This window comes from Morone saxatilis, unplaced genomic scaffold, assembly GCF_004916995.1.
Source record: "Morone saxatilis isolate NCDOM2014 unplaced genomic scaffold, NCSU_SB_2.0 Contig23, whole genome shotgun sequence".
Lineage (NCBI taxonomy): Eukaryota > Metazoa > Chordata > Actinopteri > Moronidae > Morone > Morone saxatilis.
In genome coordinates this window covers 7,126,446-7,181,251 of record NW_023339796.1, presented here as the reverse complement: position 1 = coordinate 7,181,251, position 54,806 = coordinate 7,126,446, and the positions used below count along the sequence as shown (strand labels likewise).

At 40.3% G+C, this 54,806-nt stretch overlaps 2 protein-coding genes across 6 annotated transcripts; one reads left to right on the top strand and one right to left on the bottom strand.

The window, feature by feature from the left end:
- Window positions 1–5,719: 5,719 nt before the first annotated feature.
- Window positions 5,720–22,440, top strand: LOC118334353 (epidermal growth factor receptor substrate 15-like 1). Of its 5 annotated transcripts, none has more exons than XR_004797014.1 (24): window positions 5,720–5,795; window positions 6,279–6,320; window positions 6,454–6,543; window positions 6,643–6,690; window positions 6,789–6,884; window positions 7,072–7,137; window positions 7,216–7,341; window positions 7,471–7,530; window positions 7,657–7,923; window positions 9,641–9,798; window positions 10,317–10,482; window positions 10,715–10,777; window positions 11,959–12,044; window positions 12,864–12,936; window positions 13,217–13,378; window positions 13,676–13,873; window positions 14,520–14,684; window positions 15,064–15,172; window positions 15,477–15,613; window positions 15,930–15,990; window positions 17,363–17,448; window positions 17,705–17,768; window positions 19,310–20,210; window positions 20,661–20,771. XR_004797014.1 is itself a non-coding variant. In XM_035670248.1 (24 exons), the coding sequence occupies exons 1-24, from the start codon at window positions 5,769–5,771 to the stop codon at window positions 20,805–20,807; spliced, it is 2,514 nt and encodes an 837-aa protein (XP_035526141.1). In that variant the 5' UTR covers window positions 5,720–5,768; the 3' UTR covers window positions 20,808–22,440. The 5 variants fall into 5 exon arrangements, 4 of the variants coding, with proteins under 4 accessions (XP_035526141.1, XP_035526139.1, XP_035526140.1 ...); XM_035670248.1 differs by having other exon boundaries at window positions 20,194–20,210; window positions 20,661–22,440; XM_035670246.1 differs by having other exon boundaries at window positions 19,310–19,443; window positions 20,661–22,440.
- A 1,210-nt stretch (window positions 22,441–23,650) lies between these two features.
- Window positions 23,651–26,180, bottom strand: LOC118334807 (Krueppel-like factor 2). The gene is made up of 3 exons (XM_035670879.1): window positions 25,828–26,180; window positions 24,607–25,519; window positions 23,651–24,472 (listed from the first exon to the last, which is right to left on the bottom strand). The coding sequence occupies exons 1-3, from the start codon at window positions 25,897–25,899 to the stop codon at window positions 24,297–24,299; spliced, it is 1,161 nt and encodes a 386-aa protein (XP_035526772.1). The 5' UTR covers window positions 25,900–26,180; the 3' UTR covers window positions 23,651–24,296.
- Window positions 26,181–54,806: the final 28,626 nt, after the last annotated feature.

Sequence of the window (54,806 nt, the reverse complement as noted above, 5' to 3'; positions counted from 1 at the left end):
TTCATCACTTCCATTCAATGAGAGATGATTGTTAAGTGCAAGGTAATTTAGTCGACTATTAAAATATAAATATTTCTAAATTACAGCTATATCCATTCTTGCACAGAGTGTCTTAATCCAAACAACATCCTGTATTTCTCTAGGATTGATGCTGACCCCATTTGTACAGCACTGATGCCTGAATCGCAGATCAGACGCTATTGATGTGAAGTGATTTGAGTCAATTTGTAGATGGATGTCTGAGCCTAGTTCTGAGGATACTGGATTCCTGCCTCCTAAGAAATTAAGGACCGAAAGCCACAGAAAGGCCGAAGACTGGGAATTGACTGTGCCAAGATTGTATGATGTTGCTGACTCGCACTTGAGAGCCTAGAGAAGGTGACATATGTTTAGCCTAATATAATACCTTCAAGTAAAGTCTGAGAAATGACTCAACCCTCATTCTGCATAAATGTAGGCATGGGCTACTCAACCTATATGCGTGCCTGTGTGACCATGGTTAATAATAGCCATACATAAGTGTATGTATCTTGTTTTTCCGCATTTATTTCTCTTCCTCCCTAGAATTGTCCATCTAGGCCATGTGGCTGGGCTTTAAGAGCGTAATATTTTATATTTCACATATTTTGTGTACCTAAAACGGTTAATCTTTGGCATTGTTTTGTTCTTCTTTAGGATGTGGCGACAGAACTTGAAAACATCTTCCATGACGGCTGATCCGCGAAAAAGCACTTGAAAGGAATTGGGATGAGGATATGGATGGAGTTGTGAGCACGCCATTCTGCGTTTGATTTCCAATCCCCACGAGATTAACAAGTGTATACAAAGTTCAATAGTCATAACTGTGCTCAAGCTGATGCTTTGTGATCATCTCCTTCCTGTATGAGAATGCTTAACATTGACTGCTGAATGACATTGCAGCCTTTAATAATACTTCCGTATTGAGGGAGAATGGAAACCCAACGATCGCAGGCAACGCCGAGCGAACCCTCCCCTGCCAACCTCTGTCTGGTGTATGCCTCGTTGTGGTGTGTGGTTCGCCCGAAGCTATAGACTAAGGAGGCCTGCCTGGGATCTCTACCCCTTGGAGTTGACAATCCTGAATATCAGCCCTGATTCAAACGATGTCTCTACAAAGTTTGATCGCAGCACATTGGTAATTTCTCATAGGGTCTCCTATGTGATCTTTCTTGAGGACCCAGTAGACTGCGGAGCACTCCCACCTCCATCGAGCTTTTGAATATAATTGTGTGATAGTGTTTTTTTTTTCTCTCTCGTGAGTGAGTGGGTTGAATAGTGACTCCAGCCTACGAGAGAGAGAGATAAGATCCACGTCATTCTGTTCCACGTCTTATGGTGGTGTCTTGTATTATCCCAAGGGTGCAAGCAAATTCTCGAGTTACATCATATTCGCTCCAGAATTGCTCTTTCGTGTGCACAACGCTTTTGTTTGTATTCGCAGCATTATCGTGCAGTGACTGGTAGACGGCGCAGTATACAATCATGTCCATTGCGATATGAGACATTGATGTGAGCGCTCGACAAAAGATCGGTCTATGTGGCGTGTCCTAGTACTCCACATCGCCTTAGTCCTAGGATCATTTTTTCTGGTCTGTCTCATTTTGGTCATACTATTGACAAAAAGCTAACGTGCCAGTATATATCCAATATGATACGATTTAATTAATTCCATTACTTGTCACCAATCAGGTGTCCAGGGCTAACTCCGAACATAGAGAGGAGCGAACTAATTGAAGCAAATGAGCAATCGTATGTTACTGGCTTGTGTCAAACAGACAAAGCACAAGGCGCTATGCGAGCAAGAAAAAGGCGTAACATACAGACACCCGAAGCCTGAGTTGAAGAAGACGATGATGTCGATGATGCGATGGAGACGAAGACCGGTGGATAGGGAGACACCCCGAAGGGAAGACATGGAGGAGGCACTTTTCAAAAGGTTGACGGAGGAAGCAATGAGAAAGATGAGCTTTGAGGAGGTGCCAGAGTATCGTCCTCACCTCTAATACCGATCCACATTTAAGCATAGAATCCAGTTCTTTATTTCCCAGGGAAGTATGTGAGTGCCTTGCAGCTGGACAATCCCTTTGAATCTGTCGCTCCTGAAAGAGCCTGGACACAATCGCACTAACATTATGGAGAGGGTGTGCAAATATGTAACGTGATGAGTAGGAGGGGGTAAGGGTCAAAGTTGGATTGTTATTTAATGGTATGCTTTTATGAGGTAGATTGCACTAGCTTGTGCGAAGATGGTTTCTCGTGTCCATGTAACTTGAATATTTTTGGCTGTTTTTCGTCTCCCAAGGACCTTGCTGGGTTGATTCTTTTTCCAATGTTACTATAATATGTGCATTCCTAATATATATTTTTCTGTAATAACCTAACTGGATGAAGTACACACTCGATGTGAGGACTGAGAAATAGTCCTACAGTCTAATTCTATTACGATCTGCTTTGTATTTTCTTGCTTCACGTCTTGCAGCGCCACAACGCACATAAAATCTTATTAGATTTGCATAGCACCTTTTCCTGTCGGAATAGGTCAGAATAGCCATAGCTAGTTTATCGTACAAAAGTCAGTTGATGGTAGAACCATTCTTTAATATTTATCATCATTCACATTTCCTAGAGATTGCTCAGCAAAAGGTCTATCTTGACTTGGAGTGGGTCGTTTCCTGATTTTAATCCTCACCATTGACCTCATTCCTCGAAAGGAAAATATAATTTCTGGCGCGTCGCTGAAAACATAAAAATGTACACCAATAAGTTGGAGAAGTACATAACATATTGCACAAAACGTAATGACAAAGCACCAACTGTCCATCACAGATACAGAATAATGTTTCGATATAGATCTCTGACATATAATAATGTGATAATTTATTTGCGTTCATTGTCTTTTGTGCGCACTAGAGATGTTGTTTATTTATTCTCCTTTATCCTCACCCACATACCTTTTACGAAGGGATTAAATTTCAGAATAGAAGTGTTATTAGACCTCAGAGGGAATTAAGAAATACGACTTCATTCCCAGCCACCTCACCAATCCGCAACAACACTGCCAAGTAATAATTGTTTTCTTCTCATCAAGCCATTCAGTATAGTATGAAATGCTAATGTAGGTCCTCGAATACCATAGATGTCCATTCTAATGGTAACATGGAATGGTCCTGCCAAACAATTTCAACCTCCAGTGGAGGCTCTTCCTCTGACCTCCCTGTATCTGTCATAATTCAACAAATCCTACCTTATGTCAAAGTTCGCCTTAGAGAATAGAAACCTAGAACCTGGTGAAGCTCTGCTGTGTATTGAATCATGCACCAATCACACCTTAGAAGAGCGGGTCTATATAAACTATACCATTTTGAATCATAGATTTATTGGCTCGCAGGGATTGGTATTTATTGAATTATCTTCGTGAGAGATAAGAAAAGATAGTGTTTATTAAATGCAGCAATTAATCACTCAAACGTGTATAGACTGTGGCTCTGGTTCCTCAGATTTATTGTGCTTTACACTTTAGACTATATATTTGAATATCAGATAATCTAGTCTCCTGTCAATTACACAACGCAATATTGCTTAAACATGTAGAGATGGAGGTGGTAAATACTGCTATATGCACCTATAACAACGTACCCCGCAAACATTTGTTATAGGATAACGAGTTTACATTTGTTACTACCTACATACAGTCACACGCCACTCTTCTAAGAAACACTCTGCCAAGAAACAACACATATGTTACCCGCAACTGGCAGCAGCGACAAAGAAAAAAAGACCTGCATACAGATGACTAGAATAGTTCCTCCGCCAAAACCTGGTAGGCCAAAGAATAACAGTCCAGTTAATATTGTATCAGTGTGAATGGGAGGTTATACCGTCATATCTCCATAGCATAATGGTCTCTTAACTTGCCATGCGTAATTTTTCTACGATATAATTTTTTTCTTCCTTGCCCCTAAGGGGGAGAAGATACATGGTGCAGGGCTTTTTGTCTACATGAACCAATGTGGCCCTTGGTCTGAATCTCCACATTGCTACAGCTGGGCACTGGGGAGGGTGAGGGGTAAGAATCAGTAAGCCGCATGGGGTGGTGGAGCTGTTTGTTTCGTCATAGATAGAGTGATCAGGGTTTTAGTTCAGCTGTGAATTGCAAGAGTTCCCCAATGTAAATAAAGAGGTAAGAAAAACAGGAAACTGAAAAGGAAGAAACACCATAATTAAAAATATTGCTTCCATTTTCTGAAGATTTCCTGCGGATTCTTTCTTTCTCTACTCTCATAGCGCTTGTAGTTTCCCTCCTGGGAGAAAACTTTCATGGGCCCTCTGCTAACTTCAGGTTTACGACAGGTCAAGTTTGCCTCCCGTGGTAAATCTGATTAAACACTGGTTTAATACAGGGAATATTGCAGCCGTATAAGAGAAATATGATTTTAAATTTGATTTCAAGACAATGCTAAAGATTTGGATAACAATCAGTTAATATTATGATACAGTAGTGCATCATTCTACAATAATTGCAATAAAATCAGATTACGACTGGCCAGTCAACCCCCTGAAAAAAGCATCTGGGGTCCTGTTGGCCTCCTATCTATCTATCTATCTATCTATCTAATCTATCTATCCTAATCTATCTTTATCTCTCTCCTCTCTGTCTATCTGTCCTATCTAATCATCTATCTCTTCCTCTCCTCTCTCCCCTCTATCATATCTAATTATCTATTTACCTCTACTATCTACTCTATCTCCTCCTCTCTCTCTCCCCTCTCTAATCTCTATCTCTAATTCTATCTCTATAATTCTATCTCTATCTCCTCTCTATCTATCTATCTATTTATCTACTCTATCTATCTCTCTATCTAATCATACTTCTAGATCTCTCCCTCTATCTCTCTACTCTCTCCTCTCCTCTCCTTCATCGCGTCTCCTCTCTCTCGCGTATCTCTCTCCTCTCTCTCTCTCTCTGTCTATCTGTCTATCTATATCTATCTATCTCATCTCCTCCTTCGTCTCTCTCTCCCTCTCTAGATCTCTCTCTCTCTCCTCCGCCTCTCTATCTATGCTATCTATCCTATCTATCTCTCCTATCTATCTATTACTTCTCTCTATCTCTATAATCCTCTCTCTTCTTCTCTCTATCATAATATCTCTCCTCCTCTTCCGTCTCTTCTTCGCCAGTTCTGTCTATCTTGTCCTCTCTATTCATATCTACTCTATCTATCCTCTATCTCGTTCTCTTCTTCTCTCTATCCTCTCATCATCCTATCATCTATCTACTTCTCCTCTATCTATCTCTCTCCTATCTTCTATCTCGCTCCTATCTCTTCTCTCTCTTTAATCCTATCTATCTATCTATCTATTCTATCCCCTATCTATCTTCTATCTACTCTCTCTCTCTCTCCATCTCTCTATCTCTATCTCTCTCTGCTCCTCTCCTCTTAATCTCTCTCTCTCTCTCTCTCTCTCTCTCATCTCTATCTATCTATCTATCTATCTCTCTATCTCCTAACTCTCTCTCCTCCTCTCTTCTTTCTCTTCTCTCTCTCCTCTATCTACTCTAGGATTAGAACAATACATTTTCACATCTGTTATCTCAGTATCATTGCTCGGCTCACAGTTGGCCGACTCCCCGGTGCTCCTGCATAAAGTGACCGGGCGGGCACGGAAACACCAACCGGAACCAGGGTGTCGCCGCTCGTGCCCGCTCGGTTAAGGGGCGTGTGCGCACTCCCGAGACACCAGGAAATATGGCGGCGCTGATGACTCTCAGTCAGGTAACGACTCTCAATAGCTGAAGAATAAGTCTCCAATTTAAACACCGGTCATGATGAAGTGACAGTGACAGTCTCACCACTTCACTGCTTTATAAGCTGTGGTGAATATTGGCCAGTGGAACCGTGTTTTTTAGCAGAAACCTTTCGTTGTGAGCGAAGTTAACGTGGTTCACTAAGCTAGATTAAAGGATAGCAAAGTTATTGTACGTTTAAATGGAAGAAGGGCTGCTATTGACGGGAACCTAGAAGCAGAGGTGTTACTAGTTAACAATGTGTCTAACTAGTACGTTAACGATCAAAAGCTGTGTTTTATCTACTATAAACATAAACGCTGACCTGTTACGGGCTGATGTATGTACCGTGTCCCAGCGGTAAAAGCCATTTTGTATGCTCTCTAACAGCGTAGCTAATTTAATGCATGTCCCAGATAGACACACTCTCGTTTGTAACATAGCTGGTGTTGCATTTCTCTCCTGTCTGCAGTTATCAAGCGGAACCCCAGCCTATGAGAACTACTACAGGCAGGTAAGGTCGGGGTTGCTGCTGTGATTCCCACTCCAGCTCTTCTGTTTCTACTCATTCAGCTGAATAGTATCTGTCACATAAAACCATCCATATGCTGCATCCACTTTGTGCTTTGTTTGTTAATTCTTTGTAGCTGGATCCGGGGAACACAGGCAGAATATCAGCTGGAGATGCAGCTCAGTTCCTTAAGAAGTCAGGGCTGTCAGACAGTACACTGGGGAAGGTGGATCAAAGACTCATGTACACACACATTAAAACAGTCTTATATATCCAGTTAATGGCATCTAAACTGTTTTTTTCCCCCCTTCAAATTGTTTTTTAGATTTGGGATTTGGCAGATTCTGAAAGAAGAGGCTATTTGGACAAGCGGGTAACGTTACATTTCCGTGTAAATTGGCTGTTGTTGGTAATGCTGATGTGTGCAACAACAAAAAAACGGATTTTCCTGGCTTTCTTCCTCTTTCGTAGGGTTTCTTCATAGCGTTGAGACTGGTGGCGTCAGCCCAGTGTGGAAATGATATTAGCCTCAACAACCTCAACCAAAACTTAGCTGCACCCAAATTTGTAAGTGGTGAAGTGACTCTACTGACAATTACAATAGGGAAGACAGTGGGTGGAGAAAAACTCCATCTGTAGCTCAAATGAGAAATTAATGGACATTGAACACATCCCTAACTGTGTTTCCCCCTGTCCATACAGTTGTTACTATACTCTGTTTGTTTGTATCTCATCCTCTGTTAATCTTTTACAGAAAGACACTAGCAGCCCATTGTTAAATGTTTCAACGACAGGACCTGACTCACAGTGGGGAATTAGGGTGAGTTGATAAGAACATTATTGAGGATATAAGAAAATCAAGCTTGTCGCCTAAACTTGAGTTTTTTTCCTTCCGCAGCCTGATGAAAAAGGAAAGTTTGAGGGCATATTTGAGAGTCTGTCCCCTGTGAATGGTCTCCTACCCGGTGATAAAGTCAGGCCAGTTTTGATCAACTCCAAGCTACCTCTGGATGTGTTAGGAAAGGTGATGATATTACATGTTAAAGTGATGTAGCACATAACACTTTTACACACTCTTCCCTGACTTTCCAATGTTAACAATTCAAAGTAACTAAATCTTGTTCATGTTGGCATTTACTTAATGATTCTGTAGATTTGGGACCTGAGTGATGTTGACAAAGATGGACAGTTGGACAAAGATGAATTCACAGTGGTAAGCTGGTGCATCTGTTTACTTAAAGCTGTACTATCACTCCAGGGTAATTCTGGAAAAGCGAATACTTGATTGTTAAAAAATGTTTTAATAAATCAATAAATGATCTGATTTCCCATTGTCTAGGCCATGCATCTTGTGTATCGTGCAATGGAGAAGGAGCCTGTTCCAACCACCTTACCTACTTCCCTCATCCCCCCTTCTAAAAGGAAGAAGTTTGCAGGTGCCCTGCCAGGTGCCGTGGCTGTGCTGCCTGCTCTGTCCGGGCTTATGGCTGGCACAGCTCCTCTTAAGGAGTCCTTGCGAAGCACTCCTCCTCTGGGCAGCACTAACCTCCTCGCCACCAGTACCGTCAACCTTTCTCCAAAACACTCCTTTAAATCCAGCTCACCGGTATGTCGCATCACATGTGTTTCTCTTGAGGTGTTGATGTAGGTGTAGTGACTGCATTGCTATAATGCTAATGTTAGAACCTATGAAATGTCGCACATAAAATCAAACCTTTCAACCTTGTAAATTAGTCTCAGACTTCTCCCCCGTACCCATGTTGACTGCTGACATGTCTAACATAGACACAGACATAGCCAGACCTACATATCCACACTTGAGCATGTTGGAGGAGGAGCAAGTGTGTGAAATTTTGCAAAAATAGAACAAGGTGAGCATTTTTTTTTTTTCAAACAAGTGACACTTAGCTTAGCCCGTTCACTGACGCATGGAGCAGGTTATGATATCTTCATTGGGAAAGCATTCATCTCACATTACACAGTTTCAGCACTACTGCAGGTAGATTTCTGCAGCACTAACCCATAAGGAACATTCGCTTTAAAGATTTATAATTGAACATGTGAAGCTTTCACTTAAAAATATTAAAGAGCGAGCCGTTATATGTGATCAAAATAATATAAATCATATTATATTTATATATATTTATGTCATTTATTCTGTCAAGTTAGCTCAAGTCTGACCTTATAGGTTTAATGCACTCAGTCCACATGTTCCAAATATTAAAGGTGTCTTTCTGGACTTTGCAGGAAAATTACAGCCTGTCCATAATATTTATTACATGTATAATCCTTGAGACAGCCTTTGTACTTGCTGCCAGATGTAATTGTACCAGTGTTATATGAGATGGTAATCATGTATACAGTATCACATCTCAGAGGAATATCAACTGCCAATGGGGCACAAAAAAAATTTGCTCAGAATAATTCATTTAAACAACACAATTTTGTGAGATTATAACATAATATGATCATATTTCCACATATAATTCTGAAAGTTGATAAAAGGTAATATTGAATTTGTTTAGAAAATAAAATAAAAATGCATGCTTTATATATTGCTCCCAGTGCAGTGTCATGTACTTCAGGGTAATCTTGGGAGACATTACGATGTCCGATTGTGGCTGTAAAGTGAAACACAATCAACACTCATTTAGTTTTACTTGCTCCTCCCTAAGAAAGTATCACGAGGGCAGAGACTGACTTCTTAAAGAAACCAGCATTTCATGTATTGATTCTTTTCTTTTGCTAATGGGCGGACTTGTTTTGCCACATTGTTTTGAGCATTGTGCACAGCCCAGTGTGTTTCTCTCTGCCTTTTTATAGCTGCAGGGATTTTTCACCCGCGACTTTAAGAAAAACAGGTTTCCTTGAAAGGGAAGGGAAGCAAGACTCTGCTTACACTTGATCCTCATCACCTTATGTGGCTGTCATGACGCTTGTTGTGATATATTCTTTCTTATGCCACTTTCTCATTACCATTTTTTCCCATTCTTCTTAATTGTCAGACATAGGATTTCCTATGCAACTTACCCGAGGCAAAAAGTTCACCTGTCCATACCAGATTTCCTAGAACACAAATTTCAGATTTGACAAACAAATCATCATGAAGCCAATACATTTTCATCCAGGGTAGGACTCTTAGCTGTGTTTGCCTACACTTGTTGGTGTGTATATATACTAAACATTTTTCCTCATTGGTCACCAGGTACAGTCCCTTTTCAGTATAATACATAATTACCACCTGTTATTAAACACATTTTTTGTGTTGCTCTTAGCAGATGGTGTTTCCCTCATCTAAAATCACATAAATTATGTCTTTCCAGGCAGCGGTAAACTGGGTAGTACCGGTGGCCGACAGGGAGAGGTATGATGAACTCTTCAAGAAAACAGACACCGACAATGACGGCCTCGTTAATGGAACTGAGGTCATAGAGATCTTCATGCTGTCCAGTCTCTCCCAGACTATGCTGGCACAGATATGGTGAGACCACAGCTCACTTCAAAGCATATTGATTTACAGATGTTTTACTTATTACTTTACAACACACTTTTCACATATTAAGAGAATATTACAGTTGATAAGAAAGCTCAGTGCACTGCAACTTAAGAAAAAAACAAGCAAATTATGAAACACATTTACTAATTTGAGAGTTCATATGGCATATGCAGTTTTTTGTTTTTCAATAAAAAAAAAATGACCCCCCCATTGAACCAATCTTACAAGAGCTTTTCATCATACCTGAAGCACCTGAATAAGGCTGAATCAGTCATACCTATGCATAGCTACTCTCATTAGATTTAACTCTATAGCTCCACTTTGTGGACAGTTCAAGGTATTACACTTGTTTGTCATTTGAGCATATTGTTTTTGTTGTTGATGATGATGATTATGATGATGATGATTGTTGTTGTTATTATTATTATTATTATTATTATTATTATGAGAAAGAATACAGTATCTCATGTTTTGAGTGAAGTCTGTCCTCCTCCTCTCTGCAGGGGACTTGCTGATACTAAACAGACTGGCAAGCTAACCCGGGAGCAGTTCTCTCTGGCCATGTATCTGATCCAGCAGAAGACCACTAAAGGTGTAGACCCTCCATCCACACTAACCCCAGACATGATTCCCCCATCAGAAAGGACTGCAGCTTCAGCGGCGGGCCCTGTGAGTCCTGACTTTAGCCCACTGCTTCATCTTTCAGTAGCCCTATTTACTGTAATTCTTCTTATCTTCCAAAGCCAACTGTTTCACTCGCATCTGTGCCTCACAAGTCTTTTTCTTGCTACTATGTGCATTTTAAATAGTAAGTTCTGCTTTTCTGGCTTTCCAGCCTTGTCTTGCATAACAGTTTTTTATGCTTCTGCTTTTTTGAGTTCTCTTCTATCCTGTTTAACAGAGCTATGTGGGGCTTATGTCAGCTGTGAGACCTGAACTTGATGCATTTGCAAATATGCGCAGAGTGAGTAGTTGAGCTTTGTGTCACGAGGTGGCGCTTTTGTTCTGTCATATTCTCTGTCTCAGTCTGAAGCATTGGGTGTAAACAGGACCATGTTCCTGTATTATGTATTAGTTTCCAAGTTCATTCTCCCCAACAAAGGTGAACACAAGATTTCTTCGATCATGTTTATCCTTTACAACGTATTTTTCATGCCTTGGATTTTCCTCACATCTGTGTTTTATAGAACTCAACTGTGCTAAAAGCAAACACTGCCACCTACTGATAGTTCATCATCAATGCTTTGCCACAGCAACCAATGTTAAGGTCCGGCTATAATGTAGTTAGTTTATAATGTATGTAATTCTAGTAAAACATGTAGGTCTGAAAAAAGACAAATTATTACAAAGTTTTCTTGCTTTTTTCACATCATGATTATTTTGGATAATAAATTTGACTCCAAACTGGCAAGTACCAATATTAAATGACTCTACTTGAGCCTTCCACATCAAAGAGAGTCTGGTCTTTTGTGTTTATTATGAAGATTGATGCAAGAGTTTTCAAAGAAATACAGTACAAATACGTGTTCTTTTGTAACTCTTACACAAGTACTATCATTACAAACAAATAGCTCTTTCTGGTTCCCTTTTTGAGGTTGAACATGAAAGTTAAAAAAAGAAATTAAGGATGGAGAAAGTGTAGCGTATATAAAAGAAGAGGACATTGTTATTTTCTATTGCGACTTCTCAATTTGTTAAAAGGCTTGATATATTAAACATTGACATTTAAGCTGGATTTCACTGCACTGTTAAATTTGTTTGTATTCTCGTGTCCGTATTCATTTCTCCTCATTCATGTATTGTCTGGAACTCTTGCTCCCTCCCTAGCTGTGCAAGGTGTTTGTGTTTCCTTCCTGTGTCTTTTGTTTTGTTAGACATATCAGCAGGGAGCTCCCCTCTCCCCCCTACATACCATTCATGTCCCCTCTGCTCTCGCCCATCTCTCCCTCCTTCTTGTCCCCTTTCCCTAATTGAACATTTTTCATCTTATCCCATTTTTCACATCCTAATTTTTTACCTGCCGTTGTCACTCTCGTCCTATCTGTTCTCACGCCGTCTGTCACCCTTGCGTCCACGTTCCAGCGTACTGTCTTACCTCCGTTTCTCTCGCCTCTCTCACTCGTCTGTGTCTGTCTCTCGCCTCAGGACAGCACCAGCTCCACGGGGTCGGCCGAGCTGACGGGCATCAAAGAGCTGGATGACCTCAGCCAGGAAATCGCTCAGCTGCAGAGGTGAGCCCCTGCACTCTGAGTAGCAGGAGGACAGCTTTGTTTCTCTTCCTCTGAGAAAAAGGAGGGGAGGTTGCAGTGAAGTAATGTTTAGGATCAACGCTCTTTTAAACTATTAGATACATTTTGATCAATTAATGTTAGCCTTTATTTAACCAGATGCTCTTATTAGATTATCCGAGAGAGACCATGACGCCTTGCTTTAGGCTTATTTTAAAGTCTGACTCATCATTGACATGTGGACTAAAATAATTTGGTTACAATTAGAGGCAATACTTGGATTATTGCAGTTATGCTAATACATTCATTAGATTAAATACATACATTCTTACAGTGTCAATTTGAGTAAATGTAACACACTTTCCAGACCTGGAGACAATATATACAATTATTAGGGACGGCCTACACTGACTAAATATTACAGTTTACTTTTAGTGCTTCAAGTCTGCATATTGTGGTCATGGTCATGGAAAGAATACTGATCGAAGTGTTGCAACAACAGATCTGATTTTTTTTTCTGGGGTGTTTCCTCAATGTTTATTTCTCTGGAAGTCTTGCTGTCTCCACATCACGCTGAACTCACTTTGAACCTTTTTTTTTTGCACTTGCCTGCTCAAGTTTACCACATTCGGACAATTTATATAGTGTCAAGTAATTGAACATCAAGTGTTGCATGTCTTTAGTGTGATTTCAGTCTGTTTTTTCAAGCATATTAGAAAAACACCAGATACGTCATTGGACACAGTGCCATTGGGTTTGTTATGAAGTAATAACACTGTTGTTTACGAAGTCTTAGTCTTCTCCCATGTTGTTCACCTATAGAGAGAAATTCATTCTGGAGCAGGAGATCAGGGAAAAGGAAGAAGTCATCAGACATCAAAATAGTGAAGTTCAGGTAAGTCTGAGCTATAATAGTTTTCAAGTCTGAATAAATAAATAAAAATATCACTGAAGTCCATCTTAGTGCTTGGAAACAATATGAAGTTCAGGGGTTCAATTAGATGTTTTTATATGACTGATCTACAGCCTAAAAACACATAGTGTGTATATACAAAAAGCAAACTTAGGAATCCATTTAAACCATTTAACCAGTGTTGTACGTTTGTGGAGGGGTAGCAATCATTAGACATTGTGTACTCACTGGTCCCTTGCTGATCTTCACCCTTGACCCTCAGGACATGCAGAACGGCTTGGACAGGGAGAGCAGCAGCCTGCACGACCTGGAGTCACAGAAGCAGGATGCCCAGGAACGTCTGGAGGAGATGGACCAGCAGCGCTCCAAGCTAGAGGGAATGCTCAACGATGTCAAGCAGAAATGCCAGGAAGAGTCCCAGATGGTTAGAGACTAGATTTATTTAGATCAACACCCATATATTGAAACAAGAAATGCTTTTGTGTTTTGTATTGGGCTCCTGGTGTCATGGTAATACACATGCAGATGTGATCTTGTTGTGTTGTAATCTTTTGTGCCAAGCAGATAATGTTTGGGTATCTTTCGTTTGAGATACCAGATATCAATCAGATGTCAACAGTCAATAGATAGTGTCAAAACAGTGAGGTCAGTTGAGGTTAAGGTTTATGTGGGTGGCTACAAATATAAAACATATTACTCTTTTTCCGCTTCTACCCTGCAGATCTCGTCCATGCAGAGCCAGATCCGCTCTCAGGAGACCGACCTCCGGAGCCAGGAGGATGAGCTGAGCCGCACCAAGGCGGACCTGAGCCGGCTGCAGGAGGAGGAGGCCCAGCTGGAGCAGAGCCTGCTCTCTGGTCGTGTTCAGTTGGACAGCATCATTAAGTCGCTCAAAACCACTCAGGAAGAGATCAACCAGGTCAGTGCAGGCAGATTAATAAGCCAATAAGCTTTCTGATAAACTCAGTACTGTATGGCATTATTGATTGAATGATTTTTAAGTTGACACAAATTAAGCTCTAGATATCCAATCATAAAACTGCCTTCCCTGTGCAGGTGGGAGTGTTTTGTGTTGCTGGTGATGGTATTTATAACACAGCAAACTCACTTTTAGAACCGGTAGTTTTACTTTTACCTCCATGACCTTTCTGCTAATGTATATAGCAAGCTCTGAGCCACACAAGTTTGAATCACACTGAAGTGAAACTGTCGTATCATAGTGGTTAAGGTTAAGGGTTTTTTTTTATCAGCTAAACCACTAACCACTACTTACATAATTAGTGAAGGTAAATCTATGACAGATAAGAATTTTGCTAAATACATTACTATTCTGGCAATAATGTGCCAATTCTGTGTTTGCTTTGAAAATCATTTTATTCAAAAATATATTATAGTGGCAAGTTAGTGACGCCCATGGTGACACATTTGTAGGTGGGAGATTTTTCATCATTGAACAGATTTTCCATCATTGAACAGCTTTGAAACCTGTTATGAAGAGACCAATAGAGACCGAAGAGATTTATATACATTATTGAATCTCTTGTATGTCTTTTATGTGCTTTTAGGCTCGGAGTAAGCTGTCGTTGATCCAGGATAGCCAAAAGGAGATGACCAAAACCATTGAGCAATACAACAGCGCTTTGAGCGACATCAATGGAGGAAACTTAAGCAATCTGCCGGACTTGAGTGAAGGTTTTGCTGAGAAGGAGAACGGCGGTTTCAGAAGTGCGGTGAGGAGATCGTGAATATATGACAATGACAATTAAACCTAGAACCCATAAACTTTATTTGGTTTTCTAATAATCCTGGTTCAGATTTTGATTCCTAACCCCTAAAATGAAGAAAAAAGAAAATAAAGAAACTGCTTAAACCTCTCCATCTCAGTAGTCACACTTATCATATCACCTACTCCTAATTTGCGTTGTTTCAGATGAATGCAAAGGCAAATATGGTGAAACCCGTTTGTTACAAATTATCCTTATGCCATACCACATTTGTTTCACTCTCTTTAGAAAGTGAACATGCTCTTTTTATAGCTGTCTCATTGTTTTCTACTGTAACATAGTTACCATTTAAAGAAGGTCTGTTTTTTCTGTATTCATTCATCAGGATGATTCTTTCAAGTCAAAGATAGCCATGTTCAACAACAGCAGTGCTAAAGAGTCTCTAGCAGACCCCTTCCAGACAGAGGACCCCTTCAAGTCCGACCCCTTCAAAGGTCTGAATACCTTCTTGCATCTTTTTATCATTTACTTTACAATGTTATTCTTTGCTCTGCCAGCTGTTGCTTGCTTGGTAATTACCTGCACTAATTCTGTGCCCCTGTGAATAAGCATTTCCTCTAAATCTGAAACCTGAAATATACCTACATTAAAGATGCCAGCTTTAATGAAATGGAATGGATGATTGTTGTATAGTTTTTCTAGCCTGTTGTCTAAGATTATTTCTTTTTAGAGGCCGGAGATGATTGAAGTCCATACCCCTAGCCATGCTGTCTTTTCACTTTCTTATCCTTTTTCTAGATCCATTTGGAGATCCTTTCAAAGAAAGCGACCCCTTCAAAGGCACCTCACCTGAAGATTTTTTTAAGAAAACAGACAAGACAGACCTGTTTGGATCCTCAGACCCCTTCGGTAGAAAACCCACACTGCCAGCCAAGGTATCGCACACTTCTTCTCTTTACCACTCAAATGTTTGTTGGAAGTACTGATAATTGTTTTTTTTTTGTAAGCAATACAATACTGTGAGAAAACCAATGTTCTTTTGTCAAAAGTTCAAAATTAGATGGATAACAATAGACAGAAACAAGCTCTGACATTCACTATTGTAGATAACAGGGAAAGCAAACCAGTACTACAAAGAGAGATTTTGTAGTGGTTATGCTGACGTGGTCATTGTCTGTGTGTGTATTTTAAACACAGTCATTTGAATAGCTTTCTTACTGTACTTGTGCTTTGCTTCTTTGTTTTTCTCAGCCAAGTGCCTTCAGCAGTGGTGACCCTTTCTCGTCAAACAGCCCAAAACCAAAGGATACAGGTACGTTGCTGGTCACAAGCATCATAGGGTGTCGGTACATAGAGATTTTTGCCGAAACACTTTTATTTCTAGACTTCTCATCTTTTTTGCAAATAGTCATAAGGTTTATCAGTTTAGCCAATTATTGTTTTTATTTGTTCTTTTCAGTCATGTTGTAGATGTAGAGGGTATATTTTCCTCTCTTATTGCACTGCTGTAGAAATGATCAGTGTCAGTTTTCTATTTATTTATTTTTTTTACAGATGTTTACTTGTTTTTGATTTATTCTATACTATAATTGTGACCTCGTTTTTGCTGTTGTTGTGGAGTATCTTTCTAACCATCTATCTATCTATATACCTTCTTTGTTTTATTGTGCTTTGACTTATCACCATTCGTGACTCGAAAATGAAATAAGCGCAGTCATCCCTGTGCTAAATACGTGCAGATTTCCCAGAATATGACTATTAACTGAACGTTCTAGTTGTGAAACACATCTCAAAGAGTCATTCTTTGCCATTCTGGGTGACGTGTTAGATTTAGGTTTTATTTTTGGGGGCAATAGGGGCAAACAATTTTTACTCACTGTGGCTTCAATTTTTCCTGTGGTTTAGGGCTATTTTTAGTCGAGTACCTACGCATTTAACTACTGGCCAACTAAAAATACTCCCCCCTACCCTGGAAAAACAGGAGGCTTGCAAGAGCCAAACATAACAGAAACTCTGTTACTGCTGGTCCTGCTCTAGTAGAATACACTGCCACTCCTTTAACCAGTTCTCTGCTGCTTCTGTCCTGTCTTTATATCTGCAGCCATTGAACTGTTCTGCCTCATTCGGTACGGAAGTTGTTTTAAGTTAGTGGCCACCTCTGGTCGATGCTCTCCCATGCTACACACCTTCAGGGGAACACAGAGGCAACTGTAGGCCTGAGCTGAGTTACTGTGCGTAAAAGAAAACACTACGTACTTCACATGAATGGGGTCTCTTGTGGTTGCACTCTTACAACAAACATATTCTATTACAATGTTTTGTTTTTTCACTGTAACCATCTGCAGTTTGCTGTTTTTTTCATTAGACGGCATACCACTGAGCTTCAAAACAACCCGGGCACAGTTCTGGTTAACAGTATGCCAACTAACGCCTTTAATTAGCTGATCAGATGCATACGTCAGGTTAAACAAAACCTCTGCTTTCTAGGTTTTTTGCGAAATGTCATGGAAAATTAAATGGTCATGCCACATTCCCCTCTCTGAAAATAGCACGCAGGCCCTTTCAGAAAGTGCAAGATGCAGAGATGAATGTGTGGTTTGGGGCTGAACTTCATTATAGTTTCTGGCTCTTTCCATAAACATATTCAAATGTTCCAAATGCATTTCAATGTACTCTTGTCACAGATGTGTTTGGGACAGCGGACCCCTTTGGAAGCAACTCTTTTGGAAGCAAGGGGGGTGGATTTGCCGACTTCAGTCAGATGTCAAAGGTACGCTCTGGAGACTCGGAGTTATGAATCAGTTGCACCATAAAGCATCATTTTCCACTTAAGCTGTAGAAAGCTTTGTTGTTATTTTTACTCTCATCATTAGTTATTTCTTTATTTTTCTGCCAATTTATCACATTTATGAAAACAGTCTCTCTGGTTTGAGGCCAGAAGCTTTTTGGCTGACATTTCTGTTGGAGTCATCATTTTGTGTGATAGTTGAAGGATTTTTTTTGTCTTTTCCCTTGTGTGTGAACAGAAGTCGGACAACCCTGTGCTCCCATCAAAGAAAAATGTGCCTAACCGGCCTGCACCTCCATATGGTAATCCCTGACTTTATATATTTATATGTGTGTGTGTGTGTGTGTGTGAGTGAGTGTGTGCACGCTTGAACGTGACTGTACTTGAAGCTTAACTTGACATTAATGGTTCAGTGAGTGATTTTCGTGATAAGCATGTAATGTTGGTGTAAAACCAGTTTAAAATCAATAGTATTTATCATGCCAATGTTATTGCAAATGTCACAGAAATGTAATGATACATTTTGCAGTCAATGTGACTGACATCTGTGCCCTGATAACGTGGAAAAAAACTACTTCCCTGTTGAGCTGTGAGGGTGCAGAGAAAGTAATTTCTTCTTTTGAGGTTGTAAACAGGAAAGCTGTTGGTAGAGGTACAGCAGAATAAAAGGTTTAGAGTGCTATGCCTTTTGGATGCATTTAACCTCATGTTCATCTTGTTTTGTGTGTATGTTCACACGGCAACCTATCACCCACAGGCCATGCCCAACATGTGCCCTTCCGCTGTGACCTTGCAGTTATTCTTTTAGCAGAAGCCACAGCGTGAGAAAGTTGGTCTTCCCCTTTGCTTTACCACACAGTGAGGTGTAGAGATGGGTGGCTACTGTTAGCCGGTGAGCTAGCTCCTGAGTTGTGCCTCATACATAATGAGGAAGTGAGAAGCCCACTCTTCAAAGTCATGAGCTGCTCTGAATGTCTGCATCCCAGAGACAACGGACCTTTTTCACAGCTGCCATTTTGACATAAAATAGTATGGTAATCATACTTCGTACCAATGGTATTAATTAAGATTCTGTTCCATTTAGTGAGTATTTTAGTGACTGACTTTCCAGTGAGCCATGCCGACATGCAAAATAGCAGAACCCTGACTCTGCTTGACCTGAACCTTAATTAGTATCACTGGTAAAACCTGCGTTGAGTAAAATGGCCGCTGTGAAAAGGGTCCAGTTAGAAGGTGTAATCTAGCTTTTTACTCACATGCTGTGTCGCAGCAACTTTTCAGGCATTTGTAAACAAGTTTAACACATAAGTTGGTGTTTTTAAAAGAGCAATATTTAGACCCACTATATTTAAAATTGGAATTGCTACTGTTTTTTTTTTTTCTTTTTTTGATAGAGGCGTTTGCTAGAAACCCCGCAATTTGCAGATGCTGCTAGTGTGGCGTTGGTGTTCGAGAGATGAATAATCATGGCCACATAATACCATCAAAATAGGAAATGTGTTCAAAGCTTACTGTAGACAAGGGCGTGTCTTTCTTTTTTACAATTGTGTGTTCCAAAAAAGCCACACTTTGCTTGTTAAGCTTCAATGCATCAGTGAGCCTTACTCAAAAAATGTGGTTAACACCTTTTTTGAACCAATATCCCTTTCCCCTGGGTAACTACTTTGCAAGCCAGCTTTAAGCTGTTGGCTTCCTGTGAAAATTTAGCAACACAATATTACACATTAGCCTATAGCATATTTTCCCACGGGGCTAATAGTTGTTAACAACTTAAGTGAAGGCACTAAAGTGTGTTATCTTACATGGATTTAGTATTTATTTAAACGTCTTCCTTCTCCAATAGGTATGCTCAGTTTGACTGCATCAGAGCCGTTCCAGAACGTTTGCTCCACAGCAGACAGTAAAGACTCTTTTGTTGTGACACACTCGAGTAAAACATCCAAAGAGTGCCCTGTGGGTTTTGCAGATTTTGGTTTTGTAAGTGTAGTGTGCGTACAGTTTTCTATTGGGTCAATTGCCTTTGTCTGCATGATCTCATGATCTCAGTCTTCAGATTGTAGAGCTGAAGGCTTGAAGGTGTCGGCTCTCTTTCACAGGGCCTCATTCTGTTAACTTTTCCTCACACCGTGACTTCAGCAGAACTGGCATGCTTACTGGCTGTTGACTAACAACTGACAGAACAGCTTAGAACTTTTTAAGGGCTTGATGTGGATGGAAATAAAGTGTTTCCATGCCTGAATAGGACAGTCCCCATACATGTGTCTATCTTTGTCGATTGCTGCCTCCACCTGCCTTGTTAGGGGACTTTTGCATGCTTTCTGTTGTCTCTATCTTCAGCCTTTAAAGAAAGTCAGGATTTATACACTTTTAGTCAGCGAGTTGGTGAACTTGCCTGGTCAGGTAGCACTCGAGGAGCATTTTTCAAGTCTTGAAGTACAAGTTGAAGGCTTATTTGCTGTCAAAGCATGATATGCCTCTAAGCAAAGCACAACAGAGTAAATCTTCCTCTTTGTCCTCCGTCTTCCACTTCTTTGCCATCGTGTATAGACTAACGGCTGAGCGTGCTCTCAAGTGGAGAAATGATGCATGGCAGCTTTTTGTGTCTGGTTTGTAGCATTTGACATGACATGAATTTAATTTATCCTTCATGCCAGCATGACACTTATGAATGGGATCGGACTTTTTTTCATATGGAGCTCTGTATTGTAATTTTTGTTTTTCTGCCAGGATCTGAATATTTCAAGGTAAGACCGTACTAGGGTGTGGTGGTCAATCCTTTGCATGTAAAAAACCTGTCCGCACTGCATAATCTCAGTAGGGTGATTCATGAGCACGATTATTCTCAATAAATAATCCTAGTCACATTGATCCAAGCACTGGATGTTTACAGGAAATATATATCACTGTGTAATTTGTAGGAATCTTTTTAGTTTTAGTTTTGCTTTGGCTTTTTTTGTGACGTCCAAGTGATATCTAAATGTCTATTTTTTGCATTTGTTTTTTTCATATTACGCTAGTAATGTTTGACGTAGTTCTTGAGGCTCTTTCTAATTAGAAACATTTGATTTTCGATTTGCATCCACCGTTAGTTTTACATCTTGCTTTCGCCCAGTGACTTCTCTCTATTTGTGTGTATATTTCAGCCTGTGTCTCGGTGTTTTTGTCCACATTTAATGTTTGTTTCTCTGCTTTAGTTTGGAAGTGAGAACCAGCAGCTGGACTGGGCCAAGAGGGAAAGCGAGCGTGAGGAGCAGGAGAGGCTAAGGAGGTTGCGGCTCCAGGAGCAACAGGACCTGGAGCTGGCCATCGCTCTCAGCAGGGCCAACATGCCCAGCTCCTGACCAGGCATGCCCCACCACAGCTTTTAGTCCTCCATCTTCTGTCTTACAGTCCTCCATCCGTCCGCAGGCTCATGACAACAGCACTGACACTGGCCTGACATGACTAGCAGCCCCTGTTACCAATTTGTGTAAGAGACCAGTGATTCTCCAACCATGACTGGACTCATGTCAAATGACTCCACATTTAGCAACCAGTTAAGGTTCATTGCTCCCAAACTACATGGCAACTATAATCAAGGACAATACGGAGCCACTTGATTTAAGCCTGGCTTCATCCTGCAGGAACATAACGATTTAACGCAACCCGAACCAGCAGGGTACCCGACTACAACCTATATCTTTCTAGATATCTCGTTATGGCTAATCACCCTGACTTATCCAAAAACCTTTCTGTTGCAAGAAAATAATAACCTTTTAACTTTATTTTACTGTTTTATTTATATTCAAAAGTAATGACTATTGGGTGTATGAATTACTTGTAAGATGCGCTGTATAAACAGTTTTATATACCTTTAACTACTCAAAAAAAAAATCATTGAAAGTCAAACCATATACGCTAACTACTCTGTTGGCTTATGATTGAGTTTGTCCAATTTCAAATGTTTTTTGGGTTTTGTGAAGAAACTCCTTCATGTACTGTAAATATTATTAGATTTTGGTTTTATGTACAAGCCGTAGTAAAAAAAAACCTAAAGGACGAGCTAAGTGATCAGATCATCATGGCATGATTTAAATTTTTATTTCAAATGTTACAAGTGTTTCATGCCATTTATGCCTGCGTATTGATTATTTATGGCCTTAAAGTACATGGAGTGATATATATATATATATATATATACATATTTCAATATAATAAAATCCTCAACAGGGTTATACATGTCAAAGTAGAAATGTGATGTTTTGGGAATCCCTCATAAGCATTTTAGTTCTAACATTGGTTAAATGTGATTCAGCCCCAAATCGTCAGTCGCCTCTTATATTTACAATAATTAAGATGCTAGCGATAATCACTGAGTTCTTCCTTCCTTATAAACAAGGATCAGTCGACCTGGAGCGCTGTTGCACCATCCCGCTGATGTCAACAGCTTGTGTTTGTCAGATGGTTTATCATTGGTTGCCTTGTTGTAACGCCCAAACAACAACTTGCACTCCCATACAACTAAAAGCCTCTATAAAATGGAAATAGTGTGAACCTACATTGTTTATACTGGTGCTGTTACACATAGCTTTGTTCTTTTTACCTCTTCACACTACCACTGATACACGTGACATCTGCTTCTAATTTTTTACATTTTTCTCAACACTCAAATCAACCATTGGATCTCTTTATTTGTCTGTGGACTTTCTTTTTTTCCTGTTCATTAATGTCTCACGATTCAGTTGGAGGACATTTGTTAAAAATGCCTTGAAATATTGCATCATTGTAATTATCTAACACTAATCAGGTTTATTCGGCACATAATGTATGCACTGTATATTCCAGAGCTTACTGGACATATACAGAGTGACAGCGCCTTATTTATCAACATATCAGCATTGTAACATGTAATATTGCACAGTATGTATGTGATTATAAAAAAGTTGCTCAAAACCGTAATGACTTTTAATTGAATAAAAGTGATTTTTAACATTCTGTGAACAAGGTAAGTCTTGTCTTTTTAATAAAATGTAACAACAACTGCAGAAAGAAGTGAGCCAGCTACTTGTCACAGCATGTCATGAATAGTTCAATTGTAAAATAAATGTATCAGCGATGAATATAGAAGTTGCATATGTTGGCCCAGCATTGTACAGAGATGACGTGTTGTGAAGGAAGGACATTGGTCAACTCTATTCTTAGGTCTTACTCTCATACTTAAAAAAAGTAATAGTACAGTACAGCACAGTGTTCCACTAAAATGGATCTAATATAGATTGTTTACATCTTGTAGTTCTGCATTGATATTGGAACAAAAAAAGTGAAATGAGAGTGGTACATTTGCATCTACCACTGAAGATATTTTTTACCCAGTATGTACTTCCTCTTTTTTAAATATGATAAATTCTAGTAAAGTGTTGATCAACACATCTCACATTTGGCGTGTGCATTTGATTGCTAATGGTGAAGATAAAGATAACTGGAACTGTGACCACTTTTGACGAGAGGTGTGGTTTTATGAAAAGTATATTTTTAAAATTTCAAAATGCAACAGAAAGAAGAGTGTTGTGTCGATCGCCAACCATGTATTTGAAATAAAATGTTTAATATTGATCTACTTTTATAAATGCCATCTGGCTTTTATATATCAACTCAATGCATGCCTTTGATGCGGAAGAAACAAATGCTTACTGACACCATGCAGACATGATCTGCACGGACTGGGATACTTTGAAACTATAGTGCAGAGTGACTGTGTGTAATTGTAGTATTAAGGCCCTTTGATGTCCTACTATAATTTCTACCCATCAGAAAGGGAGTCTAAGGGCTCCCTGATGAGGGTTTGCTGTGCCCCTCTGTCCAGACGGCTCCCGGCTCACTCTGTAATTATGGAAATGGAGTGTTTGTATTTATAGGCTAAGCCCACAAGCGGCTGCCCTTCTCTGTCTTGCAGCTGCAAAACATCACAGTGGAAATCAAGTGCCCATGTTTTAAATTAAAATGGGTATACAATGGCAACATGTATAACCTGTTTAGTGTAACTGAGCTGATGGTCTGCAGGTTTGCTGCACCTACTTGGACTGGTTATAAGAACAGTATGAAACCTGTCATTGAGTGGATATGGTTCATTAAACTAAATGTGTGAACAAGATGTACCTGGAACGAGTAAGCATGCATGAAAAGCAAAGAGTTCAGCAGTCAAATATCCAGTTTCATTGTTTTTAATATTTACAATAAATACATTTTACAGTATAAAATCCATGTACATATTTATATAAATTTAAGTGAAAATAATGCACAGGACATCAAGCCCTGAGAGTGAACAGAGGGGGCTGGATCGGAGAGTTTCACACGCAAGAAGGCACAACATCCAAATAGTAGAAAGCAATAAAATAAAACAGTTCAGGCCTTTCAGACGTTGAGGCAGTTTAAATAAAACATTGTCTTTGCACATGTTAGGCAACTGCATGTGCATGTCACTCCTGTCAACAAGATCATGTACTATTTTGTGGCCATGTCGTTCTGTCATGAATAGTTTTACAGTAGCACAGTCATAGAAAGGCACTTTTGTGTCAAACACAGCATTCCAGTTCTGTCAAAGAAGAGTAGTATATACAGGGCCAGCCCTTTCTTGGTCTGCCTGCTCTAAAGCAAACAAAGCTTTTCCAAAGCTTTTATAGAACCAAAGTAGTACCAGCTACGTAATAACAGTAAAACTTCTTAATTCAATATTATATAAAAAGGCTTTGGTCATGTGGAGAACAATTTAAATAAAAAATACATCAGTTGAATCACAATAAAAATAACACAACCCACCGCCCCATGAACCCTAAGTCCTTATGTGGGCTCCTTCACATATGTCTCTTCATGTGAAGGGCCAGGTGGTCAGACCTAGAGAAGGCGCGTTCACACAGGTGGCACTGGAAGGGCCTGTGTCCTGTGTGTTTGCGGAAATGACGGGTCAGCTCATCGGAACGGGCAAATTTCCATCCACAACCTTCCCAGCTGCAGTGGTACGGCTTCTCACCTGCGAGGACAGAGAAATGAGAGATTATTAGGCTGTGTTCTGAAAGGGGAATCATGGTTTTGAGCTGTGTGTCCGTGCGTAATTGTGCACAGAAGCAGTCTTATTTATCATGATGTATGTGGGCTCAAACTTACCGGTGTGAGTTCGGAGATGTGCCTTCAGATGTGAACTCTTGGTGTAGGTTTTTCCGCAGCCAGCAAAGGTGCAGGTGTGCGTGGCAGTGCGCTTCCGCGGCCATGTGCGCCGTCCCCTCTTGGGTTTGGACTCCAGCAACTCGAGGGGAGATGAGGGCGGTGTGAGCATCACCCTCTGCGCGCCCGGCTGTAGGTTGAGACCTTCATCGTACATGCCAAAGGCAGTGTGCGGAGCGTGGTAGGACATCTGCATCTGCGGAGCCTGAGGGTGGTGCGGGAAAGCCGCCTGTGCGTGATACTTCTGTGAGAAGTTCATGGGCTGGCACAGCTGTGCCTGGCAGTCCGAAGCTCCCTGGTCATCGGGACTTAGAGGTGGGGTCATGTTGCTGGCTGAACGCGGGGAGATGGCCACCCGGGGCTGCTCGAAGGACATCATGCACGAAACGTTTCCTTCTTGCTTGATTTTGCTGCAGCTTTGGGGCACCATGCCCAACACGGGGCCATAACCGTCCATGGGTGGCTCCACTTTGATGTTGTCCTGGCGGGGAAAATGAACCGTGTTGACATAAAATCTCCCCTGAACGCCGGGGTTGCGCGTAATGCCATAGTTGTTGGATCCTTCGGTGCGGAGCAGCTCCGTCATGAGGCTGGCGCCATACGGGGGCGGCGGGGAGCGGTGGTCGTCTGCTGGGTAGGATGGCACCGAGTTTCCTGTCGTGTACATGCCGTGGTCAACTGTGCCCACAAATTCCGCCGCGCTGTCTGAGCCAGTTGTGTTGGCGAGAATAAAATCCAGATCCAAATAATTACTCAGATCCTCGTCGTCCTTTTTGCTGTGATTGTCCAGGTTTTGTACCATTTCAAGCATGGAGCAGCTGCTGGAGACAAGTTTGTCCATATCTCCTTTCCACCTCTGAAAGAATAAATAAAAAATAATTAGATATGATAAGAACAATGTTACTGTAAAATAAAGTATTGAGAGATTGCAGATGATATCCAACTAGACAATTAATTACTGAATTACTTGTAACTACTCGTATTTTCTTTAAATAAAACAAATGCAAATATTTGTCTTGTTTTTCTAAAGCAAATAAATGTGTTCTTGCAGTTTTCCAAGATATTAATATTACCATCACGATGAAAAGAGCTGAAACAAAGTGATCTAAATCAAATCAACTCCAGAGACTTTAAAACAAAATAAAGATAACTTTTTCAACTTACGTTTTCCCAGGTTTTTTCCCTTTGGTTTGAGAATGTCGAAAAAGAGGGTAGCATCACTCCGGATAAGGCCATCGTTTGGTGAAATAATAACTATCTCTTGTCAAAGTCGCGTCGTGTTGAGCGGCAGCCGCACCACAGTCTGTGCGTCTATCTCTCTGTCACCTCTCCACAGCTGCGCCCGAAAGACATGAACAAGTTTAAAAGTGGTAGGAGGTCCTCCGAACCTTATAACTCTCTAACCAGAGTGCGCCTGGCCAATTGTGAGAGCTCAGGAAATGCGTAAAGTTTGGTAAATTTAGCGCTTTATAAAGAGGCTATGTGAGGCAGCGAGTTCAGTGCGCTGTGTGACAGGCAGGGCAGCGCAGAGGAGCCTATAAAGCGCAGGACCTCCCCCACAGGCTGACGCAAACACTCGCAGACCAGCCCACCTGAGCTTGGCCTAGAGTTGGAAAAAAGTTGCTGGCAGATTACAAACACAGGGACAATATAGCAACCATAAATACTTACGTAATATGCTGAAAAGAACAAGCCTAATGACAGAAAGCGCCTGAGGCCAAGCCCCACCAACAACTTAATATAAAGGCTGTCAGTAGTTCAGTTAATCATCACGACACAAAAGGAGATATGGCTTTTTTGATGAACAATAATAAAAATATAATTAGATTCAAAGTAGCGGGTTAAAACTCTGGAGGGAAGGACACTATGAAATGTTCTTTAATAAAAAGGCAGTTGAGATTATGGCACAGGAATAAAGCACTGGGCACAGAAATATGAATTTATATGTTGGATGTGTTTTCTTTGTTAACTTCTATGTGATTGCATCATTTACTTTTACTCTCAAAATAACATTTCTGTCAATGTTTTCTTTGTTTTATCTCCATTATAATGCCAAATCCCCCTCCAGCCCCTCAAATTCAGACTCTTTAAATGTTTTGTATATTCAAGTTTAAAATAATGCAATGAGCTGTATATGCAGATAAAGATATTCTCTGCTGTGTGTGTGTATGTGTGTGTGTGTGTGTGTGTGTCTGTGCTACTGCTGCCTCCACCTGTTTGGCGCGTCTGACTCTCGGCTCATTATCATTAATGGAGGATTGGTTTTTGTTCTGGCACAGCAGGCTTGTCCAAACAGGCGCCAGGCTCGTCTGAAACGGTTTTCACGGCTTTTTAACGCTCTAACCACTAGTGATGTAGGCTAAACATGATTTGAGGTAACGTCCCATTCAGGTGTAAATGACTGACGAGGGGGCTGCAGTGTCGATTGGAGTCACATTTACATCACAACTCCTGCCTGCTTGTTGCTGTTACTACTGAGGGATCTGGTTTCTGACGTGAAGACAGTATTATTGTTTTCTCAGCAGGAATCTCTGGCTCCAGGTGTCATTAGGTCAACTCTGCACTTTGTGTCAGTTTTAAATGCTTAAATGGCACCCCAATAGAAGAAAGGTGTACACATGTTTTGCACTTATTTCATTTTGATTAAATCTCACAATCATCTGCAGTGATGTGGGACGTATTCAGGGTGTTTACTAAAGTAAAATTAGTAGTAAAAGTATTTAATTCAAAATTTCACCTGCATTAAGTAGGCTATTATAATCGAACTGGGCTGAGTATCAAAATAAAGTCCTCATTATGCAGGCAGAATGAGCCTGTCAGCATTGTACTTTATACCTTATAATACTGGATTATCATTACTGACTACATTCACCAGTAAACTGCTCTTAATCTGGCCGTGGAGCTCATTTTTACTGTTAGGACAGTTGGGATAGTTTGCACTTTGACTTTAGTGCAATTGAAGTATAAAGTGGTATAAAATCGAAGTACTCAAGTTATCATTTAATCTAAAATTCCAAAGAAGGAAACCCTCCCTTTCTGCAACAGGTACAGTAAAAAAAAAGTTCTAAATTCAGTCTTATGATGATCTGAGTTAACAACTGAGCTAAGATCCACATGACAGACATCACCTCTCATCAAACTGTCAGGTCCACAACCATCAGTACACTCTGTCAGTGCAGCCGTGAGGTTTCCACATCCTGATCCCTGATCTGTACTGTGTGTTCAGTGGAAAGTGCGTCACACGGCAGGAGTCCAGTAAGGCCGGAGAGGAAGTGTGTTTTTAGTGGCAGCGGAGCTGATGTCTGAACCCCTGACCGCTGACTCTGACCCCAGCTCCGTGCAGCAATCCTCTTCTTCTCTGCCATCAGTGAGAGTGCTCTAACTTCCCCTTTTACTCTGCCCACTTTAATGCTTTGTAATGCTCCAAAGAGTGAATTTAAGGAACTTCATACACGTAGTAGTTATGGTCGTATCTTATAATGTACTTGCAATTTTGCATTTTTTTGTTTTAATTCCATAACCTTATGCAATTGTTTTCACACTGGAGGTTCTCACCTGTTAAATATCAGTGGTTGTGGACATGATTGTTCTTCGATATGTAAAACCAGGCTATCTCAACAGTTTATCACATATTTGTGCTATTTCACAATGAACTTTTCATGACCTTACTGATTTAAGATGCAATTTAATGTAGTGTTTTTTTTTGCTTAAAGGAATAGTCTGACATTTTTGGGAAATAATATTATTTGCTTTCTTGCTGAGAAATAGATGAGAAGATTGATATTCATCTCATATTTGTGTGTTCAATATAAAGTTACAGTCTGGAGACCATTTGCTTAGCTTAACATAAATACTGTAAACAGGGGGAATCTGGGTTTGTCCAAAGGTAACACAATCTGACAGCACCTCTAAAGCTCACCGATTCTCCTGTAGCCTCAATTTGGAAATTATCTGACTAAATCCACTATACCTGACCATCTCTACACCTCTGAACAGAAAGAATTCACATGAGTAGCCTGAAATCCTGAGAAACTGCACTCATGATGGGAGAAAGGCAAAAAAGAGAGCTGTAGTTGGCAAGTCTGGTGTTTGCCCGGAGGTAATTCTCATGACGTTTAAGAGACAGGTTTGTGTTTCATTCTGATCCGTCACTTCCTGTGGAGAAGTGTACGTACCCGGCGATAGAATTTCATTTAGGCACATTGGGTTGAGTGTACAGGACCGTACATACGATGGGTGGGACTCACTTTGCAGCAGCCCACATTAAAACATTCCTAAGTGGTGGTTTCAGTTAAAGAAAATTGTGAGAAGTTTATAAAGAGGTGGTAGTCAATTATTCCCAGTAAGGAAAATTCTCCATTTGCTTCCCCCCTTCACAGAGAGGTCAGAGGTCGAAATTAGGACAAACACCTTGTAGGGATTCAGTGTTCTCAGATTCTTGACCCAATGCTCTTCATCAAAGTCCCATCTCCCTACCTGCAGCCTCGTGTGAGCTGCACATTTCTTTTTTCTTTCAGAAGAGGAACCACTAAAATCATTGTATGAAGCGTGTTGAATGTAAATGAACAACATTTCCACAGAAGCATGAAAAAAAATCTCTTTCCCTGAATTGCGATTTTACACAATAGTTTTCTCATTGGGCAACTTGCAAAGTCATTTCACAACTGTAAAACTTGTACAATAGGAGCTATTTGAATTATCTGTGCCTTTAAGTTCTCAAGTTATCAACAAGCTGTCAAGCTGTTAACAAGTCATAAAAGTTGGTGACAAGTTCTTGCAACAGTGACACTAACACTTTAAAATATTGAATTTTCTTAGCACAGTTGTGCTTACAAAAACTTTCTCATGGATTTAACAGTAAACATTTAAAGCATTTGTCTTTTTTTTTCCAAGAGCATTTTGAAATTTTCTTCTTTTTTTTTTTAAATACAGCATCGGCAAAAAGATAAAGCCTATTTACAAACAGAACTTCCCAAACCCACCGCACCCAAACACAGAAACAAGAGGGCTCAACCAAAATACAAAGTGGTCTTTTTTATAAATAAAGAAAAAAGAAAAAATACAATACAATACAGACAATACAATTCTGAGAAATGGTATGAAAGTGTAACTCATATATGGAAATCAGTGTTTCCACCTCCATCCTCCTCCTCACTTAAGCATTTACAAAAGAAATACAGTTTTAGACACAAACACCTATGACGTTAACAGTATAACAGTAAATCTACAAAGGTTTTTCTAATAATTCCAAATTTGCCTCTGCATAAAGGGTACGTCACATGGCTCGTCACACAGATGTTTGTCTATATTCTCCATGATGAATCCTCATGTTGTCACTCATATGTTGTAATTGGGCTGTTTAAGTCAGTGACTTGAATATAGGCACGCATTATGTCTGGGTCATGTCTGTAAGTGTTTTACCTCACTGTGGTGAGGATTTGGACACATCAGCTCTGCCTCATGTGTCATACTCTGCTAACTTCCATGGAAAAACAGTGTGTAAGTGTGAGAGGTAGCGCCGGGCCTGCACGGGACGTCCTGACTGAGCGAGACTCAGTGAGAGTTTGAGAGTGAGTAGGATCCTGCTCCAGGCTTATATAGCCCAGTTATTTTTAACCGCCCACCCCTTGCTTATTACAGAGTTTCCCCCCGGACCACTCAGGAAGCACGTTTGGCTCCTTTTCCTGCTCACACGCGGCCAGATTCAAACAGAATCAAAGAATGATAGCATTGAGGCTCTCCAACCCCCCTGTTGGAAAAAGACGGGGGAAGGAGGATGAGGGAGGAGAGAAATGTTTAGCAGAAAAGGTTGGCACGCGCCAGTAGCATGACATTCAAAGAGCTGGCTCTGGTCCTGCTCCAATTTCAGAAAACCTCAAACATTTGTTAGAAAAACAGCACAGGGACAGGGCAGATAGTTCCGAACACACATTTGTACCTGCTGGGGAGCATTCAACAAGGTTTCTGTAGTAAATGCGCATAACTAAAGTACAGTTAAGTTTCACTGTAAAAGATAACTGTCAGCAAACAGAGGTGCCAGCAAAACCTTCAGTAGCCTACATACAGAAGTTAATTGCACTACACTAATTTGAATAATGTGTTGCATGACACTGCCTGGTTGTTTACATTGTTAACATTAAAATTAAACAAGTTGATGCTTGAGAATACAGACAGACCAATTGTCTACCACTGAGACAAACATAACAACACATTTTAAAGGTATTTTAGTTTGGATATAGAGGGTTTTTATGGAAAATCCCACTCATATAAATGAGGGTTGACCGAATATTTGAAACACTTCAATACAGTTCACGAGAACCGCAAAATGACCATAATATTGCACCAACACCTCTCTAGAACAATTTGTCAAACTGTGGCACGGCTGTTTATTGTGTATTAGACTAGGTTTGACTAGGTGTACTGATAAGCTTCCAGTGTTTGTCAGGTATATTGCATAAAACTTAAAAATACCAGTGAAAAAAAACCTTTCATGTATATATTTTTAAGAAAAACTTTTCTTTTTAAATTTTGTTAGTGAGTAAAAAACCTGTTAATTGTCTCTACATGCGTTACTGAGGTGAGACTTTTGAAAACAAAAGGCACATACTGGCTCCTGCTGCGTTCCACAGCACCTCTGCATTAAAACAGCCAGCGTCTGGCTTCCACAGAACCCAAACATGTGTCTCGACAACCAACGTAGCTTTCAGCAAGTGTTATGGAAACCAACCTTTTTAAAATATGCAGCTCACTAACATGGCAGGAATAATGGCTACATGTGGATATAATTGAGCCAGTAGAGCACTGGTGGGGGGGGGGGGGNNGGGGGGGGGGGGGGGGGTCCAATTTATTAGCTGTTAACACCAGGAATCACACCGGTCCAGCTCGTCATGCCACATACACATGGCTTCACTGGCTGTGAAAATGTTGTTTTTCTCTCTCCAAAGTGCTAAGAAAGGTGCTTTTTATTTGATAAATGAGAATAGGCAGGCTCTCAAGGGCTTGAAGCGGGCCACTCAGAATTGCCGCTGGACACATAACAATTCAAAGTGCTGGCCATGCAACTTATGAAATAGAAGTTGTTTTACTATGTTAAGTATGTTTTTATGCTTCTTTACGTTAAAGGAATAGTTCAACATTTTCGGTTGATGTTCTCATCTCAGATCAATGCCACTCTAATGTTTGTATGCTAAATATGAAGTTAGGCAACTATTACTATAGCTTAGCCCAAAGACTGGAGACTGGTGGAAACAGCTTGCCTGCCTCTGTCCAAAGCTACCAAAATTGCAGACTTCCCATTATTCCAATGGTCCATTATTCCGAAGACCCCAAAATGTATCATTGGAAACAAAAGCCCATTTGTCCGACAGTCTGTTATCCCAAAAACGAATGCTCTTTACATCTTGGTGTAGTTTGATGTGCAAACATCAGGTGAGCTTTGTCGTCTTGGTAACAATAATAAACATGTGCTTAAGTTGTTAAATGGTTTCAGTTTGGTTAGATTTTACTAAACTTTTGATTAGGTTTAGGAAAAGATCATGGTTTGTACATTAGTTACGTCGGTTTGCGTTACATATGTGAGTTAAATACTTTACCTGAGTTAAATCTAAATCTCACTAATTATTTTGCTATATCTTGTTTGTTTAATCGATACAAAAATTAAAGTCCATATAAAAACAACAGTCAGGCTAACTGTCCCCCCCCTCCCCCATTTTCAGCCAGAGAGTGGTATCAATCCTAACCTATAAATCGTAATCGTATAATCGTAAAGCATTTTTACCACAAAATGTCAAACTACTCCCTTAAAGCTCATGTATTGTACTGTGCATAATGTGGGAATCTTTTTGATGATGAAAACATGTGTCCATTCCTTTGCTATTCTGTTTTGGTGCTCATTTCTGATCCATCTTAGTCAGCAGGTTAATTCAACTGTTTCACTTTCAGAATGATGACACTGTATAAAGTAGAATCCTATCCTGATGAACATTCAACCTGTGTTTTCTTCCTCTGTGTGGTACGACAACCTCAAACCTGTGCACACTTGAACATGCCGAACTAAACTATGCCAGCTGTTCAAACAGCATAACCCCGGTCTCGACACAGGTTCCCCATTGAAGCCACGCTCCGCTTGATGGAGTGATCCAGCCTGCAGTGCACTTTATAGTGTACACACCTCGAAATGGCGACATTTGTAAAAAGGCTAATAAAAACATTCCTCCAGCAAGGAATGCTCCAGGTATTTCCTCCCCTACACCTGGTTACGATTCCTTGAGTGCACTGGTCTGTTTTCACAGAACCACGCTCTTTCAGAGAGTGGATATTGATCCTATACTCGTGAATGGCGTTGTGTTTTTCTAAAACGATGACATTGAAAACACGGGTCTCTTAAAGGGCCAAAGCTCGACGGTGAGTTGTTTGGGAGCTTATGAGTTATAATGTGATGGTGAAATTAATGGAATTACGTGGTGAATAATAGTCATTGTGTATAAAATCACGTGGGAGTCAGGAGAGGTGTCAAGTACAGAGGTGAAAAGGTCAGGATGGGTTTGTGAGAAGAAGCCTGATGTTGAATGTGACAAAGTTACAGCAAGACTATATGACTAAATGTGTATGAGGAAAGTTTCTCAATCTCAGGGTTGCGTCCTCAGATATGTCATTAAATATTTCAAATACTTATGTATGTTGTGAGCTATTTTTTAAAGGGGAACTGTGAGCTTGGGTTTGACACTTAACATTTTTAACATAAAGTCAAACAAACTGGAGTGGGATGGCTTCAAACTACTCCATAATGGAGTGAACGCAAGCTCCCTCCACTTTTTCAATGGCTCCGACTTGACCCTGTTAACTTAAAGGACCAGTGTGTAGGTGAAGGTGCAGATTGAGCCATTTGAATACAGCTAGAAGTCAAGATATATCTGCCTCTGTTCCTTTGTTTTTGCCAGTTCTTTTTTTAATCCCTCTTTGAGGAAGTGCAATACTAAAGTACTTCTTACATCGAAACTGATGTTAAATATATCACGAGTTGACAAATTGAAAGTTGTTGAACACTCTCTAAAGAAACTTTATAAAGGGAAGGCAAAGAAACGCCTGATATAGAATATTTAAAGTTAGTAATAACAGCCTCTACTTGAGGTAAGAGTATTATTTTCTTCCTAAATTTAAAAGGCTTTCCCGAATATCTTGGCAGTTGTTGTGAATAATAGAATAATTACATAAACTTAAATCCACACAGGTAAAGTCTGTTCTTCTTCTTAGATGCTATCTCAAAGGAGCATGTAGACATTAACCCCGAGTCTAACTGTCATAAAACACCCCTGTTTTTCAAGCGGGTGAGGGGTGAGAAAGATGCTGATGTAAGTTATCTAGCGTAGTATAGCTTACTAAGTATCACTTGTCGGCTCATACTGTGTAATATGGAAACTGCAGTTTCATTGTCAGACCGGTTCTCATTAAATTATGGCCACAGTGTGAGTTTCATATTGAGGAAAATACACATGATTAAGTGATTTTCTGGGTGTAACAATTGCAAAATCCATGTCTTTTCTACTTTGGACAGTTAGAACAGTTAAAGGGAGTGTTCAGGTGCTGAGGGTGTATCTACAACTGAGTAATTTAGATTTTTGGGTTTGGTTGCAAAAAGGCAGTGAAGATAACAACCTGTGGTTGACAAACAAACGAGATCCGGTGTGTACCGACCATTTGGCACGCGCAGCATTCAGATTTTGATGTGTCCCTCTTTCACTCTTAGCCAGCTGACAGGAATTGGTGTTTGTAGTGTGGTTTGTAGTTAACCAGGTGGGTCCACGATGCAAAGAGAATCCACACGAATGCAAAATATTCAGTTCATCATGTGTGAAGTGTGCTACCTCAACGGAGAGAGTGGTTTGCTGAGCCGCATGTCGGTTTCCTCTCCAACTTTCAGCAGTTTCTTTTGTGGCTATGAGCAATCCATTGATGTAAACTGATTTAAAATCTGTACAACGTGCGTTTACAGTTGGAGGATTTTCATCTATTTTAAATACCGTAGTGTTTTACTGCTGTAGCAGAACTGAAAATGCCCACGCAGTACCCCCAGCAAAGATAGCTTCAAAAATTCCCCAAGCATCGTAGTGAGTCAAATTACTTCTAAAGCCACATACCTAATTGATTTATTTACTACACCTGGCATCAATAAAGGGTCCCAAAGTGCAGGTTACTGGTCTATTTAACACTTCAACTGAGGTATAATTAACCTGCTGTAATAGCTCAGGGGCCTCAACCGACTGGTTAACTTCAAACTCCCCCTCCTCCCCAGTGCTCTTTAATAACCTGTATCTCTTGTATTATCTGTGCTTCTTCACCCACTTCCTAAATGGGGCCCACCATTGATCAGGCTGTAATTTATGGGCTTTTTGTGGAGTGAACATAGACTGGGGCTGGTTCCTATCATACCTGAAATGCTGAGCAGCAAAAACGGTAATAGCACAGTTGTAATCTAAGAACATGACACCATCTGACACCAGAATGATAATTATTACAGAAGAATATAATTACCATACACCAGGCGTCAATGCATATTTGTCTAATATGTCAAGGCAGGGTTAGGTTTATTTGTGAATGACCGAGGTCATTACTACAAGGATGGACTGTTGACGTAACTGCACTGCGGTGTTGTATGACTGAGTCTCTTATTCATCAACCAACTGTTCCCAAAATATGTGATAATCTTGTACTCTTACAGTGAATAGTGAGTGCAACACACTGCATACACACACACACCCAGTGCTTAGCAACGGCATGCACTCAGACAGAGTGGGGAAAGCCGACACAGAGCAACTCTCCCACTTCAAAGTCTGAGCCTGTGACCACATCTCCTTCAAGGGTCAGAGGTCAAAGTGGCTGCTTCTCTGAGGCATCCCTGAGTCCATGACTTCTAGAGAGCTCGAGGTCCCCTCCCTCTCAACCTTGACTGACCACTTAAAACTTACCTGAGCTCGCCCTTAAGCACTTATCAAGCTCATCTTGTTTGCAGCTCAGCTCAACTGTCAGAACCTGTTCTCACACTGGCTCGTCTCAAGACCTGTTGCCTGTGTTGTCCTTTGAGCCGCTGACATTAACTGCTGAGATAATGACTCTTGGCTCGATTAAGTCCCTTCTTGTTTTTGTTTCCATCTAAGCCCTCACAATCGCCAGCATGCCTGGGCACTTCTCTGCAGCAGGACAGGTCGTGTACTACAACCTGCGGCAGGCCGAGGGGATGAACACACTTGATCCATAAATGCATGCGTGCTGATTTGGAAGGGGAGCCCCGCGGCTTTGGGTGACATTCTCAGATGCAGCTGCTCTGTTTAACCTGAGGCACAGACAAAGTGCAGGAGAATAAGCCTTTGCTAATCTACCTGCTTGACATATTATGCAATTCTGACATTCTTTTGTTAAAGGGATAGAGATAGGGAAGGCATGCATGTGAATAAGTAAAACTTTCTAATGACAAGGGGCTGCTTCTTTAAAAAAATGCATTCTGGCACAATTAAATATTGGGCTTGTTTGAACACGTGTCTCTTATTCAAATAAATCAATAAAACGAGGAGGTGGATCAGTTTTCTTAGTTCCGCTTTAGAGTTTTTAAAGTAGTCAGATATTGCAGGTTGTCAGTGTATTTTGAGTTTGAGTATTACGGAGGTGTACTCTGGTTTAATGCAGCTGGTAACCACTTCCTGTTTTTTTAACAGTGAATCTTCTCACAGTTTGGCCATAATTTCCTGAAGTGTTTCGTGTGTGAGTGCAAGCATTTGTGTGTTGTGGGTTAACGCAAACTGAGGTGGCTTGCATTTTTGCAATGAACAATCACAGTTCCTCTCTGCTCAATGTGGTGTGGTGCACCTTTATAAGCTGCAAATACTATCTTTTTAAAGTTTCTGGCAAGAATGCACAATGTACATTTTATATTTTTGTGGGTGCATGTGCAGCAATGCAAATGTGTGTGCCACTGTAGCTTCATGTGTGAGTGTGGTGGTTGTGTTCATAGACGGATGGTGTAATGGAACAAAATTATCCTCACTTTTTTTTTCTGAGTCACATGTGTTGAAGCTTCTTTGTCTTAAAACGCTGTCAGGAAACTGATGCATCATCCACCATGGCATGGCATCGTACTGTAACTCTCCTGCTCAGCTGAACCTTAACATGTGAGAGCTGCGTTCATTTCTCTTGAACACTTCATCTCTCTTTTGTGCTTTGTCTACAATCAGCTCAGAAGTGTGGACCTCACACAGCCTCACGACAGAGATACCACATTCTTGCTTGCGCTGAGGCCCATGTCGAATGTTGTCTTTCAAATCAATGATTAACAGGAACACATGTACACCAGTTGTGTATATAATGTGTGTCTCTCTGAGTGAGCCAAGGGGACTGCCGGGCCCTAATTTGTTTTTGCAGACTCTGAGGTCGACTGTGCTAAGATTTATACTCATCTGGCATTTTTCGCCCTCACCCCATTGCGTTACACAAGCCTGACTGATACGCTGTTGGCCTGGAAAGACAGAGAAAGGACACACAACTGGTTCTGCTCTATGCATTTGATAGTCAGATGAGGGATTTGCAACATATCATGTTTCTAATCTTGTGGAAAATACTCAGGAGATACTAAACTCTCCATCAAGGTCTTACATTTGGTTTTAATTCTATTAACTAGTTTTCGATCAGTTTGGTAATTGTTTACATTGCACACGAAAAGCCCCTAACAAAGGAGAGAGAGAAAAGGGAACTCTTGGGTCTATGTAAATCATTTTATAAGGAGTACGGTACGGTTTAGACCTGCTCTATTTGCAAAGTGTCCTGAGATAACTTTTGTCATGAATTGGTGCTATATAAATAAAATTTAATTGAACTCAATTGAAAACAGATCATTTAACAACCGTATCACATAGGTAGCCACATACACCACAAGTTAGAGAAGTGGGCCCTACTTGTGGGGGAAGAGGTTCCCCACTGGTTTTACACTCAGAGATAAACAGCACATTTTGCTGAAAATAGATCCCCTTCATCTCTACTTGACCTAGAATTTTGTGCGCCCACATTGAGGGTTTTCCACCCAACCCTGTTGTTACCTGCTACTGAACAATTGAGGAGAAATCTGAGACAACTAGCGGCTAGAAGCTCATCCGTGTAGGCCGTAACCCAAAGCAGCCCCCAAAAACCGGAGGGGTCCTTCACAGAAAAAAAAAGATATCCTCCTTCATCCTGAAATATCCTCATCAGAGGACAAAATGGGGTTATAATGGAAATGTCTGGTAGGGTGTGGCGTGTTATGAGAATCCCACAAATTATGGGCTGGTGGGGAATTGTTCTAATCCAGCAAACCAATGCCGCAGAAACAGAGCTGCCATTTTGGAGAAAGGGAAGGAGCCAGTTATTTCCTGTCCAGGCTGAGATCTAATGGTTCATAAGGAAGATGTGTGGGCCTGGTGGGTTTTTTTTTTAAGCCGGGGACCCCACAGTTTTGAGGGTTTGTGGTTTTTGCATTTGCAAGTGTATGAAAATACCTGTCAGTAAGATTGTAAATTATAATTAGGATCACTTCTAATCCAAATATGGCTCAGATTCATGTCTTTTCCTTCTCTCAGCAGGAATGAACAGCAATCAAAGACAGCGTAAGATGTATGCGTTTCAGTCATTTAAGATTTCAGCCATTTTCTCTGTCCTTGGCATCATTCTTTACTAATAATTCATTGAACTTGCTCAGCTAAAGCTTTCATCAGATGTTCAGATGCAGCAACGTCCTGGATCATGTTGTGTTTCTGTGGTGTGCTGCTTTTCTTGGAATGTGCGCCGGCTCTTTGATTGTTCTGTTTCCTGTGATTTCAGAGGCCCTTTGTCTCTGCGTGGTAACTCACTAATCAGGGAACTCCGTCATAGCTCCCTGTCGCTAGGCCGCGCTCCCCTAATGTCACCCTCTGTGTATTGATATTTTTGGCTCTGCTCTCATGCCTCTCACAGTTCAATGAAGCAAAAAAAAATTAAAAAAAAATAAAATCAATGTTGGCAGGAACAATCCCCTTTAGGAATGCTCAGACTAAAAATGAGATTGTGGCATCAGTGGCAGCTGAGGGGGTAACTGCTCTGTCATGAGGTAATGAAAAAATAACAGTAAATCCCTCTCAACAGGACCTTCCCCTCACCTTCATATGCCCGTTAGCTCCTGTGTGATTTATGATTTGATATATTACAGGCTACTGGATACATGGTTCATTTTTCTGTTCATAAAATGTGCAAGGAGTAATGTATTTGCCAAGACTAGAGAATCATAACGAGGTCAGTTCTCTTGCTCTCTGGGTTTCCCCCATCTTCTTTTGCTTAGACTGTGGTTTTGCGATGTGTTATGGGATCCATGAAACAACAATGAAACCAGATGTGCTTAGTAATGCGTCTATGTACAGTCTTAACAACTTTGCAGAAGTTGAGCCGCGAGCACACCATGTAGCCAGTGTGAGAACTTTGTGCCGTCTAAGCTTTCTGGAAGGGCCTCTGTTCCCTTTTATACCTCCTCTTAAAATAAGCCCCCTCCCATTGGCTGAGAGCAGTCTGGTCATTGAATCACATCAGGCCAATTAGAGAGTAACACTTCCTTTACCGTGAAAGATGTTTCCTGTTGATAGTAAACGTGTGGCCTGCTGAGGAACAGAGAGAGGGAGGGGATGGGGGAACTTGTTGAACCACTGCCAGTGTTTCCTTGACCTTTGTGGCCTTCATGGCGGAAAAACTGATGCTGTCGCTGGGCTGAGGTGTATGTTTTGACTGTGTGTATGTGTTTGCGGGTGTACAGCGGTGGTGGGAAGTAGCAAGTCCATTTATTCAAGTACAACTTTGAGGTACTTATACTTTACCTTAGTATTTCTAATTTGTGCTACTTGAACTCGGTTGTTCACATGAAAAATATCAGAAATAGTGAACGCACAGCTCGCTGGTCACTGCGTGAAGTGGATGTGAATGTGGGATTGTGATTTTTTTCAAAAGTTGCACAAATGGTTGGTTTTATTCTTTCCTACCCAGTTGATCATCTCACAGCCCCTTAGATTTATATAAGTTGTATTGCCACTGCATGGTATGACTCTACTCTTTCACTTTGGTCTTGAGAAGCTGCAGCCTTTATTCACTGACAAACCTACATTGTACATTTACTCTGAGACTGACAACTTCACTGCTCACCTTTTCCTCTGCATTGCTCACATCTCAGCCGAGGTGATACCAAAAAAGTAACAGGTACTCTACACAATGGGAAACCAAAAAAGAGACAGTAGAGTCAAGCTGGGGGCTACCATGTGGTGGAAAAGCCCTCACTGTGACCTTCTGGAGGGGGCCGACCTAGTTTGGAAACCACTGCAGTAAACTAGATCCACTTCAAGCAGCTACAAAAGTTAAATGTTGCTCACATATTGTTGCATCAGGGTTAACAAAAATGTAATATATTAGTCACAAAAGCCATTTTACCTTTACTGCTAATATGTATGTACTTTTACTTAGATTATAATTTCAGTACTTTTACTTGTAGAGTGTTTTAATATTTCTTCCACCACTGGTGTACAGTGACCCAACGCCAAGCTGCTTGAGTTGGAGAACGCACACACAACACATCTGACCGGGGATTGTGACAAAATTCTGCCATCTCATGACTCCCCAGTGTGACCGGCTGACGGCAGGTCCTGCTGTTTCACATGCCAACCTAGAGATGTGAAGTGGTTTACTCTCTGTGGGAATGACAGCTTCACTCTGATCAACTCAGGCAGATCACATCCCAAGGCTGTATTTAGAGCAGCAAACAGATCTGATGTTTAACTCTTTGGGGTGCAGATGTTGTGCCTTTCACACCCATCAAAACAAACAGAAACCACAAGGAATCTTTTTTTTCTCCTTTTTGATGTCCGTGAGAAAACCAGACGTCAAAAGGTTAAAGATCCCGGTAGTCTGAATCCTCATGGTGTCTCTCTACAGTTTTGGTGAAGATTTTCTGTCTGTTGACCTCTGACTGGGTTTCAGTGACCAGTCTTACCCCTCACGCCCACCTGTTTCTGTGGCCTGCATAGACTCGGGCTTGTTTACCTCTAATGGGACTCTGCTGCTGAGCGAAAACCAAGGGGCCCGATGGTTGTGGCCACAGGTTGGAGGAATGTCTACCGTCTGGACGGGAAAATGTAATCAGCTGAGATCAGCGAATTAGAGGCCGGTTTCTCTTTCTCCCTTCTCGCTCTCACTTTCCCTCCATGTACTTCTCACGCATGCAGGCGTTTTCACTTTTTCTCACTCACGCTGTCTGAGTTGTACATGCACACACACACATGCACTCTTTCAGATGAAGAAAAATGACACCTTTTCTTTTAGCTATTTCCTCTGTTTTTACATACTTGGGCCTGGGGTACAAGAGGCAACCTTGTGTTTTCATGTGACAAAACACACAGAGGTCTGTGTGGATTTGGGAGAGGTGAATAGCCTAATTCATCATTCGGGGTTAGGCCTGTCTAAGCCTCATATGGGAATATCTCTATCTACACTTAAAAAGTGGGACTGTTGGCGCTGTCTCTTGAGCTTAAAGAAACTACAACTCAGGCCTGTCCTCCATTTGACTGATGACTTCTCTGGAGAATCAAAATTCCACAGTTCCAAAATGTGGTTTTACCTGAGATCTGTAAGTCTGCGTTTCTCCTCAAAAATCCTCCCGTTTGACAGAGGAAACAGCATTTTGCCTAATCCTTTAGTTTTTTGGCTGCGTTCACAAGAAGTATCCAGATTCTTACTTAAACAGAACTACTACCATGTAAAAACAGTCTTTTACAAGTAAAAGTCCTGCATTTGAATTTGAGAAATACATATATTTTTGTTCTTTATGATTATCTATTTATGATGTTTATGATGTGCTTACTGAACGTTAAGGTGTGGGGTAAATGTAGTTCTTATATACAGTTACGTGTGTTGTTTTTTTGGTTCAAATTCAATAAAATTGAATAGGCTGTACAAAAAAACAAACAAATGTTGGGATAGCAGCGCTCCAAAGACAGCGTTTAGCAAATAGTAAACTGCCAGCCAACTTATTGAGAGTTTTTGTGTTTCTGGGCAGTTCACAAGTTGTTGTCACATTAAAGGTAGATTGGCAGTCAGTTTCTCATATTTCAAACCGTATTTTTAGTACACTTTTATGGCATTTATATTTAGCAATGTCTATTCCATGTATTTGTGTTATGTTACTGCCTATCTCCATAGTAGTCTTCTGTGGAGTCACAGACAAAAGATTCACAGGAAGTGATGCATGCATGTAACAGACGTGATCGCTGATTCATGTGCACAGTTAAAGTTATCTGGAAGACAATATTCACCTCCCCTGCTCCTCCTCCAGTAGTTCACTTTATTCACTGAAATCTATGTAACTACTGAAAACATCAAAACATTTTCACAATATAACATGAAAATAGCATATATGGCATAAACTGCTTTCTGCTAAAAATCCCACAATGCTAAAACACACTTGCTGTAACCACATGCGTCACCAAATCCACCAAGACTGAAATCTTTACAAGTATTATATTATACGTTTAGAAATAACACAGTGTAAAAAATAGTTCTGCTAAGTTCTGCTCAAAATCAATAAGTACTTACTTATTGATTGTCAACAAAATGTAACAAATTATCAAAAGTAAAATGATCATTATGCAGAATGACGCCTTTCATGATGTCATATATTGTAGTACTGGATTACAATTACTGATACATTGAAGTGTAAGCAGTACTTTCTTATTGTAGCTGGTTAAAGAAGAGATAATCTTACATATCCTATGCACTGTTTAATCCCTAATAATGCATCACACAAACTGATCATATGTTTTGTATACAAGATCTTAATCTGCAAATTAACTAGTAACTATAGTTGTCACATAAATCTGGTAGACAAGAAGTTACAATGTTATCCTCTGAAATGATGTAGAAAAAAACCAAGCATGAAATAAAAATACTTGTAAACAACAAGTACCTCAAAATTAGATTTAAGTAAATGTATTTAGTTATTTTCCAGCCCTGACAAACATAAACGCCTGTCATCAGTATACTCATGTATCACATTGTCACATTTAAGTCTCACCAGAGGCATTATTTCTGATAATTAAGCGTCCACAGTGGACGTTAACGGTAACAGGTCAACCACAGGCACGCTCAGGCTGCGCTGTACGTCCTCCGCTGCCTGTCACGTACACTCACTCTCACACATTCTCACTCACTCTCACACACATGTTGATAACCACACTTGTAATGTGAACCTTACTGCTGAGGAGAGCAGGCCTATAATTACAGAGCAATGGTGGGAAAGCCATAATCACAAAGACTCAAATAGAAATCTGAATCAACAGATGATTCCAGATTGACTCGTTCCCTCTGTTTACACAAGGCCGTTTTGATTTACGTTCAGAACTGGAAAACCTATTGTCCCTTGCACAAATGTTAACATTTCTCTGATTGAGCCTTTAAGAAGCCTGTAAGTGGTGATGTGTAATTGTGCTTTTGTGTTTTTGCTTTCACTCAGAAGCCACATCAAAGGTGTTTTTCTATATCTTGCTAGCAGATAGAAAAGGCAGTTTGATTCTGATCATAAAAAACACATTGGCGTCAATCAGTGGCCAGCTATGAGTCGCGCTCCTGTGTTCACTCGCTTTCAACAGATGCCTCTGTGTGTTTCTGTTACACACACAAACACTTTTCAGCCCAGCTGGCGGAAACCGTTAAATGAGCAGAAACTATGACACCTTCGTGGTATGAAAATTAGATGTAATGCATATTTTTTTCCCATATAGGTGCATGTTATTTTAACTGGAGATTTGGTCACCTGTTTATAGACTTGTTGATCATGCATGAGCTGCACTGACCTGTGTAATGAATAGCTGGCGGCCTGTTCTCATTATTTGTTCCATTTTAAATTACAGCTGATTTAGATGCAGTGTGACATTAATATTTGAAAACATAGATACTGTGCATGATTCTTTGTGATTTGGCTGCATATTTACAATATTTCTGAAGCGTGTGACATATTTCTTTTTGAGTTTAATCAAGGTTCAGTATCATCAGTCATCCACTGATTTCACTTTTAATGTAACATCCTAATAGTCCGTCAGAGATGAGTGTTTTCTATCTATCAACAAAAAGAACAAGAACAGCTCTTCCTCTGTTTTCTTCATCAAAACTCTGCTGTTTGTTACTGTAGCTTTAAAAAACTACTGTTTAAAACACTGTCGTTACTCAATGGCAATTGCCTAAGACACCCCATTCCTGGGAAATGAATGCGTGCCCTTGTTCCAAATTTAGTTTTTGCCCGCCACCATGGGCTGCTATTTGGTCTGCCATTTCTCAGGGTTGTGGGCTTCTTTAATGAGCACTTTGATCCCACTCAGGTCTGGCGCTGGTGTTTACGCGACCCTGGAGAAAAAAAAAAGCAAAAGAGAAGAAAAAACGTATCTCATTCTCTGCTAGAGACCTCTACGCTGTGGCGTCCAGTGCAGCAGCCACATCAGGACCCCGGAGACCTCGTCTTCATCCCCAGACCCCAAGTGACCGCAGAGAGTTCGTGGCTGCGCTTTCAAGTCACAGCAGGGTGGATTTTGTGTGGAAAGTACAAAGCAGATGACAAATGTACACTAGATGAGGGTTAAAGGGACTAAAAGTGACAGATTGTAAAACATTTCCAGTCAACCTGTCAGATTCCTTTGGATTACTGCAGATGTCAGTGGCAGCTGTTTTTTTAGGTTCATTTGTAGTATAACATGTGTTCTTGATTAGGATTTCCCTTTATCAGTCTCATAAATTTCATAACTTAATTACAACAGCTTCTTGGCTCTGCACACCAGATTCCTTATTTCCAGTGTGGCTTTGACATAGAGCAGCTGTGTTGTGAGCATCAAGGCTCAAGTACACTGTAGCCTGCATAAACTTTTCACTTCAAAATATCCCAAGTTTAACATGTAAGTTATCCAGTACAGAATCTCAAATATGTGAATTTCTCAAAGTGGAATTATCTGCAGTGGTCTGAACTTACAAAAAAGATAAATATGGAGTTCATAAAATATAATGTAATTGATACATTTACTAATGACATCCATTAATTTAACTTTGATAACAACATGAAAGGTTTTTTTATGGTGACACAGCTTTAATATTATGAATCATTTATCATTTGAACCCTATTAAACCTCATTGACCTTCTCAGTCATATTTGAAATGCCGTTCGGTTTTTACCTCACAGGGTCTCTGTCAGGGCAGAAATTAGTCTTATAATAAGAAAGATACAGTATTTCTCTTAATTATTTCTATAAATTTAGATTTATTAGGCTCGAATTTCACTGAATATTACTCTTCTTATTTTAAAGCTAGGGTAGGCAATATTAGTTGGCATCCAAAAATTCCATAATAACTTTTCAGCATGTTGTAATTCAAGTGGTCTGAGTGAAAACTAGACTTCCACGCCTCCTCTTTGTTCTGTTTTCAGGCTTTAGTATCCAGCTTGTGAAAGGAGACTATGGTCAATCACATTTCCGCTATTTCAGTCATATTGGCTGTTCTACAAATGCAGATGCGTGTTTACATACTTTCAGATCATGAAAGCCTGATTTAATGGCAGAAAATCCTGCAGAAAATCCTACAACTTCTGATTAATTTTGAATCACTCCTACAACAGCGTATAGTAGAAAACATGTGTGTGAACATGCTGATGAGCTTCGGGCTCATTATGTTCAGTGCCCTGGCATATCTACAAGTGACAAAGAGGGCTTATGTCAAACAGTGTGGAATAACTTTTTAAGTGGGACAATTGTGTGTGTCCCTCTCATTCTACTGTAAGACGGTGTTGCATCTGCCTTTGAAGCTTGGGGCGCTCTGCCCTGGGGCCACAGAGCGTTGGAGGGACATCTTTGAGAAGATGAGTCACGGCAAAAAGGCCTGGAAAGTGAGGCATGAGGTTTCGCAGGGCAACTAACTCCTTCTGCTACCATTCGAACTTGTGGGTTTGTCAAAAGGGGCTCAGTCAGTCCCTCTAGCAAGTTACGATTGCAACAATTAACACAAATTCAAACAATCCCCATGAACCTTGCGATTTTGTCCAATCACCTTAACTTCCACCTCAAATTTTACCAATCATTGTAGTTTCTTGCATAAAACGGTGAGCCATAGGTCACCAAACTCACTTCCTTGTTTCGTGTTGTGATTTGCAGACCATGCAGATGTGAATGTTACACATTTATGCACATTCACCTTCAGAAACTGAGCTTCCTTGGTAAGGTTACTTGGAACACCAACTCCAAATAATGCGATTTTATTGTCATTGGAAGAAGTTGCATTACATTTTTAATAGATTATACAAAAAACTGCAACCGTTTTAGCAATTTTTTACTTTCTCACACAATTTAATTGAAAGAAAACGTCTAAAAACATTGCAAAAGGCAACGCAATTACTGAGAAAAAGTGCAGTGAAATCAGGCAGTTTAGGCTGCAACAATCCCAAAAAAAGTCTGTGAAAGACTGCTTAGTGGAGTGACATGAGACAACAGAGAGGGAGGTGGAAGGTTTGGCATAGTATGCTCAGATTTCTCTGATTCTGAGCATAAGTGATTTGATTCAGGAAACTAGTTTAGCATTTACACTGAAGGCAAATAAAATCCCTTCACACCACTAAGAAATATTTGCTCTGTTAAAACTCAAAGTAACTCAAATATGTACGACATAGTCCTAAAAGACTTGGAGAGTTGGTCAGGTGTTTTCTTTTTTAATTTTCCTGAAGGCATCGGCAGGATTTGCCACATTCCACCGAATGAATTATCACCTGTATGGGCACACATAATACAACAAAGAGCTTCAACCAGGTGTACTGAATGTTCCAGAGTCATTCATTGTTTGGCACAGAGTCCCATCTAATGTCAGGTTAAGGACAGCTTGCCCTGTTTGACTCTGTGGGGAACACCCTGAATCAAACAACTAACCAAGCCAGGATAAAGTCCCTCACAAATACCTCAACTGACAGGAGCCACATGTCAGAGCTGAATATACTTCCTGGAAATCAGTGAACAAATATACAACATGGTGTATTTGATCAACTCGGAGGAAGATGTTGGCTGTAAAATATTAATCTTTGAATCCTGTTTGAAAAGGAAGACAGGATATGCAAAGCCTGCATAACTGCCAGGGTGACAGGTGTGTGTGTGAGTGTGTGTTTGCTTTTGCAAACTCGACCTGAAACTGTGAGTCAAAAAAAAAAGTCATACATATTTACATTCAATGTGTTATATACATATTTTACATACTTTCATTATATGGACTTGAGTTCCACTCTTCATGGAGAAGACAGACTTGGACAATGTGATGGGAACAATTTAGAGCCAAAGACAAGAAGACAACTTGTGTTGACTCAGTGACTCACAGCAGGGTTTTTTTCCTGTTTGCACTGGGCTGTTAATCACAAGAATATACGGCCATGTGAGCGGGTGGAGGAGCAGGATCCTGCTGCAGATAGATTACAATGAACCAATCCAGACACAAGACAAGACAGCATCCAAAGGTGCAACGAAACCAAAACATATGCATTCACGTGCACATGGGCTCTCACAATTGGGTGTAGAGGAGGGTTTGGTGAGACATATCAGAGGATTTAACCAGGTGTAAATGGCTGTCAGGCTGGATGCAGCTCTTTGCCAGCACTTGTTGTGTGCCCATCCACGTGTTCTGGATGTACATGTGTCAGTGGTTATGAGTCACAGCAGCTTTGGCAAACAAAGTTGTCTGCCGTGACTCATGACAACTGACACATGTACATCGCATACTTGCTTGGATGGGACCTGGATTGTCGATCTTTTCTCATGCCTTAAGTACAGGTTCTATTTGACATGAGCTTCTGTAAGGTATTCCTATCTGCGTTTTTTGCATGCTCTGTGGTCAAGCTCAGAGACAACAAAACACCTGTTTTCTTTTCTCTTTAAATATGCATCTCACATGTCACTCAAGACTGCTTGGTTCATTATGGAATCTGCTGTGTTAAATCACATGCACATGTGATTGCACAATGATGCCCTTTCTTGTACATTTGAAGAATTCCAGAGTGTTTTTTTTTTTTTTTACCATAACACACTTGGACATAAGTGCACACATAGTTCCTGGCAAGGGAAACATGCGTGGGCGAATGTCGAGTCGATGCCCGACCAAGGGTTACAGCCCACATGGAGACAGCGTTAACCCTCAGTGCTGATACGGAGACATTATGGGTGTCTTATCTCTGCCCCAGGCTCCTTAAGTCATCTATGCACCACTTCAGCGACAGAATTTTATAGCAACAGAAAAAAAATGGCCATAAACATAAAATGACTGACTGATAGCTGCACTCGGCTGAAGGATGCCCTCTAATTAGTGTGTTTTATGAGCCCAGGATCCACAGTGAAAACATGTTCGTGCTGCGCCGAAGAGTAAACACTGCCTGGGAGGTCACAGTACCCACAGGGAGCTCTAGAGTGTCCTCAGACCAAGTTCAGGACATTTCAAGTCTCATGGTAGACCTTTGGTGCCGACATTATATTAAGTGCACGGTTAATTACAGTATGACTAATGGGACTATTTGAATGTGTAACATCAAAGAAATGATAAGATGTTGTACTGCTCTGATTCTGTATGTTCTGCACAAGGACACTAAATCTAGTTTGAATAAATTCGATTAAAATGTATATATATGTTTTACAATTTAGATTTTTTAAGTGTCAAGACAATGAACTCCAAATTGCTCTAAACTAAAAAGTAAAAGTAAAAAGTATACGTGTTAATTTATGGTTACAGAAGTCATTGGTGCAGAGAGAAAAAATAGCAAATCTTGCGGCTCTGCATCCCCCCCCCCCAAAAAAAAATAACAAAAGTAACATTTGAGAAAGTGATACAAGCTTGTTGACACAAAATAAAGCGACTCGTCTCAGGAATGAATCCCTGAAGAATTTCTCCAGTGTCAGCACTCAAACCCTCAACATCTCCTGTTTCACCTGCTCCTCCAGGAGTGAACCGATGAGCTCTGGCCCACGACTACACAGGCGGACCTCTCAGCGAAGAAAAGCTCTTTAAATGATTGAAATATTTCAGATGCCCCCTGGACAAAAGAAGTAAAAACATGGGAGTTGAGTGAGAGGCAGGAGCCTTCCACCTGACCCTCTGGTCAACCAGAAAGTGGTATGGGTTAATCCCGCTTTACACTGACTTCACTCAGCAGCTCCTCAGCACTGGAGTGATAAACATGAGTACGAGGAGAATTCTCTTCTCACCTGGTGACAATGTATTGCCCTAGGCCTGACCCCACAGGTGACGACAGACCCGACATGACAACTCCCTACTGCGGGAGAGAGACAGAGAGAGAGAGATGTAAAGAGATGAATAAAAAGCCATAAAGATAGGCCCCTTTCAGACAAGGAATTCGTAAAATTGCTGGGTTTGTTCTGGTAAATTAAGGGCTTTTCATGGAAAAAGCTCTGTTCTCAAGTGATTTAACAATAAATAATTGAAATTTAACAGTCAGGACAAGGCAATGGAGAATACATATAATGTAAAAGGCAAAAGATTGTTTATTAATGCAACATTTTAGTAGTTGAGTCACATCTTCACCTTCAAAATGATATAAATGATCAATTAACAACTTTTAAAGCTCCCCATCCTCATATTAGAATGTGACTGCTCCTATTTACACCTACACTACAATATATAATATAAAATATTATGGTTACTAGGTTTTACAGTGAGTAGATAGATGCACAAAGACACATGCAGAGTAACCAAACGGACGCTGCAATCAATTTCTACAGGAAACATACTGTATGCGAGCCAGTATAAATGCTTGATTATTATTTCACTCGAAATAGTTTAAAACACATCTCATCCACAGTTCGTCCCTTTGAGTTTTGACTCAAATGTGGCGTCTCTCCAAATATTAGTCAACTTGGCTGTTTTGCTTTGTTGTGTCTCATGTTGCTTCATGCTAACGCTGGCTCCACCAAGCAAAATTGAGCCAAATTCTCAGATGAAAGATTTGCTTTTGTCATAGAGATGCTGACAAATTCCAGATGGCATGCTCCGTACAAGTTTGGATCTGATTTCGTGTCGTAAACCCGAATGGTCCAAACTAGCATGTAGAGAAAAGGGGGAAATAAAGAAAGATATATGGTTACAAGGAGGGATAAGGTTAAGGAGTAAAGTAAGATAACAAATGAGATTACGAGTTGGAGAGAAAATCGGACAGAAATTCAGCCTGTTATTTATCAACTCTGTTTTTCTCTCCTCTTGTGCTTTTCATGGAAATCAGCAAGCTTTTCTTCGTTCTTCTCTTGCAACTGATAATATCCCTGCTATCATTCAAGGGTAAATGCAGAGTTCAAAGATGTCAAAACTGTTTGCAAAGCATTGGGCGTTGACATTAGCTTTGCAGCAATTTGTTTTTTCATTTCGGACTTATCTTTATTTCTATTGATAAGGTGAAGCTGATTCATCAGTGTCAAGGGGTTGAACTTGATCGCTTCAGATTTAAATTTTCACAGTGACTAATGTTAAAACCATATATTATGTACATAGCTGTGATACGATAGCGAGGTTTCTATTTAAGACTTGTGTTTGGGTAATAGCTATAAATCAACTTGGACATGTTTTTGTAGTCAGAGTGTAGGTGTGTTTTGTGTTGAACAGGCTTATAAAACTATTACTACATTCCATGTGTGTGTTTACCTGTCCGCTCAGGTCTCATCTTCGACCACACCCACAATGTGTTTTTATAGTAACAGCTATAGATTCAAGGAACTGAAATACTCTACTTTGAAGAGCAGACACTGAAGTCTGAGGTGGAATCTCAGTCTGCCTGCAAATTAGTTTGACTTGAAATGCTAATTATTTCAAATTTCCTTTTACCTTTATTCCCCCCATAAAACTTGTTTTAACTTTGGCAGACTTTTTCTAATTATATCCACAACTTTCATTTTATTATGTTGCTGGTTTATAACTTTAAATATCACAGCTGTACATCTGCAAACCTAAATTAATTTAAAAAATGGACCTACAGTTTGATGTGGTAACTTCTGAGGTGAGAATTACAACTTTACCTCCGGGAGATACACACAACACAGAAAAACGTGTGAGTGAGAAAACTCCTGCAAACCATTTGAGAGTGTTTTTTCCTGCTTTGTTTACATCTTAGAGCAATAAAACGGTAATAAAATGATCTACAGACAAGATCCTTGAGCTTGACCTCCCTGTAAAATGCTACCTGAGACTCTGCAAGTATTTTAATGAGAACATCATAAACTAAACATCCACTTATGTTGACAGAAGGGAGAAAAATAAAGAGCACTGACGGCAGTTTGCCTGAACTTTCCAATAGCACTTTCTGCGCTGCATTTTGTAATTATTTACCATTTATGGGGTGCATCAAGTGGTGCAGGTAAGGCCAGTTATGAGCTCGATTTTCTCAGGCAATCACATAAAATTCCTTACAGTCGATTGACTCTTGAGAGTGCATGTGATTTTTATGTTCAGTTTTATGTAACTCCTGACTCAACCTGTTTCTGGAGGAAACTGAGGATCCTTCAGTTATTTGTTTACTCATTGGCTTTGCAAAAGGACAGTGTGCGTACAGTGTGATCACCCCTTCATCTCCCTTTTCCTTTCTCAAATAAAGGACTCTGACTGAGAAGCTATGCCAGACCTTATTTTCAAATGCAAGAGGAGTGTGAGATTCCATAGATGAAGGTAACATCAAGTCAAACCCTCACTATCAGCAGCAAAACTCGGCCTCAGTTGGGCGTGCTTCCACACACACTCACTTAAACCCACACACACACACACCATGCACCTGTGCATGATTGTGCTGAAAGGAGCTGATAGCAGAGTGAAAGAACTTGACATTTGTTTTCTTAATCACCTCCAACACCTCCTTTCTGTTTGTGCAGAGCGAGAAGTATCACAGAGCTTAACAAAGGCCCCATTTACTCACCATCCTTATTTGTCCAAGCGTGTTTCCCTCCAGCTCCCTGAAACCACAAGCTCATTATTTCATCCTCCGTAATGTTAGCTCTTAAATCCACATCAGCACACTCATTTGGTTAGAGATGGTAAATATTTATGCGGCGTGTCACAAAAACACACACATGTGTGCACTCACACAACTGGCAAACAGACACACACTTGCAAGCACACTTTTACCCTACCATTTGTTCAGATTTGCTTTTTTATTTTCAGTTTGCACTGGAACTGTTGCGTTGGTGCTTTTGGCTGGATTTCTGACATTGGGTTTTTGAAGGCTAAGCAACAAAAGCAAGACAAGCACTGTGTTGTTTTGCTTTTGATGCTTAGTTCTTTGTTTTCAAATGCAAAGTCATTCTAAGTTAAGTCATGAATGTGTATATGGATAAATGGGTTGAATAATGGGGGGAATCATCATTGGCATGTAATCAATATTAAAGGACTCCTTGGATTGGGATCAGAGCATCTCTAGTTTTAACTGGAGAAATGTTAATAACACTCATTTCAAACAGAGGACCTGGCTTAGGTGGGGGCCCCTGACTCCTTGAGGCCCCTTGGTCTGTGTCTGGTAATCCCTCCATGCAAGTGTGGTTGTGATGGAGCATCATGTGGAAGTGAACACGCTAAACAAAAGTTGCTCTATGGTCCAGGTAAAAACCTCCACTACCTAACTGGAAGAAAGCTCCAAAAACTGACATTAAACATTACTCAAATAGTTTTCTGCCCATTATAACTTCTGGAAACATCTAGATGTTATGAGACATGAATCATGTAAACAAAACCAAATAAGAAATGGTGCCCAGAAATGCAAGGTAAATCACTAATACTTCTTTTAAACAGTTTATTCGAATAGATTTGTTTTCAATTCATTCATCTCTCCACCCCTCCCCCCTCATTTACCCTGTGTCTCAGGTTGCCTGCAGTCAGGTATGATGGCCCAAGGCCTCCGGTTAAATCCCCAGCCCAGACGTCTGCACAGCCCTAGTCTGCCTCATCGGGAGTCCTGCATTGATTGCTGCTTTAGTCCCCCCTCATTGTTAATGGGAACCCTGCATTGTGAGGGGGCCACTTGCATTGTGTAGGGGCTCTTGTAATGTTGTCTTGCTGAGTGCTGGAGAATTGGCTGTGTGGGCACCGACCTGACAGCGGCTCCTGTGAGGTCTTGTTGACCTGCTGACTGGAGCCACCTGAGAGTCAATCAGGGCACCGAAATACCTCAACAGGACAGAAGAATGTGGAGGAACTGCTGCTGTCTGGATTAACAACAGGCTCAATATAGCAACCAAATACAGTGGGAATATAAAAAAAACATTTAAAAACACACATGAATGAACACCTTAATGCCTTAATAACTTCTACATTTAGTTCAGATATTGTTAATAGTGACCTTTCTTTAACTGTGGTAAAACAGGTAAACTCTGTTGTTACAGTGACTTTGAGGTAATTGTTGAGTCAAAGCATATTATTGAGTCCCAAGAAATGAATGTCTGACACTTGGAAAAGAAAGAATAAAGCAGACAGGTCCCCTGACTCAGGATTAATTTTTTCGGAAAATACAAGCAATTTTTTGTCTTGTTTTAACACTGTAAGGACTCAGTTACTGACAAAACTGGTTTGAAAATTAGGAGATTTTTTGCTGTGTTTCCACCTCCAGTCCTATAGTAACTTGTTGATGTACACTCAACATTTAAAGCTGTTAGTAACATCATCATCAAAGTGTCTAATAATGTATGTGAAATGTATTCTTCAGGTTACTGTAAACACAAAAACAATGTTTAGCCTTAAATCTTTAAAACCCTAAGTGGATAGGTATCTGGCTGACATGCAGTGTTTTTAAGTCTGGATAAACAATTTTACCTTCACAAAATGCAAATATTATGCACAATCATACTACATAGTCTAGATTCTTACAATAGATACTGTAAACAAAACATGCCTCTATTTAGCATTTATAAGCATATAAACATTTAATAAATGGTTTATAAAACACTTATTATAGTTGCAGATAGAGGAATATGCTTAAATTTTTATTAAGGTACAGTATTTGTGAACAACTAACTGCAAAAAAGACATACTGTATTCTGTATTATTACAACTGTGTGGGGGTCAAACTGTAAATACACTGAATATACTGAAAGATACACAAACACTACAGTGAGACAGTAATTACACATAAAATGCACTCAGCTGCAGATTCAGGATAAAGGGATTTGTGTTTGGACTCCACATTGTTCCTCCAGGATGCAGTAATTAAACCTTCACATCAATATCTGCTCTCTTTCTCTCTGTGGCTCTGTGTTATGATTTCTCTCTTTGCAGAGCCATTGTTTCGCCTAACCAATCAAAGAATGCTGCTATCAGATCAAGCAAACGTCTGTCAGTAGACTGAAGCAGCTAACAGCCTTTCTCTCCCTCAGCACGCAAGATGATGCTAAAAGAACAACTTTGAGGAGGAAGAGAAGAAACTGCGAAGCTAAATTTGGAAATGTGATTCTTTTGATGCAAAAGTATGATAGTGACATTTACAGTTAACGCTAGTGTAGCTATCATAGTGTGACAGTGTTGATATGCGGAAATCTCGCAGTCTCATGATCTCTGAGGCAAGTTGTAGAAATAAAAGCTTGGTTAAAAATGAGAAAGCATATCTAAAAAGCAATTTAAAAACTAATTGGCATGCCATTTTAGCGAGAGCATAATTTTGGAATATGTCCAACCCTCAAAGTAATCTGGGATTTTTAAAATATAGGCTGTTATGTCTTGTGTTCAACATTGAGAATTGTATTCCCAAACGTAGAAAAAAAAACATATATACAGTTGCATCTGGAAACTCAACCCTTCATATGCAACCTTATACTGACGGTCATGCAGATAAACCTGAGGTTACCTCTTCAGTGGAGTCATTGGAGGGATGTGTGCCGGGCTCATGTAACTGAAGCTCACAGTAAATCTCAGTGGATAATGACAGTGACTGAGCCTGCTTCTATTGTTCACCTGCATTGTGTTACATGGGAATGAGGACGGCAGGAAAGCTACCTTTTGTTGATCTCTTATATTTTGTATTATCACACCAGAGATGGTGCCTTCGCGTGCACAGCATAGAAGTGTACACACACACACACACA

What these genes read in the sequence shown, in the direction of transcription:
- LOC118334807 (XM_035670879.1), bottom strand. Translation starts at nt 25,899, where the DNA reads ATGGCCTTATCCGGAGTGATGCTACCCTCTTTTTCGACATTCTCAAAC. An exon ending in GGGAAAAAACCTGGGAAAAC is followed by an intron (nt 25,520 to 25,827) that starts GTAAGTTGAAAA and finishes TTATTCTTTCAG; the next exon opens with AGGTGGAAAGGAGATATGGA. An exon ending in ACATCTCCGAACTCACACCG is followed by an intron (nt 24,473 to 24,606) that starts GTAAGTTTGAGC and finishes CTGTCCTCGCAG; the next exon opens with GTGAGAAGCCGTACCACTGC.
- LOC118334353 (XM_035670246.1), top strand. Translation starts at nt 5,769, where the DNA reads ATGGCGGCGCTGATGACTCTCAGTCAG. An exon ending in ACTCACAGTGGGGAATTAGG is followed by an intron (nt 7,138 to 7,215) that starts GTGAGTTGATAA and finishes TTCCTTCCGCAG; the next exon opens with CCTGATGAAAAAGGAAAGTT. An exon ending in ACAAAGATGAATTCACAGTG is followed by an intron (nt 7,531 to 7,656) that starts GTAAGCTGGTGC and finishes CCCATTGTCTAG; the next exon opens with GCCATGCATCTTGTGTATCG.